Below are 72,089 nucleotides of genomic sequence, written 5' to 3' on the forward strand. Positions count from 1 at the left end.
TTTAAGACAAATTAAAAGAAGATAATAATAACAAAGAATTTGTGTTTGCAATCATTTTCAGGAAGAAACTGAGCATTATCTGACAGAATTGCAGGGGTGTCAATACCTTTGGCCACAACTGTACCAATGTCCTTTTTTTGGGACGCCTAATCTTTAGCTTCTAGCAACTAAGATTTTATAATTTTTATAATTAGTAACATAGTTAGTAAGGCCGAAAAAAGAAATTTGTCCATCCAGTTCAGCCTATATTCCATCATAATAAATCCCCAGATCTACGTCCTTCTACAGAACCTAATAATTGTATGATACAATATTGTTCTGCTCCAGGAAGACATCCAGGCCTCTCTTGAACCCCTCGACTGAGTTCGCCATCACCACCTCCTCAGGCAAGCAATTCCAGATTCTCACTGCCCTAACAGTAAAGAATCCTCTTCTATGTTGGTGGAAAAACCTTCTCTCCTCCAGACGCAAAGAATGCTCCCTTGTGCCCGTCACCTTCCTTGGTATAAACAGATCCTCAGTGAGATATTTGTATTGTCCCCTTATATACTTATACATGGTTATTAGATCGCCCCTCAGTCGTCTTTTTTCTAGACTAAATAATCCTAATTTCGCTAATCTATCTGGGTATTGTAGTTCTCCCATCCCCTTTATTAATTTTGTTGCCCTCCTTTGTACTCTCTCTAGTTCCATTATATCCTTCCTGAGCACCGGTGCCCAAAACTGGACACAGTACTCCATGTGCGTTCTAACTAGGGATTTGTACAGAGGCAGTATAATGCTCTCATCATGTGTATCCAGACCTCTTTTAATGCACCCCATGATCCTGTTTGCCTTGGCAGCTGCTGCCTGGCACTGGCTGCTCCAGGTAAGTTTATCGTTAACTAGGATCCCCAAGTCCTTCTCCCTGTCAGATTTACCCAGTGGTTTCCCGTTCAGTGTGTAATGGTGATATTGATTCCTTCTTCCCATGTGTATAACCTTACATTTATCATTGATAAACCTCATCTGCCACCTTTCAGCCCAAGTTTCCAACTTATCCAGATGCATCTGTAGCAGAATACTATCTACTCTTGTATTAACTGCTTTACATAGTTTTGTATCATCTGCAAATATCAATATTTTACTGTGTAAACCTTCTACCAGATCATTAATGAATATGTTGAAGAGAACAGGTCCCAATACTGACCCCTGCGGTACCCCACTGGTCACAGCGACCCAGTTAGAGACTATACCATTTATAACCACCCTCTGCTTTCTATCACTAAGCCAGTTACTAACCCATTTACACACATTTTCCCCCAGACCAAGCATTCTCATTTTGTGTACCAACCTCTTGTGCGGCACGGTATCAAACGCTTTGGAAAAATCGAGATATACCACATCCAATGACTCACTGTGGTCCAGCCTATAGCTTACCTCTTCATAAAAACTGATTAGATTGGTTTGACAGGAGCGATTTCTCATAAACCCATGCTGATATGGAGTTAAACAGTTATTCTCATTGAGATAATCCAGAATAACATCCCTCAGAAACCCTTCAAATATTTTACCAACAATAGAGTTTAGACTTACTGGCCTATAATTTCCAGGTTCACTTTTAGAGCCCTTTTTGAATATTGGCACCACATTTGCTATGCGCCAGTCCTGCGGAACAGACCCCGTCGCTATAGAGTCCCTAAAAATAAGAAATAATGGTTTATCTATTACATTACTTAGTTCTCTTAGTACTCGTGGGTGTATGCCATCCGGACCCGGAGATTTATCTATTTTAATCTTATTTAGCCGGTTTCGCACCTCTTCTTGGGTTAGATTGGTGACCCTTAATATAGGGTTTTCATTGTTTCTTGGGATTTCACCTAGCATTTCATTTTCCACCGTGAATACCGTGGAGAAGAAGGTGTTTAATATTTTAGCTTTTTCCTCGTCATCTACAACCATTCTTTCCTCACTATTTTTTAAGGGGCCTACATTTTCAGTTTTTATTCTTTTACTATTGATATAGTTGAAGAACAGTTTGGGATTAGTTTTACTCTCCTTAGCAATGTGCTTCTCTGTTTCCTTTTTGGCAGCTTTAATTAGTTTTTTAGATAAAGTATTTTTCTCCTTATAGTTTTTTAGAGCTTCAATGGTGCCATCCTGCTTTAGTAGTGCAAATGCTTTCTTTTTACTGTTAATTGCCTGTCTTACTTCTTTGTTTAGCCACATTGGGTTTTTCCTATTTCTAGTCCTTTTATTCCCACAAGGTATAAACCGCTTACAGTGCCTATTTAGGATGTTCTTAAACATTTTCCATTTATTATCTGTATTCTTATTTCTGAGGATATTGTCCCAGTCTACCAGATTAAGGGCATCTCTAAGCTGGTCAAACTTTGCCTTCCTAAAGTTCAGTGTTTTTGTGACTCCCTGACAAGTTCCCCTAGTGAAAGACAGGTGAAACTGTACAATATTGTGGTCGCTATTTCCTAGATGCCTGACCACCTGCAGATTTGTTATTCTGTCAGGTCTATTAGATAGTATTAGGTCTAAAAGTGCTGCTCCTCTGGTTGGATTCTGCACCAATTGTGAAAGATAATTTTTCTTGGTTATTAGCAGAAACCTGTTGCCTTTATGGGTTTCACAGGTTTCTGTTTTCCAGTTAATATCCGGGTAGTTAAAGTCCCCCATAACCAGGACCTCATTATGGGTTGCAGCTCCATCTATCTGCTTTAGAAGTAGACTTTCCATGGTTTCTGTTATATTTGGGGGTTTGTAACAGACCCCAATGAGAATTTTGTTACCATTTTTCCCTCCATGAATTTCGACCCATATGGACTCGACATCCTCATTCCCTTCGATAATATCCTCCCTTAAAGTGGACTTTAGACAAGACTTTACATAGAGACAAACCCCTCCTCCTCTCCGATTTTTACGATCCTTTCTAAACAGACTGTAACCCTGTAAGTTAACTGCCCAGTCATAGCTTTCATCTAACCATGTCTCGGTTATTCTCACTATGTCAAAGTTACCTGTAGATATTTCTGCTTCTAGTTCTTCCATCTTGTTTGTCAGGCTTCTGGCGTTTGCGAGCATGCAGTTTAGAGGATTTTGTTTTGTTCCAATCTCCTCGCTGTGGATTGTTTTAGAAATGTTCTTACCTCCCTTCTGAGTATGTTTTCCTGGGTCTTCTTTGTTCGAGTCTAATGTTTTTCTTCCCGTCCCCTCTTCTTCTAGTTTAACGCCCTCCTGATGAGTGTAGCGAGTCTTCTGGCGAATGTGTGTTTAGGTTCAATTAGGTTCAATTAGGTTAAATTTTTTGTGTTGTGTTTGTAAAATGAATGTTTTCAAAATAGGAAATCATGTCATTGTCATTTTTAATTGAATATTGGGACGCCCTTTTTTGAAAAATCCGTACTTGTAAAAATTTTAATTTGGCAAGTAATGGGTTAAGTATAGTACCTGGTGACGTGATGTATGTCTCGCTCTATTGTAGGCTATTTTTATAGAGCGTTGACTATAACCCCTATCTAAAATTCTCATCTTTAACTCTTGAGCTTGGCCTTCAAAGTCAGTTTACTCTGAGCAAATTGTATGCAACCGTAGAACCTAACATACAGGGCAAAAAAAGAATTTACTGCTGTAGTTTTGCTAAATAAATCCATTTGAAGACAATCATGAGAGTATCTTGTACTCCTAACTAGAGATGAGTGAATTTGATTTGGTTCTTTCTTATTTGGCAAGCTATAGCTGTTACTGAATAAGCTGCAGAGGGAACCCGACTTCCTGGATCGCTTCCGATAATCAGCTGTCCGGGGCCGTAGCTGCATGTGTCGCAGCTGTTTCACTTTCACAACGCATGCATGGAGAACCTGTTTGTTGGGCTCTCCATGCATGTGCAGGCACTGTCACAGAGCCGCAGACACATGCAGCTGCGGCGCCAGAAAGCTGATCAGCAAGAGTGTTCCAGGAAGTCGGGTTCCCACTGCAGTTTATTCAGTAAGAGCTATAGCTTGCCGAATAAGAAGGGACCCGAGCAAATTCACTCATCTCTAATCCTAACATCTAGGAACTCAGCAGAGTCCCTGTCAAATTGATATGTAAGATGATTATTATATATATCATGGTTAAGTGTAGCCATAAAGGTATGAAGATTTTCAATGGACTCCTGCCAGCTCAAAAAAATGTTGTCAATGTACCGCATCCAAAAAGAATGCTGTCCATTGATGCATATCGATCTACAGGAAAAGGTAATTCTTCTTGCCGTGGCTATTTGCAGACCTTTTTCCATTATCTGGCTTATAACTCTTCTTGCGATGACTTAGCGTTCTCTTCAACAAGGAGAACTTTTTCCCTTTACATTAATGGATTAAATAAAAATAAATGTAAGCCTCAAAATTCCAATCACCCCTCTTTTCTTAAAACAAAAACAAGAGCGTCAAATAAATTACGAAGCTTGGGAACGGCTACATTTGTAAAAATTTGATCTGTGAAAAAGTAACATAATTTAAGTCATGCAAAAAAAATCATAAATAAAAAATTGCCAAGTTTTTGTTACCACATCTCTCCAACAGTGTAATAAAAATTATTATAAATACCCCCAATTTATACCAATAAAAATAATCTGCCAAACAAGAAAATTACCCAATTAGCGCTCCATTAATCAAACAATAAAAAGGTTAATGTCTCATAAAAAGTAAAATGTAAAGTAATTTTTTTTACAAAGTTTATAATTATTTAAAACTACTAAAACATAAAAAATCTATACATTTTGTATTAGTCCTGATCTGGAGACTTGTCAGGACACTTTTATTGCACAATAATTGCCATAAAAGCAAATCCCAAAAAAACAATGTTGGAATTACTTTTTTCCTCCCCTTCCCTTGCATTTGGTATATGTTTTTCTTATCTTTTAGTTCATAATATGGTAAAGTGAATGGTGTTATACAAAACTACAGCTCATTCTACAAATAAACAACTCATACCGCTATGACGACGGAAAAATAAAAAAAGTTGGTGAGGAAAAAACAAAAAATGTCCCTATTAGGAAGGGATTATATTTCTTTTAAGAGACAAGAGGAGCATCAAAAATACATTTAAACTGCACAAAGAAAGAAAACACAAATCTAACATAGTCACAAAATCTGTTATGATTTTCAGAAATTTTCCTTTTCTTCCAGAAATACAAGAATTATCCAGTAATAATGGACTCCAGAATCTCATTCACCTGGCCCTATCAGTACATATACTCATTACGCTCTCCATGCTGATCTATCATGTCAAAACCATTGTAAATACATCATTGTAAATACACACCTGTGCTTTGTATCTCCCCCACCTCATTGTAGATTGTAAGCTCTCACGAGCAGGGTCGTCTTATTTCGCTTTAATTATTGTATTGTTAACGTTGTTACTTATGACTGTTGTGTTTGAAACTATTAAACTGTAAGACGCTGCGGAATATGTTGGCGCTATATAAATAAAGATTATTATTATTATTATAATGTTCCTGAACACCCCAAGTGATGTCAGACTTTAATAGAAGTGTCCTCTATAGCCCTAGTATTGGATAATGGTTTGTCAAGTAGAGTTAGCGTGAATGTATTCCCATTCCATAGTGGTCTGGATCGCCACGTACCTGCGGGCATCCGCAGCCAATCGAATTGGAAGTGCAAATCAATTCTAAACAACTCTAGTGCAAAGAAAGGCTGTAATCACGCAATCGTGGTAGGAATCACTTACAAAAATGATGTCCCAACTCAACCAAAGAATGGAACATAAAAGAAGAAGGAAAATAACTCAACAGTCCTCATCATAACTTTGACATTTTTTGGCTGGGTTACAAATCAAAGAATTTGGTTGAATCTTTGGCCCAGTTGTCAAAGCAATGTTGAGTTTGGAAATCTTTTTCTGAATTTTTTACAATATTGTGCTATCTATTAGGACTGGTGGCTGTCTAACAAGTTTGAAGAAACTGCAAATATGTAGTAAAATAACACAATAATAATAATCTATTGAACCACAAAAGGAAAATTTATTTCACACCAAGTCCATAATTCAATATGACAAGGAAAATTTACAAATATTTTGACTATGCAATACTATACATAAAAAAATTAAAAAAATATGGGCAGATTTACCAGTGGAATAGGGAAATTATATTTAATATAGCTTTTTTTGAGAAAAATAGGACCAATTTCATAGAAATTGTCACCACTTGTAGACACCATTCTTTATCAAATATCACATCATGGCTGCCATACATGTACTCTTCTAGTGTGCCTCCAAAAATTGTGCAAGACCAAAATAAATTGGGGTTTCTGTTCCAATTGGTTTGTCAAGCCTTATCGATTATTTTGCAAATTTATTATACATGTCACAATACAAATTTACAAATGGCGCCCATCACCCAAATCTGTCATTACTAAAATTCTGGTAGAGGGCGGTACAGTTAGGTGTCCTTTGGGTTGTTCCAGTATCAGTCATCGTTTTGATGGCAGAATATGTCACTGAAAATTCTTCCTAATGAAGTGAAAAAACAGATTCAAATGTTAACCTACTTGTTTTCGACGACCCATAAATACCATTTATGGAGAATTTATTATCATGGCACCAGATGCAGGAAAATTATATGATAATCACGTAGTAGGACCCACAAAAGTTCACTAATTATTAAAGTTTGGAAGAGGTTTGACAAAACCAAAATTAAATATAGCCAACTTTGTCTGGACAAATACAAAAAGATGTCATCCTGAATAAATAAAGTGAGGTGTTTCTTTAAGGGTTATTCTCAGAATTTAAACACCCATAGGATAGGAAGTAACTTACGCATTACTGGGATTTTGACTAGCAATCCTCAGTACGGGCCTCAGAGCCCGCGAGAATGGGTCTCTGTAGAATATTTCTCAGCTATTACTAACAGTACCATAGACAACGAATGGAGCATAGGTCGAGCACGCACAACTTTATCTGTTCAAGATGGAGGACCCATTCTTGTGGTTACAGAGACCAATAATTAGGATCATTAACCCCTTCACGACATGCGCCGTACATCTACTGCGCATGCCGTGAATCCCCCTTTGATGTGGGCTCCGGCGGTGAGCCCACATCAAAGTCGCGACATGCCAGCTGTTTTGTACAGCTGACATGTGCGCGCAATAGCGGCGGGTGAAATCGCTATTCACCCGCCGCTATTAACCTGTTAAATGCCGCTGTCAAACACAGACAGCGGCATTTAACTACCGCATCCGGCCGGGCGGCCGGATATGACGTCATCGCCGACCCCCGTCACATGATCGGGGGTCGGCGATGCATCAGGAAGGTAACCATAGAGGTCCTTGAGACCTCTATGGTTACTGATGCAGGTCTGCTGTGAGCGCCCCCCTGTGGTCGGCGCTCACAGCACACCTGCATTTCTGCTACATAGCAGCGAACTGATGATCGCTGCTATGTAGCAGAGCCGATCAGGCTATGCCAGCTTCTAGCCTCCCATGGAGGCTATTGAAGCATGGCACAAGTAAAAAAAAAATGTTTTTAAAAATATGAAAAAAATATAAAAAATATAAAAGTTTAAATCACCCCCCTTTCGCCCCATCCTAAATAAAACAATTAAAAAAAAAACAAACCTACACGTATTTGGTATCGCCGTGTTCAGAATCGCCCGATCTATCAATTAAAAAAAAGCATTAACCTGATCGCTAAACGGCGTAGCGAGAAAAAAATCCGAAACGCCAGAATTACGTTTTTTTGGTCGCCGCAACATTGCATTAAAATGCAATAACGGGCGATCAAAAGAACGTATCTGCGCAAAAATGGTATCATTAAAAACATCAGCTCGGCACGCAAAAAATAAGCCCTCACCCGACCCCAGATCACGAAAAATGGAGACGCTACGGGTATCGGAAAATGGCACTTTTTTTTTTTTTTTTTTTTAGCAAAGTTTGGAATTTTTTTTTACCACTTAGATAAAAAATAACCTAGTCATGTTAGGTGTCTATGAACTCGTAATGACCTAGAGAATCATAATGGCAGGCTAGTTTTAGCATTTAGTGAACCTAGCAAAAAAGCCAAACAAAAAACAAGTGTGGGATTGCACTTTTTTTGCAATTTCACCGCACTTGGAATTTTTTTCCCGTTTTCTAGTAAAAGACATGGTAAAACCAATGGTGTCGTTCAAAAGTACAACTTGTCCCGCAAAAAATAAGCCCTCACATGACCATATTGACGGAAAAATAAAAAAGTTATGGCTCTGGGAAGGAGGGAAGCGAAAAACGAACACGCAAAAATGAAAAAGGGCCGCGACTTGAAGGGGTTAAAGGTTCCAGTTTTCAGATATCTATCAGTCAGTAAATTATTCCTTATCCTATGAATAGAGGTGAACTTTCAATTCTGGGAATAATCCTTGAAATACATTGGACAGGTTCATTAGAGGTGAATCTTATTAAGGCATTGATTGGTGGGAAGGTCAGTGCACATGAATTAGTGAAATAATCAAATCTAGAAGGTAGTGATTTTTGATAGAACTAAATTGGCGGGTGATAAAAGCAGCCATTATTGGTCATTAATTTACCCAAAAATAGACCAACAATTACATATGGTGTACCACCAAAAATCACATATATCCAAAGGAAGGGGGGAGTAACAACCAAGTATAAAATATAACATATTTTATTGATAACAATTAAAACACAATAATAAAGAATATACACTATGCAAGGAAAAAATGGGAACAAGGCAGAGTAGCCCCAAAGCAAACCATATGAAGGTTAAATAACCAAGTACATATACATAAAAAGAATCATGTCCAATGAATGATAAAAATACATACACCAGCAGGCTCAGAATTCATAATAGTCAACACAACACTATCGATTATGACCCCCTGGAAGAAGCTACGTTGCGAAACGCGCGTCGAGGTTCTCCTCCCTACAGCAATCCCTCCACCTGCAGGTATCTATATGGTGCTTTATACTTAGCCTATAGCTCCCCTTTGTCCTATATTTATGCACATAGGCTCCATATTTGCACATGCATTGGCACTTTACTAATAATATACTGCCATTATAGCTGAAATGCACTGACACTTTAGCAGCATTCATCCTGTGGTGTAGCCTTTTTCAAGAACACTTCATTAACCCCTTATCTATTATGGGACTATTGACTCACATGTCTTTAGGAGCTATACCAACACATATACGTATATATATAGACCGATTGGTAGTGTTGTGTTGACTATTATGAATTCTGAGCCTGCTGGTGTATGTATTTTTATCATTCATTGGACATGATTCTTTCTATGTATATGTACTTGGTTATTTAACCTTCATATGGATTGCTTTGGGGCTACTCTGCCTTGTTCCCATTTTTTCCTTGTATAGTGCATATTCTTTATTATTATGTTTTAATTGTTATCAATAAAATATTTTATATTTTATACTTGGTTGTTACTCCCCCCTTCCTTTGGATATATATTATTGGTCATTAAGCTGGACTGGACCACCCTTACTAGGTGAGTACATAGAAGTTATAACTTGGTTGATTCGTTGATACTACTAGCTTTCCAAATAGTCCCTTAGTGGTGTTACCAATCCAATGCAAACAGATCTGGTGAATCTAATGAGAGAAATAGACACTTCCTCTTTCTCTATATTTTTAATTTCTGGGATCTTAACATTTTCTGAAAATCATAAGTCTTGTAAATACTCACTTTGCATTGGTTTGGGTTCGGAGACACTGAATGAAAAAAACAAAGATAGGACAATTTGAATGTAAAAATTCTCAACAGTAGTATAAAGATTTGTCACAGTTACAGCACTTAGACTATGAAATCAACAAAGTTCTGGTACATAAAAAGCACTATACATTTCGTAAACAATTAAAACCTTTACAAAGTATCAGAACAATGTATAGAGTCAGGGGATTGTCCGAGACTGGCGTGAGGTCAGGAAGGATTTTTAACTCTTCGTGTTATGCAAATTGGATATTTAAAAAAAAGTAAAACGTGTGACTCACCTTTTGGTAACTTATTAATACCAATATGGGCGTAACATATGTCTTCACAGACAACATGTTCCATGGAAGGAACTAAAAAAAAGGGAAAACGTAGTAATCTATTGCACATATTGACTGGAATATACAAGAAAACTAAGAGGAAAAAGACAAGTTAGCATCTCAGTGTCCAGTGGAACCTGCAAAGGGGACACAAAACAGTAGAACAGATCACATCGGAAAAAGTACACCAATAGCGCTACATTTATTTGTGAGCTAAAAATGATTCTGCAGTCAGCCCTTTTGGGTAATACTTAGCTGTTATCGATTTAGTGTCTTCTTAGATACTTGTTGACCTAAGCTGCATAGTGCATAGGCAGTCTGCGGTGAGCAAAAATGCAACAAATTCTGGAATGGAGATAAATGAGTCTCCCTTGTTACTATAAGACTGTTACTTAGTTTACCACAATTCAGCACTGGTCATCTTCTTCTGACCTGAGACTCATTACTTCATCTGACTTTTGTACTCCTCTTATCCTATTCAGAAGCTATGATTCCTTTTTACAACTCTGTTACTTCCTGCACTTGGCCACATTGCACTGCCATGCCAATTTGTGATCCCAATGTACAGTAGTATATCCAAAGCTTCCCTAGCCTCATTGACTGTTCCTAAGCTTTGGTTTACATCACTGTATCTACTGTAGTTTTGACTGACAGTTCATGATCTGACTTTTCATCTACCTCAACACTTGGCTTGACTTGAACCTTCTGACTATGTTCCAGGTCTTGGACATGGTTCACCTCTGGATTTCCAATGCTATTTTTGCTTGGCTCCATTTGTCTCACGTCTGAACCTAATAACATGTTTTCTATGATGGCAGTGCAACTGCCATTAGTCTGTAACTATGCTTGGTGCCACCACGTGGAGATCTGATCAGAAACTTTCATAACCCCACGAGAGGGATGAGGGTGATTTACAGAAAGGGTTCCCCAGACTCTGTGCCCAGCTTTAGGTTAAGACACACAAGATTCTACTTCTCCATTGAGTCTATAAATGACAGAGAAAACAGGACCAAATATGTACGGGATTCTTACTGTTACTGTAGACTTCCCGGCCACTTTCGGATGAACTTGCTCTGATGTCATTTGTTGGGTCATGTATAGTTCTTAATAACACAACAATAAAAAGTAGTTAAACAATTAAATCATGAATTCCATGTCAAAAGTCATATTAAGGGTATATTCATGTGGAGTTTTTAAGTAGATTTTGAAGTGGATCTGCTTTAAATCTGAAATTAAATAGTATTTGAAGAGCAGCAGTCATGACTGTAAGAGGCCACATTCTCAAAATGGCTGCAGTGGACAGAATTGACACAAGCCTCTCCATCTAGCAGATATCAGAGGTACGTCAACCTTCATAATTTACAGTGATCTAGTCTTATAATGGGGTTGAGTGGATTGCTTCAATGGAAGGGCTGCTGTCTAAATGAGTGAACCAAAGGCAGGAAGGGTCACCAAACAGGGGTCAGAGCCAAGAGGTCTTGTCAGGAACAGAATTGTATGACAAGAGGAAGGTGAGAAAACATGAGGAATCAGGAAACTAGCAGAATCAAGAAATAGAGCACACGTCAGATAGCAAATCTAATTGAATGGCAGTGGAAATCAAAGATCCAGCCCTGATCTAAAGGCACCAAAAGTTCCAGGAATTAAACAGGACCCATGTTGTCATGCCACCACTGAGCAGCTGAAGTAGAAACAAAAGAAACAATAACTGGCAGAGATGTTATAGTATCCAAAGCAGGTTTGATGTGAGTTTTTAAGACAACTGATCTGCATCATAATCCACATCACAAACTACTTTAATTCATCTATTGCTTCCTATTAGTACCACACAATGCCCACTTACCTAGCTTGGCCATTAGTTTTCTCTGTAGGAAACATAAAACATGAAATGTGAAATAATAACTAAACAATTTAAAGATAAATGTGCTATACATCAGAATTAATCAGAATTACCTGTCTTGAGTTGTTGCAAGGTACAGCTTCTGAAAAATGAAGTCATTTGCTGTCTATATATAAAGCCAAGGGCGGCAGTGAGTATAGCCAACAGCACAATGCCCAGTGCAATAAATGGGCCATGGTTTTCCGCTAGAAAAAGATATATTTTAAAAATATCAATAATAAGGTTCATTAAAGGCTTTAATTATAAATTAGGATTATAATTTAACTTCTTCAAAGGAAAATAAGATTGCTAACCTCAACAGGTAATTGAAGCCATACATTAAAATATAGAAGGAAGTTAATAAATATTAAAATACTTCTTTAAATGTGACTTCATCTTTCATTGCCTAATTACGGTACTTTATTCTTGGTGATAACCTTATAAAATTGGTCGAGACTTGTATGAGAAAGTATATAAATAAGGCTGCTCTCTCTAACCCCTCTTGCAACAGAGAGTCCCAGTACAATGTCAAACATAAACCAGATATACCCAGTCAGCTTTAAAAGTTTTGATTAAAGAAATCTCACCAGCTGGGCTTGGCTCCAAAACATTTATGTATCTGGGGGCACTCAGGACAGAGAAGGTTCTGTTAGGTGGTAGTTTATTGCTGGCATTACATCGATAAGCCCCACTATGGTGAATCTGAAGAGAATCTATATATAACCGTTCCTGGTTGTCTATAAGTTGGTAGAACATTGACCGTTGTTCTATTAATTTTTCATTGTGGAACCAATGAAATGAAGGAGAATTTCCACGCAGAATGGAGCAGGTTAAAGTCACAGTCTCGCCCAACGTGAAATCCTCATAAACTTTGTCCATTGTTATTGAAACATTTGCCACTGGGTCTGTGTAAACCAAAAATACAAAAGATTATGGTAACTAATTTATTGTGGCTGTCTACTGTAAAAATATGTTTTGGTGTGTTACTACTATTACTATATGAAATGTCCACACAAAGCCAAGCCATGGGAAAAGCCAGAATAGGTAATAACTTTGTAGGTATCCGACCACTGGGACCTTAACTGATTCGCAATACAGGGAATTTTATTTTTTCCTAAGGAGGAACTTTTAGCTCCATTTCTAAATGAAGGGGTAGGGTTGACACTTGACCTCTGCTCCATTCATTCCCTATGGGGTTACAGGAAAAAGCCAAGCACAGCACTCGGCAGCCACAGAGAGAATAATGGGGATAACAGTCACCAGTTCCATTTTTGCAGGTCCCAGCAGACCTATGGATAGGTGATAACTTGTTCCCACCAGACAGCCCCTTTAGTTTGATGACAGCATTTTCACTCTTTAATTTGAATTTTCCAGACATTTTTCTCTAGCCACCTAAAATTTTAGAAATACTCACCCATAATGAACATATGTACTGTTCCACTTCTTTGAATTCTCGATGAAATCGCATTTCGCGAGTCACAGTAATAGGGTCCAATCATGGTCACTGACTTGATGATATGTCTCATTTCTGCGAATCCCTTTTGGTAAGTTGTAACATTTCCTAATATTGTACCATTGTGATAGAACCTATAGTGCATAGGGAAGAAACTCCTGGAAGACTCACATCGAAGAGTGACCTCATCATCAACCACCACTTTTTCCGGTAAGATCTTCAACTGAGGCTGGTGCACTCCAACTAGGAGGATGAAATAAGCATAAATAATAATGGATAGCACCACGGAATATAAATAGTTGTCTAGGTCTTCATTATTGATGACCTACTGTGAGGATGGGTCATCAACATCTGATCAGTAAGGATCCATCTCCCAGTACTCCCACAAATCAGCTAGATGAAGGTGCTGAGAACTGGCACAGCTCAATACATCATGATATGTCACTGATTAATACTACAGCATTCTCCTCACTTAAAGTGGCAGTACCAGCTCTCCCACCAATCTCTGAGGGCTCTCCATTTATAGGAGAGATTACATGAAGACAAAGGCAGAAAAATTCATCGGAATTCACAAAAGTAAAAATATATTAAAAGCATAAAGTTTTTCGTCTATACTCAAACTTCAACAGGTGCCTGAATATGAACACCGGTGAAGCCCGGTGATCGTCTCTTCTGGCTATATATATGGCGAGAGCTTGTCCTAAGGCTGCAGGCATTCGTATTTTGGACACCTGAGGAAGGCTAGGTACAGTTGAAAAATGTGTTTTTAATAAATTTATATCATTGTAAATGCCAGTGAATGATCCATTTCTTGCCTCTGGGAGTGCCAGTTACCTGGATTTTTCGTCTTATTACATTTTGTAGGACCTATTATTGGAAGACTTTTCCACAGCAGCCAGGTCGGCTGCACCCTTCCACAATTGTTCACAAGGTTTATAGAGTTGTTCCACTACCACTACTAACTCAGAAGGTGAGGGTTTTTCTTTCAACCCCTCAAGGACCTAGCCACCTTGTACATTAATGACAAAACCTCATTTTCCAAATCTGAGCAGTGTCAGCAGTGTCACTTTATGGGGTAATAACTCTGGAAGGCTTCAACAGATGCCAGTGATTCTGAGATTATTTTTTTGTGACATATTGTACTTCATGTTAGTAGTTTTTTTTAGGTCAATATGATTTGCATTTATTTATGAAAATATTGAAAATTTGACAAAAATGTGAACATTTTTCAATTTTCAAACTTTGAATTTGTATGCCATTAAACTAGATAGTTAAATCACACAAAATAGTTAATAAATAACATTTATCATATGTCTACTTTACATCTGCATCTTTTTTTTTGTTTCTTTGTTTGTTAGAATGTTATAAGGGTTAAAAGTTTAGCAGCAATTTCTCAATTTTTCAAGAAATTCACAAAACCTGTTTCTTTGGGGACCTATTCAAATTTAAATGGACTTTGAAGGGCTTATATAATAGTATCTTCCCAAAAGTGATACCATTTTAAAATCTGTACCCCTCAAATACTTCAAAACTACTGTCAGGAAATTTTTTTAACCCTTCAGATGTTACCCATAAAATAATGGCAAGTGGAATGAAAAAAAATGTTGTTTAACCCCAATCTTTTTTTTAATTTTACAAGGGATATCACGAGAAAATGGACGTCTCAATTCGCTACCCAGTTTTTTTATGAGTGCGTTGATACCCCACATGTAGTCAGAAACCTCTGTTTGGACAAATGACATGACTCAGAAGGGAAGGAGCACTATTTGAATTTTGGAACATAAATTTGTCTGAAAGAGATTGTGGACACCATGTCGCATTTGCAGGGTCACTTAAGTGCTTAAGCAGCAGAAACCCCGTATAACTGACCACATTTGGGAAACTACACTCCTTAAAAATTTTCTTCAGGGCCATAGTGACAATTTTGAATTCACAGGTAACACAGAATTTGATAACATTAGGCCGTCATATAGAAATATTAAACTTTTTTCACGAAAATGTTGTTTTAGCCCCAATTTTGTCACTTTTAAAAGAGGTAACAATGAAAAATGGACCGCTCAGATTGTTACTCACTTTCTTCTGAGCATGGAAATTCCCTATGAGTCGCCCTGCGGGCTAGGGGTCACTCGGTACCAAGTCCGGTGTTCACAGGGGGATGTCACGATGGCTGTGACCCAGTCCGTGGCCCTGGGCGCCCATGTAAAAGGGAAAGGTCTTTAAAGGGATAAAGTTTATGCTCGTGACGCCACCTGTGGTATTCGGTCAGTGGGGACCGACGCTGCTTTAAGGGGTTCGCTGGGGTGATGTTATGGCAGCTAGATGGTATACCTTCCCACAGGTGAAGTATATCCCCAGGGCTCCCGGTGTGTAGATGGTGGTATAGTGAGAGGTGCAGAGAAGAACGAGGACACAAGGTTGCAGTCTCTTTACCTTTACTGAAGACCTCAGCATCCACAGTCCAGGGCACCAGACAACAGGGCAGGCAGGGAAGTCCGGGCAGTCCAGAGACAAGCAAGTTCCCCTGGGTAAGTCAGGTGGGAGCCTACCACTCTGCGCTTTCTGTCTCTAAGTCCCTGCTGCCACTAAGTGTCTCAACAAGGTCTTTAATTGTTCTGCTGTCCTAGGACAGGTACCTGCATGGTAGGCAGCTCGGGCCGTGTGAACTGGGGTCTGTTCTCGGTGACTCCAGGCTCCTAGGTGCTGCTGTGCCACAGGTAATTATGGGCAAAGTCCTTGTAGAACAATACCCTCCAGTTCTGCTCTGTGTTTTATATTCCACAAAAGCCTCGGGCTCCCGGTACCTGGATTCTTGCGCTGATACTCTTCAGAGACCTGCTTGTGGCCTCTTGGAGCTTTCACTCTCTGTGCTCCACTCCTGTCTGTCCTCACACACAGACTTCTGCTACAAACTGAGCTCTCTCCACCTCCAAACCAGGATCTTTATTGAGGGAAGCTGCCCTAAAACAGGCTTGGAGCTCCCCCTCCTGGCCTGGAAGTGGAAGGTGTTGTGTGTGTGTAAACCTACCAAAGGAAACCTCACTTGTCTCCAGACATAGCACTATCCTCCCCGTGAGGAAGACAGCACTACTGTGGTACCCAAACTCCTGGGGTGCCACACCCACATATAGTCAAAACATTCTGTTTGGACAAACGGCCGAGCTCGGAAGGGAAGGAGCAATATTTGAATTTTGAAATACATATTTGACTGAAATAGATTGAGCTCTATGTCACATTTGCAGATTTCTTGACATTCCAAAACAGCAGAAACCCCCATAGCTGACCATATTTTGTAAACTGCACCCCCACCCCCCACCCCAAATAATTCATTTATGGGTGTAATGAGTCTTTCAGCCCACATTTTATTAATGGATGTAGTTCAAAAAGTGTGTGGAACAACAAAATTTCACTTTTTTTCACACAAGTGTCATTTTTAGGACAAGCTTTCATACATTGCAGTGAGAGGTTAGAAAATGGACCACAAAATGTAAGAACTATTCCTCTTGTGCTCAGAAGTAATTTTATTAGTATAGTTTAAATGAACGATCGAGCCCAAAAGGGATGGAGCACCGTGTGGCTTTTTAGTTCATAAATTCCTATACAGTATACTCTACTATATGTGGTACATTGTCCCCAGCATCACATTTGCCAGTAAATATGACTATACCGTGCTGACAAAGCATGCCACTGTTAGTTTATAAGAGCTGGAAAAAATGCATTGAAATGAAAGGCAACACGTTTTAAAATGAAGGAATACAACAAAAATGTTTCAAAGCTGAGCACGCTCACAGGATAAAAGAACATCCATGGCTGCTGCCACTCTTTCTTTTACTTTTAAAGGGACTAGTTGCACAATGCCTCTATAGCACAATCCCTATATGAGGGATGGATGTGCCATGTTACACTGGCACTATAACAGGTCCCTTCCTTTCTTTTTCTGAATATATAAGAAGGCAGTATGCCACAGTACACATGGACAATTTTAGCTATAAAGGGTTTTATAATATCTGAATAAAGCAATAAGAAAGCCTATTCTATATAGATCAGGCACGGCTCATGTACTACATATTCTCCATGAAAACCACCTTGTCTATAACACCAAAGAGGAGAAAGAATCAGAATGACTGCTTCAGATGGCATGACATAGTCATTAACTGCCAGAAAGAAAAATAAAATGTATGCCATTTCAGAAAATAACCCTCACAGTATTCATCTAGGGGTATAGTAAGAATTAACTTTTTCACTTTGCTTTGTTTTATATTATAAAATATATATTTAATTTATAAATGGGAGGTGACGAAATGAAAAGTGAATAAAGATAAATAGCATAAGGAGGCAAAGGTAAAAACAAAAGATAGATCCAGTTATTCTAGGGATGTGTGGTAATGACGGAAACTTTCGCTAACGCAAAGGCCAGGTTTATCAGGACATAGGTCACACTAGTAACTGGTTTCCCTCCTAACTCCATCTTTGTAACATACCCTGCCTCTCTTTTGGGGTCGGCCTTTTTTGATTGTAGGTGTCACTTGTGAAGGAAAATGCTGACAGCAGACAATTCTGCTGCCTCACTAGATAATTCTCCCCCACACTCCCTTGGTCTCCAAATATCAGATGTTTTATAATATTTTCTTGGATCTCAAGGTAAGATCCTTGGTGTCCAGTTTTTTGGTAGAGTACAAAAGAATTATATAGGGCTACTTGGATTAGGTGTGCTGCCAGTCTTTTTATACCATACATGAGACTCTATAGGTCTACAGCATCTGGTCCACAAGGTCCACGCCACCCATAAAGTCATTTTAATCCTGTAAACAGACAGGCTTTTGGACGCTAATATGTTAAAATGAGGAAATCCTCATTACATAATTTTGCCTGCCTTTAATTTCTGGGTGACAAGTGTCTTGGGCACCGCTCTTTGATTCTGGCATATGGTTCCACAGGCCACTGTTACTTGGCAGACAAGCACCTGAACAGGGGAACACTTGTGGTGCCCCTGAAGGTCCAGTCACCACAGAGGTACTGCACCTCAGCCAGAGGTGTGGTACTCCGCTCTCGGGTAAGAAGGGGACAGTGCCTAGTACCCCCACACACTAGCACCCAACACTAGACCTCTATAGGCCTGAAGGGAACTAGGTAGAGGGTGTGGGTGGAGGAAGTAGAGTGGGGAGGAGTAAGTGACAAGAGTTGTGAACAGTGAGTGTCAGAGAGAGTTGGAGCTGGGGACTTGAGCAATGAGGAGCTTGTCCCAGCACCAGAGGACAGAGAGAGAGAACAAGGAGGATAGAGAGAAGCTCCTGACAGAAAGAAGAGAGAGAAGGGGTCCTAGGGGCACGGGTAGTGAGGAATCCACCTGTGGGGCCCATATCCCTGCCGATTGTAGTTGGGTGGAGAGACCAGGTCGCAGTGGGGGAACCGGCCCCCAGACTAGTGTAGAACTACAAAGCTAAGCTAGCCAACCAGCCGGAGGCTGTGGTATTTGTATGTGCCACAACCACACACACTCGCTCAAAAGGCAGCCACATAGAAGGGGAAAAAGAGGACGTCACCCGACAGAATCCGAGGCTTCTGGCTTGGGACACTGTGTTTGAAGGCGCAGGGCAGGAGAGGCGGGAGCCAGCGCAGTGAGACGGCCAGGGAAGGACATTAGAAGGGGGTTCTGGAAAAGTGGACCCAAAATTAACTGAGAGCTGGCTGGATCACAAACCCGGAGGACACAGCACCTGGCTGGGACTGCATTTAAGAACTGTGAGTAAAAGTGTGGAAACTGCAACCTGCTATGGCCTCTGCATTATTACTGCATCACCTGCCCTGCATCACAACTTTCACCATCATTGACTTTAACACTTTTACTGCCCTGGGACCTAGCTCTACCCGTGGAGAGTTGAAACATCTCTGCTGCATCATCATCTGCCCCAGAGGACCTGAACCACAGCGTCGGCCATTTCCTTATTGCTGAGCACCACGGGTGGCGTCACGAACAAATCCCCTAAACACTTTATTTCCCCTTCATTCATTTCATTGACTTTTATTGGATGCCCAGGGCTACAGACCTTTAAGAACCGTCTGACCCGGCCCGAGTACCCCATGGCTCTAACGGGCGAGCCCAACTCGTATAATAATTATCTATATACAAGTTGTATCCCTGTCTAAAAGGAGATGCACCAGGTCCCAGACAATTTTCCCAGCTATTTTCAATGAGGGGAGGCATTAGGGATATTGATGAGCGAATATACTTGTTACTCGAGATTTACCGAGCACGCTCGGGTGTCCTCCGAGTATTTTTTAGTTCTCGGTGATTTAGTTTTCCTCACCTCAGCTGAATGATTTACATCTGTTAGCCAGCATAAGTACATGTGGGGGTTGCCTGGGAATCCCCACATGTAATCAAGCTGGCTAAGAGATGTAAATCATTCAGCTGAGGTGAGAAAAGCTAAATCTCCTAGCACTAAAAAATACTTGGAGGACACCCAAGCATGCTCGGGAAATCTCGAGTAACGAGTATATTCACCAATCACTAATTAGGGAAAAACAATTTTTTTTCTTGGGGGGTATATACAGTGGGGAAACAAAGTATTTTGTCAGCCACCAATTGTGCAAGTTCTTCCACTTAAAAAGATGAGAGAGACCTGTAATTGACATCATATGTAGACCACAACTATGAGAGTCAAAATTGAGGAAACAAATCCAGAAAATCACTTTGTATGATTTGGAAAGATGTATGTTGCAAATTATGGTGGAAAATAAGTATTTGGTCAGAAACAAAAGTTCATCTCAATGTTTTGTTATATATCTTTGTTCTGGTGTCCTTCGACAGCTCTTTGGTCTTCACCATAGTGGAGTTTGAAGTGTGACTGTTTGAGGTTGTGGACAGGTGTCTTTTATACTGATAACAAGTTCAAACAGGTGCCGTTACTACAGGTAATGAGTGGAGGACAGAGGAGCCTCTTAAAGAAGTTACAGGTCTGTGAGAGCCAGAAATCTTGCATGTTTTTAGGTGACCAAATACTTATTTTCTACCATAATTTGCAAAATAAATCTTGCAAAAGCAGACAAGGTGATTTTCTGGATTTGTTTTGTCATTTTGACTCTCATAGTTGTGGTCTACCTATGATGTCAGTTACAGGCCTCTCTCATCTTTTTAAGTGGAAGAACTTGCACAATTGGTGGCTGACTAAATACTTTTTCCCCACGGTATGTGTTTTGGAAAATGTATCACTAAAATAATTTATTATTGGCCTGACTTTGTAAAGTTGGTCATGGCTGGAGTCATTTGAGTTTTCTGTGTACTATAGGAATTCCAGAATACTCTCAAATTGTTGCCTGTACATAGCGGTGTCATACAGGACGTCAGATGACCAATAAAATCTGATAGTGTTTTTTTTATCAGACCCATGTTGAGAAGCATGCCGAAAAATGTTAAAATATCTCCAGGTCTCCAGTTACTACTTTTGGAGCAGTAGGATGTGGGATTGTCGGCAATGAATTGAGCAGCATACAAATTGGTCGCTCAGCCACTACCGTATTTTTCCGACCATAAGACGCACATTTTTCTCCCTCCAAATTTGGGAGGAAAGTGTGGGTGCATCTTATGGTCGGGATGTAGCATGTGGGGAGGGGGGGCAGTGGCTAGTGGGATCGCACTGGGATCCCACTTTCAAGAGGCAGAAAAATGTCCAGCTATGAGTGCTGGGGAAACCACATGGTCCAGATGATTAAGTGCAGTGAATATTCATTAGCCACTTCCCCGCCCACCTGTCAGCCTGAGCAGTGAGCTGGGAGCAGCAAATGAATACTCCACTTAAGCAGTGGACACACATGGTTTCCCCAGTGCTGGATTCCTGCAGCAGCTGGGAAGCTGGTTGCTGAAGCATAAGGACCTGTGTGATGTCATGAAGAGGGCGGGGTGGAGCATCACATGGCAGCAGAGCCCTCCCTCTTCGATGTCATCACAGGTCCTTCAGACTCCCCACTAGAATCTGCTAGCTTCCTCTTATAACCTGTGCTGTGGAGAGGCAACAAGAGGGAGGGCTCTGTGTGTGCAGTCATGGGATGCTTTTACCTCACCACAGTGTGGCTGGCTGCCACAATTAAGAGGTTACTCTTTACAACACACAATAAAGCACTCTGCCACTCCTTTGGTGAACTATAACTCCCAGCATGCCATAGGATCTGCAGGACATGCTGGGAGTTATAGTTCTCCCAGGGTTATTTTTCAGTGCTGGAGTGGTGCTTTAAATATAAGCCCTGTGCCCCCATTCTTATACTCACCCTCCAGCGTCTTCATATAGTACTTTACAGATACCACACTGGTCCCGCAGCACCATCTTCTACCCGTAGCTTCCAACATAATAACATACTATTATATATAGTAACACCACATATACTGTAATAGTATGGTATTTATGTTATTAAACATTTTACCACATTTTTTTGCTTCAAAGATTTTTTTCCCTATTTTCCACCTCTAAAACCTTGGTGCGTCTTATAGTCAGGTGCGTCCGAAAAATGTGGTAATTTAGTAATTATTCACAGAGGAAAATTTAAAAAAAACATAACCACCCTAAACTTTGTAGTCTTAACATGGATGCCCGTGACAAAAGCAAATTCTGGCATGCAAGGAGTGTATGAATCCATGGGCACCCAATCATTTTTAGTGGTACTAGCGCTAGACTAAGCATGTTCTTGCCCACAGCGCTGTTAATGAGATGAATCGCTAATACTATGGATGAGGACGACATCAGTAAAAACTGCTCATCTGTCTCACTTGCGCCGTCTGTATCTTAACAGATCATGGCGCCATCTGCTGTATACACACATGCAGCCATTGCAGTAGAGCAAGATAGATAGATAGATAGATAGATCTATAGATAGACATGGGATAGATAGATAGATAGATAGATAGATAGATAGATAGATAGATAGATAGATAGATAGATAGACAGACAGTCAGACCGACAGACAGACAGACAGACAGACAGACAGATAGATAGATAGATAGATAGATCTGCCCCATCCACCTCCCCTATGCCATGGACTATAGCCCCCAACCTGGATCTGCCCCATCCACCTCCCCCCACAGCTCCTACCCAACATCCCCTCAGTCCCTATCCCTATTGCCTCTATACACTTGCTTTGGCAAAACTGATGTGTATTTGGTCCTGCCAATAAAGCTTCTTTGAATCTTGAATCTTGAATCTTGATAGATAGATAGATAGATATTACAACGTTTTTTAATTTCCTCTATTTTTTATAATTTTTTAATTTTTAAATATTTTTTTCTAAAACACAAAATACTTAAACCTGTACCTAACACTAAGTCCTGTACCCCAATGCTAGCCCTAGCTATTTCTAAAACATTTCCCCCCTAACTTTCACCCTACACCTAACTTATGCTATTAAATGAAGGATGGACAGGACAAAATTACATTGAAAACTAAAAATTAAGATATTGGAAAAATTATATATAAAAGGAAAATGACACAGGGAATGGGAGGAGGGACAAGAAGGCTGGGGTGACACTAGGAGAAATGGGTGATTTAGACTTTAGTATAGCACTTTTCTGACAGCAGCACTGCTCCGATCTACAGCACAGTCACTGACAGAGTGAGGAGAGGAGAATCGGACCTGAGCTGCTGTTTTCATGCATTGGATATATTGCTGTGATTGGATAGTTACATTTACCATCCAATTACAGCGATCAGAGATTTCTTTGGTCCCAATGAAATCTCATCTCTTCACAACTTTCTAAATCTCACAATCACTCTCGATCGTGGCATGTGGAGTGTTAATCAGCCAGGTACAGTGCTGGCACCGTCCCTGGCTGTTACTGCAGGAGCTCGACTGTCAGCTGAGCTGAGCTCCGGCGGTGATCATACAGGGAAATGCTCAAATTTCTGCACCTCCCACATGATCATGCTATGATTGGTCACTCAGATTTACTGACCGATTTCACTGATCATAAAGTGGGTGCCATTGACATGGGTCCCAGCGTCTCTGGTCATTCTGGTCAGCTGTCAGTGACTGCCTTGAGCATAGAGCGGTCACTGTGTATTTTCACACAGAGTCAGTTTTGATCTATCATGTACATAGCATAGTAAAATAGTGCATATTTACTCACCACTCCTGTCTGAGTCCTCTTTTCCAATGGCTCCATTATCAAAGGTACCTAGGGTATTATGGTGGAGATATAATGTCACTATTTACAGTATATGTACTGGGTCCAACCGGAATGCTGTGTTATTAGCCATACTATAGTTAGTCTACTATAGTTAGAGGTTATTTTTTACGACATGACTACTCACTTGTTACCACAATGCTGAGGTCCTCGCTGTATTTAAGAACCTTATTATTTACAGGCTTGCTGGAACACTTATAATTTCCGCTGTTTTCTTCCCCAGCTTGATGAATTATGTAAGTGTTTTCCAAGGTATAATCCTGTATAGCCTGTGATCCTCTGAAGAAGCTGTAGAGCAGAGGGCTTCCAGTCGGAGGTGTGACCACACACTGCAGTGCCACCTTCTCTCCTTTCATTACAGTGGCTGATGGGACAACCTCCATCACTGGGGTCTTGAACAACTCTAGGTTATTTTAATCATGAGAATAAAAATTGTAAAATGAATGGAGCTCTGATGTATCTGTCTATTTTATGTATTTTAAGAAGAAAAATACAATGATCTTTATTAAACAAAAAAATTAGTAATGATACAATTATCTCACTGACCACTAGGGATATTTTAGACACATGCTTCCTGTCTGGAATTGTTTTCAGCATTCTGTTTATCGGATTACAATGACAGATAACATAGTATCCACCAATAGGCTATAACAGAGCTGACCCTGCTACCTCTGATTTCACATTGACCTTTGCACACGCTCATTAGACACTTCAATACAAAAGATAGGGTTATTGTGGCTAATGTACATGTGAATTTTCTGAAACAGCAGCGAGTTAGAGTTGAAATGCCCAAGTGTCCACAGTGAGAATTGCAGGATTTCTAATTTTTAATTTAAACAAAAATTGTGATATGAAAGGAAAAATTGCAAAAAATATATATACCGGTATGTTTAACACAAAAATGTAAAATATGGGTTATTTTCTGATGGCACATTCCCAATAAATGAGCAAGACTATAAATCATAAAGTAAGGACACACACTGTGGCCTCTAGAGGGCAACAAGGTGACATGTCGATATTTTCAAAAGCAATATTCATGGCCCCTCCTTACGCTGACCTATATTTACCTTGAACTTGGATGGTTGAGCTTTCACTCATTTTTCTCACAGTACCAAGTAATGTTGTCACTTCACATGAATATTTCCCAGAATGCTCCAGCCCTGCAGACGAGAACCTACAGTTGTCATTTACACTGAATTCCTGTATTTTTTGTTCATTTCTATAAAAAGCAAACTGCAGTTGTTTGGTCCTCCTTCGAAGAGCGAGAGTTGTGACACAAGTCAATGTCATCTCATCACCTTCTCTTATCAATGAACTGGTCAGTTGTAAAATTGGGACTGTGAACAGTTCTGAAAAAATAAATGATGTGCATTAGATAGAATAGACAGATGTTTTTAAAAAAATATCTATATTTATATATATTTCCATTGCTAGAATGGGGTGATAGAGTACAAAAAATCAATCATCACCATCATATCTCCAACTCTGATGTGTACCACATCCAGTTTGGTTGGATTTTATTGGCATCTTTCTATTTACCATGGATAAGAACAGAAATTGGTTTTGATGTATAAGGGATCAGAATTCGCTTCCTTTTACATGTGTACTCTCTGGTTCCTGTCTTGTCCATATAATAACCCATGTTCTCTATGATATGACCATCCATGTAAGTTTTCACTTCATTTGAAAATAATGTATCCCAACCACGACAATTTGTAGTCAACCTGTCTCCTTCGTAAATGTATGAAGGCACTTGAAGAATCACCCAGTCTGAAAGACAAAAATATCAATATTCATTCTTTTTTATCTGGACATTGTGTCTCATTACCTCGATTCTATATGGCAAAAATTAAAATGGTCATCAACATTATGTGTAAGCTATGTGACAGTATTTATCTGAACACAGACAATCTCTGGATGATGTGTGACACTATTTATCTGAACACAGACAATCTCTGGATGATGTGTGACACTATTTATCTGAACACAGACAATCTCTGGATGTGTGACACTATTTATCTGAACACAGACAATCTCTGGATGTGTGACACTATTTATCTGAACACAGACAATCTCTGGATGATGTGTGACACTATTTATCTGAACACAGACAATCTCTGGATGTGTGACACTATTTATCTGAACACAGACAATCTCTGGATGTGTGACACTATTTATCTGAACACAGACAATCTCTGGATGATGTGTGACACTATTTATCTGAACACAGACAATCTCTGAATGATGTGTGACACTATATATCTGAACACAGACAATCTCTGGATGTGTGACACTATTTATCCTGAACACAGACAATCTTTTGATGATATTTGACACTGTTTATCTGGGCACTGTGTGTAGCTCAAGTTAAAAAATGCCCCAGTGGCCAGTGTGAAAATTGCAAGATTTCTCATTTTAATTTTTAACATTTTGCTCTATTATCTGGATACTATTTACCACAATTTATATGGGTATTTTGTAAAAACATTACCTGGATGGTGTGTGTGATGCAGTGACCCATGTTACAGCCAGGGGGCGCTGTATGTGCTCCTCAGGATACACATGGAGGCGTATCTGTAATGGTGATAATGAAACAGTGTCTGGCATGATTGTAAATGGCTGGTATGTGTCGCAGAGGGAGTCTGCGCTGTAAGCCAGCAATGTTGTTCTGGAACTTGTAGTCCCACAAGTATTTGCATAGTTTAATAGGGAGGCTTGGAGGGTTAGTTGGAGAGCTGGGCGGGACTGGCTAACCACACACACATCCCCCCTAGGGGGTGGTTACAGTTACATAATGTGACCTGGGTTTGGTCACATGGTTCAGAGTGTATGGACCAGAATGGTCAGTGTGCAAAGTCCTGAATGGTCTGTGTTTGAATGTCCTGTAGTGGACTGGACTCCTGGAAGCACATGGTGAGGCCATGGACTGAAGGCCTATGTGTTGGAAGTGCCTGGGACTAGACTTTCTGAATAGCGCACGGAGAGGCCGTATCGGCAGAGCCTGTGATGGCTAATGTGTTGGGAAAGCTACAGTTCCGTCTGCGGGTCTGGACTATCTGAAGTGCCCTGGTCACAAGTACGGTGATCCCAGTTCGGCAGCTTCCCTGGGAACCAGGACTGACAGGAGTCAGTGTGTGGAGGAGGAGCTCCTGTAAGGTAACTCTAGATAAAGGGGGTTATGATCAGAAAAGTATCTGCCATTGGAACAGACTGTCAGTGCTTATGATGTTCCGTTGATGTAAATAATGAACTGTTCGTGGTGTGGTTTATGATGCTTAATAAACCGGATAGACTGTTTTTGTGAGAAAACGTGCCTGAGTGCTTTAATCCCGCTGCCAAGTGAGTGTCCCCCAACCCACTCAGGTAATGCTATCACACATGTGTTATCTAGGCATTTTGTGAAAATCTGGATAAAATCTGAAACAGGAAGCTAGAGTCGAAAAATGCCCCAGTAGCCAGTATGAAAATTGCAAAATTTCACATTTTGATTTTTACATTTTGTGCCATTATCTGGATGCTATGTATAACTATACATAACATATATAACTATATATATGGGAATTTTGTGAGACATTACCTGGATGAGGTGTGATACTATTTATATGAGCTCATATCCATTTGCGAGAAAAACAAATGGTCCAATGTCCAGACTGAAAAAACGGACGAGTGTCATGCGAGTGTAATGCAATTTCCATGCGATTTTTCCATGGAACATCCGTATGACATGCGTATGCAATCCGTATGCAATGCGATTTTAACATGAGGTTTGACATACAGCAGTTCTCTGTATGTAAAAGCTCATGTTAAAATCGAATTGTAAAATACAACTACACATCGTTTTAAAACCAAATAATCTTCAAAACATATACTTATCCAAAAAAGTTGAGGCAGCACACCAAATCCAAAATTATAAAGTGCTTTTTAATAGCCCATGTGGCGACGTTTCAGCCCTGGGTACAGACCTTTCTCAAGCCAGGACCGAAACGTCACCACATAGGCTATTAAAAAGCACTTTATAATTTTGAATTTGGTATTCTGCCTCAACTTTTCGGATAAGTATTTACTAGGACTGGTATGTACCTGTGAGGCGTCTGCACCCTACCTCTTAACTGTGCTGTTTTTTTCAATTTTTTTTTTCAAAACATATATAGATACATATATATATGATAGATAGATAGATAGATAGATAGATAGATAGATAGATAGATAGATAGATTAAAAGCCGGCAGATGCCGGTTACAGTATAGAATAGAATAGGTTAGAATAGAATATATAGAATAGAAATATACACATAGTATAGGTGTGTATAAATATGTCAGTGACATATATATATATATATATATATATATATCTTTATATTCATAGAGATAGATAGCAGAATAGCCAATAAAAAAATGTTTTTATCGGATTGCACTCGTCCGTTTTTCTCGCAAGTATGAGCCCTATGGATGCTATCTCACACTATTTATGCTGACACAGTAGGACCAGTAAATGAATATGACTACTGGTTATGGCTGACATTTTCCAGTTTAAAAAATGAAACTTTTAACTGAAGAAAGGGCTCATAAACTAAAGTTGCCTGAGAACTATATGAAGGTGATAAATTGACCTTGAGGAACATACTGCATTAAGCATACCGCATATAACTCATGAATCTATGATCTTACCTTCGCTTACCGCCAAACTGACTGGCTCGCTTCTGTTACTGGCCATAGTTTTGCACTGATAATTTCCACTATTTTTTATTTTGGCACTTTCAATCTGAAATTTCTGCTGGTTACCTTTAATTTGTTGGTTATCTTTGTACCAGTAAAACTTTTGATCTGTCTTTCTAGTAGAATGAACAACATTACACGTAAAAGACATTTTTTCTCCTCTGAATATTATTCTCCAGTCTGGATCCAATGTCACATAGGTCAGTACTTCTGCCTCTGAAACAAAATAGAATAGCTGAGAGGAAGAGAATACAGAAATATCTGTGAAATTTCTCAATCAAATTATATTTAAATGCGTAGCTGTCTGTTACTATTTATCTGGATGCTGTGCACCACACTACGGTATATCTGGATGCTGTGTGGCACTATTTATCTGGATGCTGGGCACCACATTACTGTATATCTTGATGCTGAGTGACACTATTTATCTGGATGCTGTGCACCACAATACGGTATATCTGGATGCTGTGTGACACTATTTATCTGGATGCTGTGCACCACAATACGGTATAACTGGATGCTGTGTGACACTATCTGGATGCTGTGCACCACAATACGGTATATCTGGATGCTGTGTGACACTATTTATCTGGATGCTGTGCACCACAATACGGTATAACTGGATGCTTTCTGTTACTATTTATCTGGATGCTGTGCACCACACTACGGTATATCTATATAAATTCATAGCCATGAGTCTGACCAGACGTGTCTGACCATCTTAGAAATTGCATTTTTAAATTGCAGTTTTTTAATTGCTATGAATTAGACTAGAATTCCATGGGGCATTTGAGCATTCATCACTGCTGTACTTTCATCATCCTCATCACCACCTGTATCCTCTAATCAAGCTGTTTTGTCTACCCACAGGTATGCTGCTGTCCATCTACTCTGCCTTTCCTGCAATGTGTGTTTATGTGAACTGCATATAATTCCCACCTGGTATGCTGCTGTCCATCTACTCTGCCTTTCCTGCAATGTGTGTTTATGTGAACTGCATATAATTCCCACCTGGTATGCTGCTGTCCATCTACTCTGCCTTTCCTGCAATGTGTGTTTATGTGAACTGCATATAATTCCCACCTGGTATGCTGCTGTCCATCTACTCTGCCTTTCCTGCAATGTGTGTTTATGTGAACTGCATATAATTCCCACCTGGTATGCTGCTGTCCATCTACTCTGCCTTTCCTGCAATGTGTGTTTATGTGAACTGCATATAATTCCCACCTGGTATGCTGCTGTCCATCTACTCTGCCTTTCCTGCAATGTGTGTTTATGTGAACTGCATATAATTCCCACCTGGTATGCTGCTGTCCATCTACTCTGCCTTTCCTGCAATGTGTGTTTATGTGAACTGCATATAATTCCCACCTGGTATGCTGCTGTCCATCTACTCTGCCTTTCCTGCAATGTGTGTTTATGTGAACTGCATATAATTCCCACCTGGTATGCTTTGCTTACCCATTGTTTTCTATCCATTCGTATTTCACTTCCCTTGCTTCTTGCTTGCATACCTGAGTGGCCATCTACCCCACCCCCTCTTTATGACCTGGCTTAACTGTGAACATGTGCTCTAGACACACACGCCCACATCCTCCCTCTCAGCTGTGAGCCCTTAGGTGCCCATAAATTCATAGCCATGAGTCTGACCAGACGTGTCTGACCATCTTAGAAATTGCATTTTTAAATTGCAGTTTTTTAATTGCTATGAATTAGACTAGAATTCCATGGGGCATTTGAGCATTCATCACTGCTGTACTTTCATCATCCTCATCACCACCTGTATCCTCTAATCAAGCTGTTTTGTCTACCCACAGGTATGCTGCTGTCCATCTACTCTGCCTTTCCTGCAATGTGTGTTTATGTGAACTGCATATAATTCCCACCTGGTATGCTGCTGTCCATCTACTCTGCCTTTCCTGCAATGTGTGTTTATGTGAACTGCATATAATTCCCACCTGGTATGCTGCTGTCCATCTACTCTGCCTTTCCTGCAATGTGTGTTTATGTGAACTGCATATAATTCCCACCTGGTATGCTTTGCTTACCCATTGTTTTCTATCCATTCGTATTTCACTTCCCTTGCTTCTTGCTTGCATACCTGAGTGGCCATCTACCCCACCCCCTCTTTATGACCTGGCTTAACTGTGAACATGTGCTCTAGACACACACGCCCACATCCTCCCTCTCAGCTGTGAGCCCTTAGGTGCCCATAAATTCATAGCCATGAGTCTGACCAGACGTGTCTGACCATCTTAGAAATTGCATTTTTAAATTGCAGTTTTTTAATTGCTATGAATTAGACTAGAATTCCATGGGGCATTTGAGCATTCATCACTGCTGTACTTTCATCATCCTCATCACCACCTGTATCCTCTAATCAAGCTGTTTTGTCTACCCACAGGTATGCTGCTGTCCATCTACTCTGCCTTTCCTGCAATGTGTGTTTATGTGAACTGCATATAATTCCCACCTGGTATGCTGCTGTCCATCTACTCTGCCTTTCCTGCAATGTGTGTTTATGTGAACTGCATATAATTCCCACCTGGTATGCTGCTGTCCACCTACTCTGCCTTTCCTGCAATGTGTGTTTATGTGAACTGCATATAATTCCCACCTGGTATGCTGCTGTCCATCTACTCTGCCTTTCCTGCAATGTGTGTTTATGTGAACTGCATATAATTCCCACCTGGTATGCTTTGCTTACCCATTGTTTTCTATCCATTCGTATTTCACTTCCCTTGCTTCTTGCTTGCATACCTGAGTGGCCATCTACCCCACCCCCTCTTTATGACCTGGCTTAACTGTGAACATGTGCTCTAGACACACACGCCCACATCCTCCCTCTCAGCTGTGAGCCCTTAGGTGCCCATAAATTCATAGCCATGAGTCTGACCAGACGTGTCTGACCATCTTAGAAATTGTATTTTTAAATTGCAGTTTTTTAATTGCTATGAATTAGACTAGAATTCCATGGGGCATTTGAGCATTCATCACTGCTGTACTTTCATCATCCTCATCACCACCTGTATCCTCTAATCAAGCTGTTTTGTCTACCCACAGGTATGCTGCTGTCCATCTACTCTGCCTTTCCTGCAATGTGTGTTTATGTGAACTGCATATAATTCCCACCTGGTATGCTGCTGTCCATCTACTCTGCCTTTCCTGCAATGTGTGTTTATGTGAACTGCATATAATTCCCACCTGGTATGCTGCTGTCCATCTACTCTGCCTTTCCTGCAGTGTGTGTTTATGTGAACTGCATATAATTCCCACCTGGTATGCTGCTGTCCATCTACTCTGCCTTTCCTGCAATGTGTGTTTATGTGAACTGCATATAATTCCCACCTGGTATGCTGCTGTCCATCTACTCTGCCTTTCCTGCAATGTGTGTTTATGTGAACTGCATATAATTCCCACCTGGTATGCTGCTGTCCATCTACTCTGCCTTTCCTGCAATGTGTGTTTATGTGAACTGCATATAATTCCCACCAGGTATGCTGCTGTCCATCTACTCTGCCTTTCCTGCAATGTGTGTTTATGTGAACTGCATATAATTCCCACCTGGTATGCTTTGCTTACCCATTGTTTTCTATCCATTCGTATTTCACTTCCCTTGCTTCTTGCTTGCATACCTGAGTGGCCATCTACCCCACCCCCTCTTTATGACCTGGCTTAACTGTGAACATGTGCTCTAGACACACACGCCCACATCCTCCCTCTCAGCTGTGAGCCCTTAGGTGCCCATAAATTCATAGCCATGAGTCTGACCAGACGTGTCTGACCATCTTAGAAATTGCATTTTTAAATTGCAGTTTTTTAATTGCTATGAATTAGACTAGAATTCCATGGGGCATTTGAGCATTCATCACTGCTGTACTTTCATCATCCTCATCACCACCTGTATCCTCTAATCAAGCTGTTTTGTCTACCCACAGGTATGCTGCTGTCCATCTACTCTGCCTTTCCTGCAATGTGTGTTTATGTGAACTGCATATAATTCCCACCTGGTATGCTGCTGTCCATCTACTCTGCCTTTCCTGCAATGTGTGTTTATGTGAACTGCATATAATTCCCACCTGGTATGCTGCTGTCCATCTACTCTGCCTTTCCTGCAATGTGTGTTTATGTGAACTGCATATAATTCCCACCTGGTATGCTGCTGTCCATCTACTCTGCCTTTCCTGCAATGTGTGTTTATGTGAACTGCATATAATTCCCACCTGGTATGCTGCTGTCCATCTACTCTGCCTTTCCTGCAATGTGTGTTTATGTGAACTGCATATAATTCCCACCTGGTATGCTGCTGTCCATCTACTCTGCCTTTCCTGCAATGTGTGTTTATGTGAACTGCATATAATTCCCACCTGGTATGCTGCTGTCCATCTACTCTGCCTTTCCTGCAATGTGTGTTTATGTGAACTGCATATAATTCCCACCTGGTATGCTTTGCTTACCCATTGTTTTCTATCCATTCGTATTTTACTTCCCTTGCTTCTTGCTTGCATACCTGAGTGGCCATCTACCCCACCCCCTCTTTATGACCTGGCTTAACTGTGAACATGTGCTCTAGACACACACGCCCACATCCTCCCTCTCAGCTGTGAGCCCTTAGGTGCCCATAAATTCATAGCCATGAGTCTGACCAGACGTGTCTGACCATCTTAGAAATTGCATTTTTAAATTGCAGTTTTTTAATTGCTATGAATTAGACTAGAATTCCATGGGGCATTTGAGCATTCATCACTGCTGTACTTTCATCATCCTCATCACCACCTGTATCCTCTAATCAAGCTGTTTTGTCTACCCACAGGTATGCTGCTGTCCATCTACTCTGCCTTTCCTGCAATGTGTGTTTATGTGAACTGCATATAATTCCCACCTGGTATGCTGCTGTCCATCTACTCTGCCTTTCCTGCAATGTGTGTTTATGTGAACTGCATATAATTCCCACCTGGTATGCTGCTGTCCATCTACTCTGCCTTTCCTGCAATGTGTGTTTATGTGAACTGCATATAATTCCCACCTGGTATGCTGCTGTCCATCTACTCTGCCTTTCCTGCAATGTGTGTTTATGTGAACTGCATATAATTCCCACCTGGTATGCTGCTGTCCATCTACTCTGCCTTTCCTGCAATGTGTGTTTATGTGAACTGCATATAATTCCCACCTGGTATGCTGCTGTCCATCTACTCTGCCTTTCCTGCAATGTGTGTTTATGTGAACTGCATATAATTCCCACCTGGTATGCTGCTGTCCATCTACTCTGCCTTTCCTGCAATGTGTGTTTATGTGAACTGCATATAATTCCCACCTGGTATGCTGCTGTCCATCTACTCTGCCTTTCCTGCAATGTGTGTTTATGTGAACTGCATATAATTCCCACCTGGTATGCTTTGCTTACCCATTGTTTTCTATCCATTCGTATTTTACTTCCCTTGCTTCTTGCTTGCATACCTGAGTGGCCATCTACCCCACCCCCTCTTTATGACCTGGCTTAACTGTGAACATGTGCTCTAGACACACACGCCCACATCCTCCCTCTCAGCTGTGAGCCCTTAGGTGCCCATAAATTCATAGCCATGAGTCTGACCAGACGTGTCTGACCATCTTAGAAATTGCATTTTTAAATTGCAGTTTTTTAATTGCTATGAATTAGACTAGAATTCCATGGGGCATTTGAGCATTCATCACTGCTGTACTTTCATCATCCTCATCACCACCTGTATCCTCTAATCAAGCTGTTTTGTCTACCCACAGGTATGCTGCTGTCCATCTACTCTGCCTTTCCTGCAATGTGTGTTTATGTGAACTGCATATAATTCCCACCTGGTATGCTGCTGTCCATCTACTCTGCCTTTCCTGCAATGTGTGTTTATGTGAACTGCATATAATTCCCACCTGGTATGCTGCTGTCCATCTACTCTGCCTTTCCTGCAATGTGTGTTTATGTGAACTGCATATAATTCCCACCTGGTATGCTGCTGTCCATCTACTCTGCCTTTCCTGCAATGTGTGTTTATGTGAACTGCATATAATTCCCACCTGGTATGCTGCTGTCCATCTACTCTGCCTTTCCTGCAATGTGTGTTTATGTGAACTGCATATAATTCCCACCTGGTATGCTTTGCTTACCCATTGTTTTCTATCCATTCGTATTTCACTTCCCTTGCTTCTTGCTTGCATACCTGAGTGGCCATCTACCCCACCCCCTCTTTATGACCTGGCTTAACTGTGAACATGTGCTCTAGACACACACGCCCACATCCTCCCTCTCAGCTGTGAGCCCTTAGGTGCCCATAAATTCATAGCCATGAGTCTGACCAGACGTGTCTGACCATCTTAGAAATTGCATTTTTAAATTGCAGTTTTTTAATTGCTATGAATTAGACTAGAATTGGACTGGAATTGACTGGAAGGTAAAGAAATAGAAAACCACTATAATGTTTCGGTTTCTATTCACATTCACCCCCATACTACTCTATTTCTTCCTATCTCCTGTAGTCCCTCCACCCAGTAAAGAACTAGTCATTTCTCCCTCCATCCTCCCCAGTCATCTCACCTCCTCCACAGAACTATTCCTCCACATACAATCCTTTCTCGCCAGGCACACACGGCCACATCATGACCTATCCAGCTCACACCTTCTAACGCTCTGTCTGCTGCTCCTCATTGCTGGCGACATATCCCCAAATCCTGGCCCTCCTCATCACATCCCCACACTCATTTCTAATCCCCTGCCACGATCCTCTACACGTCCTCGCAACCACAGTAACCTCATACCCATTCATCCTGCCCCCACTCCCCCAATTTCCCTATCTGGAGCACTATGGAACGCACGCTCTGTCTGCAATAAACTTCCATTTATCCATGACCTCTTTATCAATAACAAACTCTCCTTCCTCGGCATCACTGAAACCTGGCTCACCCCTTCTGACACAGCCTCCCCTGCGGCACTCTCTTACGGTGGCTTCCACCTTTCTCACACACCCCGCCCCAGCAGCAAGCATGGCGGAGGAGTTGGTTTTCTCCTGTCAGATAACTGCTCCTTCACCCCAATCCCACTGCCACCCTCTGTTATCCTCCCTTCCTTTGAGGTGCACTCTGTGCGCATCTACTCCCCCTCCAACCTCCAACTGGCTGTCATCTACCGTCCCCCAGGGCCAGCCACCACCTTCTTCGACCACTTCACCACCTGGCTACTCCACTTCCTCGCCGCTGACATCCCCACTATCATCATGGGCGACTTCAACATCCCCATTGACACTTCCCTCTCAGCTGCCACTAAACTTCTATCTCTCACTTCCTCCTTTGGCCTCACTCAATGGTCTTCTACAGCCACCCACAAAGATGGTCACACACTGGACCTCATTCTCACCCGCCTCTGCTCCCTATCTAACCTCTCAAACTCACCTCTTCCTCTTTCTGACCACAACCTACTTACATTCTCTTCCCTTTCCACTCCTTGTCTACAACCCCCACCCCACAAACTCTCACACCCTCGCAGAAATCTTAAACACCTTGATCTTCACTCACTCTCTGAATCCCTCCTCCCTCTCACAGACATAAGCTCCCTACACAATGCGGATGATGCTGCCGCTCTATATAACACCACAATAGCTGCAGCTTTGGAATCTCTTGCCCCTCTCACACATACCAAAGCTCGCAAAATCAACAGACAACCCTGGCACACCAGCATGACAAAAGAACTGAGGCGAGCTTCCAGAGCTGCTGAGCGCAGATGGAAAAGATCCCACTCCATCGAGCACTTCATCGCATTCAAACAGTCCCTCACTGCTTTCAAAACCATGCTCGCCACAGCAAAACAAACCTACTTCTCATCTCTCATATCCTCCCTGTCTCACAACCCCAAACAGTTATTCAACACCTTCAACTCTCTCCTCCGTCCCCCAGCACCTCCTCCCTCCCCACTCATCTCAGCTGAAGACTTCGCCTCATTTTTCAAGCAGAAAATTGAGAACATCAGAGACAATTTTAGTAAACAACCCCCAGAACCCTTCCTCCCAACTACCCAGCCCTCCACCTCCAAAACCAACTTCTCCACCATTACAGAAGACGGACTCTCCACTCTACTCTCAAGATCGCATCTCACCACCTGTGCACTTGACCCACTCCCATCCCACTTCATCCCAAACCTCACCACAGTCTTCATCCCAACCCTAACCCATCTCTTTAACCTATCACTAACAACTGGCATTTTCCCCTCAAGCTTTAAACATGCCACAATCACACCTATCCTCAAAAAGCCCTCTCTTGACCCATCCTCTGTATCTAGCTATCGCCCTATATCACTTCTCCCCTTTGCCTCAAAACTACTGGAACAACATGTCCATATTGAACTGTCCTCCCATCTATCTTCCTGCTCCTTCTTCGACCGCTTTCAATCAGGCTTCCGGTCACACCACTCCACTGAAACTGCCCTAACTAAGGTCACCAATGACCTATTAACCGCCAAGAGCAAGCGACACTACTCTGTCCTCCTCCTCCTGGACCTGTCCTCTGCCTTTGACACAGTGGACCATTCCCTGCTGCTGCAGACCCTCTCATCCCTTGGCATCACAGAGTTGGCCCTATCCTGGATCTCATCATACCTAACTGACCGTACATTCAGCGTCTCCCACTCACACACCACCTCCTCACCTCGCCCCCTATCTGTCGGAGTCCCGCAAGGTTCAGTTCTAGGACCCCTGCTCTTCTCCATCTACACCTTTGGCCTGGGACAGCTCATAGAATCTCACGGCTTTCAGTATCATCTCTATGCTGACGACACACAGATCTACATCTCTGGACCAGATATCACCTCCCTACTGACCAGAATCCCTCAATGTCTGTCTGCTATTTCATCCTTCTTCTCCACTAGATTTCTAAAACTTAACATGGACAAAACAGAAGTCATCATCTTTCCCCCATCTCACGCGATCTCCCCAACGAACCTATCCATTACAGTAAACGGCTGCCCACTCTCCCCAGTCCCACAAGCCCGCTGTCTTGGGGTAATCCTTGACACTGATCTCTCCTTTAAACCGCATATCCAAACCCTTTCCACTTCCTGCCGCCTCCAACTCAAAAATATTTCACGGATCCGCACATTCCTAAACCAAGAATCTGCAAAAACCCTAGTCCATGCCCTCATCATCTCCCGCCTTGACTACTGTAACCTCCTGCTCTGTGGCCTCCCCTCTAACACTCTTGCACCCCTCCAATCTATTCTAAACTCTGCTGCCCGACTAATCCACCTGTCCCCCCGCTATTCCCCGGCCTCTCCCCTCTGTCAATCCCTGCACTGGCTCCCCATCACCCAGAGACTCCAGTACAAAAGCCTAACCATGACATATAAAGCCATCCACAACCTGTCTCCTCCATACATCTGTGACCTCGTCTCCCGGTACTTTCCTGCACGCAACCTCCGATCCTCACAAGATCTCCTTCTCTACTCCCCTATTATCTCCTCTTCCCACAATCGCATACAAGATTTCTCTCGTGCATCCCCCCTACTCTGGAATGCTCTACCACAACATATCAGACTCTCGCCTACCATCGAAACCTTCAAAAAGAACCTGAAGACCCACCTCTTCCGACAAGCCTACAACCTGCAGTAACCACCGATTGACCAAACCGCTGCACGGCCAGCTCTACCCTCACCTACTGTATCCTCACCCATCCCTTGTAGATTGTGAGCCCTCGCGGGCAGGGTCCTCTCTCCTCCTGTACCAGTTGTGACTTGTATTTTTCAAGATTATTGTACTTGTTTTATTATGTATACCCCTCCTCACATGTAAAGCGCCATGGAATAAATGGCACTATAATAATAAATAATAATAATAATAATATCTGGATGCTGTGTGGCACTATTTATCTGGATGCTGGGCACCACAATACTGTATATCTTGATGCTGAGTGACACTATTTATCTGGATGCTGTGCACCACAATACGGTATATCTGGATGCTGTGTGACACTATTTATCTGGATGCTGTGCACCACAATACGGTATAACTGGATGCTGTGTGACACTATTTATCTGGATGCTGTGCACCACAATACGGTATATCTGGATGCTGTGTGACACTATTTATCTGGATGCTGTGCACCACACTATGGTATATTTGGATGCTGTGTGACACTATTTATCTGGATACTGTGCAGCACAATACTGTATATCTTGATGCTGACTAACACTATTTATCTGGATGCTGTGCACCACATTACTGTATATCTTGATGCTGAGTGACACTATTTAGCAGGGTGCTGTGCACCACAATACAGTATATCTGGATGGTGTGTGACACTATTTATCTGGATGCTGTTCACCACAATACGGTATATCTGGATGCTGTGTGACACTATTTATCTGGATGCTGGGCACCACAATACGGTATATCTGGATGCTGTGTGACACTATTTATCTGGATGCTGGGCACCACAATATGGTATATCTGGATGCTGTGTGACACTATTTATCTGGATGCTGTGCACCACACTATGGTATATTTGGATGCTGTGTGACACTATTTATCTGGATGCTGTGCACCACATTACTGTATATCTTGATGCTGAGTGACACTATTTAGCAGGGTGCTGTGCACCACAATACAGTATATCTGGATGGTGTGTGACACTATTTATCTGGATGCTGTTCACCACAATACGGTATATCTGGATGCTGTGTGACACTATTTATCTGGATGCTGGGCACCACAATACGGTATATCTGGATGCTGTGTGACACTATTTATCTGGATGCTGGGCACCACAATATGGTATATCTGGATGCTGTGTGACACTATTTATCTGGATGCTGTGCACCACACTATGGTATATTTGGATGCTGTGTGACACTATTTATCTGGATGCTGTGCAGCACAATACTGTATATCTTGATGCTGACTAACACTATTTATCTGGATGCTGTACACCACAATACTGTATATCTTGATGCTGAGTGACACTATTTATCTGGATGCAGTGCACGATACTACTGTATATCTGAATTCCGTGTAACATTATTTATCTGGTTTCTGTGTGATACAGATATCTTAACACTGTGCAACACCTTATTGATACACTATATAGTAGCAGTTAGACAAATGCCATGCTACACTATCTGAATACCACCTTACACTATTTCTCTGAGCCCTCAGTGTGACACTATATGGACACTGTATGACACTATTCATCTGATATGCAAATTGCCTCTTCAGAGAAAAAGAGGACTTAAACTCTATAGCACCACATGCTGGAAGTAGCGATCCTACAAGTCACAATTAGTGTTGAGCATTCCGATACCGCAAGTATCGGGTATCGGCCGATACTTGCGGTATCGGAATTCCGATACCGAGATCCGATATTTTTGTGATATCGGGTATCGGTATCGGAAGTGTAAAATAAAGAATTAAAATAAAAAATATTGTTATATTCACCTCTCCGGCGGCCCCTGGACATCAGCGGGAGGATCCGGCGTCCGGCACGGCTTCTTTCTTCAAAATGCGCGCCTTTAGGACCTGTGGTATGACGTCCCGGCTTCTGATTGGTCGCGTGCCGCCCATGTGACCGCCACGCGACCAATCAGAAGCCGCGACGTCATTCCTCAGCTAAAGTCCTAGAATGAGCGCCTTCTAGGACCTGAGGAATGACGTCGCGGCTTCTGATTGGTCGCGTGGCGGTCACATGGGCGGCACGCGACCAATCAGAAGCCGGGACGTCATTCCACAGGTCCTAAAGGCGCGCATTTTGAAGAAAGAAGCCGTGCCGGACGCCGGATCCTCCCGCTGATGTCCAGGGGCCGCCGGAGAGGTGAATATAACAATATTTTTTATTTTAATTCTTTATTTTACACTTTAATATGGATCCCAGGGCCTGAAGGAGAGTTTCCTCTCCTTCAGACCCTGGGATCCATGAGGATACATTCCGATACTTGATGTCCCATTGACTTGTATTGGTATCGGATATCGGTATCGGCGATATCCGATATTTTTCGGGTATCGGCCGATACTATCCGATACCGATACTTTCAAGTATCAGACGGTATCGCTCAACACTAGTCACAATCAATCCTTTAACGAGTCATGCAATATGAATTAGGGTAAAAGCCAAATCAGTATCTCAATTTGCAGACATGGTGTTTTGAGCTGTTGGCCCTCGTCAGTGTGAAGCATGAGAACTAATTTGGCTAGGTGAGAGGCTCTGGACTGGAGTCTAAGGGGTAACGTTTCTCCTTATGGAGAGTGACATACCAGTTCTGGCTTGTCAGGGTATGTGCACACGTTGCAGATTTGCCTGTGGATTTTTCTGCACTGAATCTGCATCTCTTGGCAGAAAACGTAGGTACGTTTTTGATGCGTTTTTTGCGTGTTTTTGATGCTTTTTTTGCACATTTTTGGTGTGTTTTTTTATACTTTTTTTATACGTTTTTGTATGCGTTTTTGAAAGCTAAATAAAGATGTATTATTGAGCAAAAAAAATAAATTATGATGTAATTTCTTGTCCAACCTCCTCTTTTACATAGATAGATAGATAGATAGATGGATAGATAGATAGATAGATAGATAGGTATTTTGATCACATGATACTTTTTATACATGTTGTCCTACTCCAAGCTGTTCAGGCTTGAGAGCCAACTACTAATTAAGTAAATCAGGTGATGTGCATCTCTGTAATGAGGAGGGGTGTTGTCTAATGACATCAAAACCCTATATAAGGTTTGCTTAATTATTAGGCAACTTCCTTTCCTTTGGCAAAATGGGTCAGAAGAGAGATTTGACAGGCTCTGAAAAGTCCAAAATTGTGAGATGTCTTGCAGAGGGATGCAGCAGTCTTGAAATTGCCAAACTTTTGAAGCGTGATCACCGAACAATCAAGCGCTTCATGGCAAATAGCCAACAGGGTCGCAAGAAGCGTGTTGGACAAAAAAAGGTGCAAAATAACTGGCCATAAATTGAGGAAAATCAAGCGTGAAGCTGCCAAGATGCAATTTGCCACCAGTTTTGTCATATTTCAGAGCTGCAACGTTACTGGAGTAACAAAAAGCACAAGGTGTGCGATACTAAGGGACATGGCCAAAGTAAGGAAGGCTGAAAACCGACCACCTTTGAACAAGACACATAAGATAAAACGTCAAGACTGGGCCAAGAAGTATCTTAAGACTGACTTTTCAAAGGTTTTATGGACTGATGAAATGAGAATGACTCTTGATGGACTAGAGGCTGGATCAGTAAAGGGCAGAGAGCTCCACTCCGACTCAGACGCCAGCAGGGTGGAGGTGGGGTACTGGTATGGGCTGGTATCATCAAAGATGAACTTGTGGGACCTTTTCGGGTTGAGGATGGAGTGAAGCTCAACCCCCAGACCTACTGCCAATTTCTGGAAGACAACTTCTTCAAGCAGTGGTACAGGAAGACGTCGGTATCATTCAAGGAAAACACGATTTTCATGCAGGACAACGCTCCATCACATGCCTCCAACTAGTCCACAGAGTGGCTGGTCATTAAAGGCCTCAAAGAAGAAAAAATAATAATGGCCCCCTTGTTCACCTGATCTGAACCCCATAGAGAACCTGTGGTCCCTCATAAAATGTGAGATCTACAGGGAGGGAAAACAGTACACCTCTCGGAACAGTGTCTGGGAGGCTGTGGTGGCTGCTGCACGCAATGCTGGTCATAAACAGATCAAGCAACTGACAGAATCTATGGATTGAAGGCTGGTGAGTGTGAACATAAAAAAAGGTGGCTATATTGGTCACTAATTTTGGGGGGTTTGTTTTTGCTTGTCAGAAATGTTTATTTCTAAATTTTGTGCAGTTATATTGGTTTACCTAGTGAAAATAAACAAGTGAGATAGGAATATATTTGTTTTTTATTAAGTTGCCTAATAATTCTGCACAGTAATAATTACCTGCAGAAACAGATATCCTCCTAAGATAGCGAAATCTAAAAAATACCCACTCCAACTTCCAAAAATATTAAGCTTTGATATTTATGAGTCTTTTGGGTTGATTGAGAACATAGCTGTTGATCAATAATAAAAATAATCCTCTAAAATACAACTTGCCTAATAATTCTGCACACAGTGTAGATATAAATATAGATAGATAGATAGATCTATAGATAGAAGGAATGAGATAGATAGACCACCTCCCCACCTCATTGAAGACGATATACTCACCCTCCTCCAGCGATGCCTGGTCTCAGCTCCGGCAGCAAGTCCTGTGCTCACAGCGGTCACGTGGTACCGCTTATTAAGGTGATGAATATGGATGCATATTCATGACCTTAATGAGCGGTACCATGTGACCGCTCACACAGGAAGAAGTTTCGGCGCCGGGAGTCAGGACAGAGGTGCAGGAGGAAGAGTCCATTCAGCGCGCTGTGAGGAGGGCGAGTATCACGGGCGGGGGAGGAGAAGGACGACGGGGGAGGAGAAGGAGAACGGGGGAGCCACGTATACAAGATGGGGGGAACTGAGCCACACATACAAGGATGGGAGGAGGGGAGGACGGATACAAGGATGTTAGGGGGGAATGGAGTAACGCATACAAGGATGGGAAGAGGGGGAGCAGAGCCACGCATACAAGGATGGGAGGAGGGGGAGCAGAGCCATGCATGCAAAGATGGGAGGAGGGGGAGCAGAGCCAGGCATGCAAAAATGGGAGGAAGGGGAGCAGAGTCACGCATACAAAGAAGGGAGGGGGGAGCCATGCATACAAGGATGGGAGGAGGGGGAGCAGAGCCGCGCATACAAGGATGGGAGGAGGGAGAGCAGAGCCACGCATACAAAGATGGGAGGAGGGGGGAGCAGAGCCACGCATAAAAGGATGGGAGGAGGGGGTAGCAGAGCCACGCATACAAAGATGGGAGGAGGGGGAGCAGAGCCATGCATACAAAGATGGGAGGAGGGGGAGCAGAGCCACGCATAAAAGGATGGGAGGAGGGGGTAGCAGAGCCACGCATACAAAGATGGGAGGAAGGGGAGCAGAGCCACCCATACAAAGATGGGAGGAGGGGGAGCAGAGCCACGCATACAAAGATGGGAGGAGGGGGGAGCAGAGCCACGCATAAAAGGATGGGAGGAGGGGGTAGCAGAGCCACGCATACAAAGATGGGAGGAGGGGGAGCAGAGCCATGCATACAAAGATGGGAGGAGGGGGAGCAGAGCCACGCATAAAAGGATGGGAGGAGGGGGTAGCAGAGCCACCCATACAAAGATGGGAGGAGGGGGAGCAGAGCCACGCATACAAAGATGGGAGGAGGGGGAGCAGAGCCACGCATGCTAAGATGGGAGGAGGGGGAGCAGAGCCACGCATGCAAAGATGGGAGGAGGGGAAGCAGAGCCACGCATTCAAAGATGGGAGGAGGGGAGAGCATAGCCACACATACAAAGATGGGAGGGGGAGCTGAGCCACGCATACAAAGATGGGAGGAGGGGAGAGTAGAGCCATGCATACAAAGATGGGAGGAGAGCCACTCATACAAGGATGGGAGGAGGGGGAGCATAGCCATGCATACAAAGATGGGAGGCAAGCCATGCATACAAGGATGGGAGGGGGGAGCAGAGCCACGCATACAAGGATGGGGGGAGGGGGAGCAGAGCCACGCATACAAAGATGGGAGGAGGGGGGAGAAGAGCCACGCAAACAAGGATGGGAGGAGGGGGAGCAGAGCCACGCATACAAAGATGGGAGGAGGGGGGAGGAGACGCACGCAAACAAGGATGGGAGGAGGGAGAGCAGAGCCACGCATACAAAGATGGGAGGAGGGGGGAGGAGAGCCACACATACAAGGATGGGAGGAGGGAGAGCAGAGCCATACATGCAAAGATGGGAGGAGGGGGAGCAGAGCCATGCATACAAAGATGGGAGGGGGGAGCAGAGCCACCCATGCAAAGATGGGAGGAGGGGGAGCAGGGCCACGCATACAAAGATGGGAAGAGGGGGAGCAGAGCCACGCATACAAAGACGGGAGGAGGGGGAGCAGAGCCAGGCATGCAAAGATGGGAAGAGGGGGAGCAGAGCCACGCATACAAAGATGGGAGGGGAGCAATGCATACAAGGATGGGAGGAGGGGGAGCAGAGCCACGCATACAAGGATGGGAGGAGGGGAGCAGAACCACGCATACAAAGATGGGAGGAGGCGGAGCAGAGCCACGCATACAAGGATGGGAGCAGGGGGTAGCAGTGCCACGCATACAAAGATGGGAGGAGGGGGAGCAGAGCCACGCATACAAAAATGGGTGGAGGGGGAGCAGAGCCACGCATACAAAGATGGGAGGGGAAGCAGAGCCACGCATACAAAGATGGGAGCCACTCTAAATACGGCCCTGCTGCGAACACAGGAAGTTTATTGTTTGTTTATTATTTTAATATTTTTTACAGGTGAGCAATGGCTTCGGGGATCAAGGTGATGGTGAGTATGTACTCTATGTTGTATGTACTGTATGTACTGTATGTCTATATGTATGTGTTGTATGTACTGTATGTAATGTATGTTGTATGTACTGTTGTATGTTGTATGTTCTGTATGTCATATGTTGTATGTAGTATGTTCTGTATGTCATATGTTGTATGTACTGTATGTTGTATGTACTGTTGTTTGTAGTATGTTTTGTATGTCATATGTTGTATGTACTGTATGTTGTATGTACTGTTGTTTGTGGTATGTTCTGTATGTCATATGTTGTATGTACTGTATGTTGTATGCACTGTATGTTATATGTTGTATGTACAGTCATGGACAAAAATTTTGAGAATGAGACAAATATTAATTTTTCCAAAGTCTACTGCTTCATTTTTCTAATGGCAATTTGTATATACTCCTGAATGTCAGAGTGATCAGCTTTACAGCAATTACTGTACTTGCAAAGTCAATATTTGCCCAGAAAATGAACTTTAACCCCCAAAACACATTTCAACATCATTGCAGTCCTGCCTTAAAAGGAGCAGCTAACATCGTTTTAATGCTTGATCCATTAACACAGGTGTGGGTGTTGATGAGGACAGGGCTGGCGATCAATCAGTCATGATTAAGTAAGAATGACATCACTGGACACTTTAAAAGGAGGCTGGTGCTTGGTATCATTGTTTCTCTTCAGTTAACCATGGTTATCTCTAAAGAAACACGTGCAGCCATCATTGCACTGCACAAAAATGGCCTAACAGGGAAGAGTATCGCAGCTACAAAGATTGCACCTCAGTCAACAATCTATCGCATCATCAAGAACTTCAAGGAAAGAGCTTCCATTGTTGTCAAAAAGGCTCCAGGGCGCCCAAGAAAGACCAGCAAGCGCCAGGACCGTATCTTAAAACTGGGATCGGACTACCAGCAGTGCCAAGCTTGCTCAGGAATGGCAGCAGGCTGGTGTGAGTGCTTCTGCATGCACTGTGAGGCGGAGACTCTTTGAGCAAGGCCTGGTTTCAAGGAGGGCAGTAAAGAAGCCACTTCTCTCCAGAAAAAACATCAGGGACCGACTGATATTCTGCAAAAGGTACAGGGAGTGGACTGCTGAGGACTGGGGCAAAGTCATTTTCTCTGATGAATCCCATTTTTGATTGTTTGGGACATCTGGAAAACAGCTTATTCGGAGAAGAAGAGGTGAGCGATACCACCAGTCTTGTCTCATGCCAACTGTAAAGCATCCTGAAACCATTCATGTGTGGGGTTGCTTCTCAGCCAAGGTAATCGGCTCACTCACAGTCTTGCCTAAAAACACAGCCATGAATAAAGAATGGTACCAGAATGTCCTCCAAGAGTAACTTCTCCCAACCGTCCAAGAGCAGTTTGGCGCCCAACAATGCCTTTTCCAGCATGATGGAGCACCTTGCCATAAAGCAAAGGTGATAACTAAATGGCTCATGGAACAAAACATAGAGATTTTGGTTCCATCGCCTGGAACCTCCCCAGATCTTAATCCCATTGAGAACTTGTGGTCAATCATCAAGATACGGGGGGACAAACAAAAACCAACAAATTCTGGCAAAATGCAAGCATTGATTATGCAAGAATGGACTGCTATCAGTCAGGATTTGGTCCAGAAGTTGATTGAGAGCATGCCAGTGAGAATTGCAGAGGTCTCTAAGAAGAAGGGTCAACAACACTGCAAATATTGACTTGCTGCATTAACTCATTCTGTCAACATAACCTATTGGTACTCATAATATGATTGCAATTATATTTCTGCATGTGATATAAACATCAGACAAACACTAATAAAAACCAGAGGGCAGCAGATCATGTGAAAATATAATTTTGGTGTCATTCTCAAAACTTTTGGCCATGACTGTACTTGTTATATGTTGTATTGTAGGTACTGTATGTTGTATGTACTGTATGTTATATGTTGCATGTCCTGTTGTATATTGTATGTACTGTATGTCATATGTTGTACGTACTGTTGTATGTTGTATGTGCTACATGTTGTATCATCTGTTGTATGCACTGTATGTCATATGCAGAGCAAAGTACTGCAGTGCACAGGCGCCGGGAAAGGTTAGAGAGGCTCAGCACCTGAGCACAGCCGTACTTTGCTCTGCCTTCAACAGGGTTGGTAAAGTCCGCTTGCGCTGCAGCCGCGGCAGGAAGAAAAGAAGAGGACGTCATCGCATGAAGATGAGAGGCGCCACGACACTTATCGGACCCGAAACAAACCGGGACCGCCCCTGGGTGTGTATAATCTAACTCATTTTTCTTATCTTTCAGGGTACATCGGGGGCTTATCTACAGCATTACAGAATGCTGTAGATAAGCCCCTGATGTTGGTGGCCACAGCTCATTCTCAAATTTTGGGGTGACAGACTCCCTTTAACGAGTCGTGCAATATGACTTAGGATAAAAGCCAAATCAGTATCTGAATTCGCAGACACAATGTTTCGGGCTGTTGGCCCTCGTGAGTGCGAAGCATGAGAACTAATTTGGCTAGGTGAGAGGCTCTGGACTGAGGTCTAAGGGGTAACTTTTCTCCTTATGGAGCGTGACATACCAGCTCTGGCTTGTCAAGGTAAGGAGGCTTATTCTCCGTGCAATGCTCCTCTGGGAAATTTAATATGCAAATTGCCTCTTCAGAGAAAAATAGGACTTAAACTCTATAGTGCCACCTGTTGGAAGTAGGGATCCTACAAGTCACAATGACCCTTTAAAGAGTCTTTCAATATGACTTAGAATAAAAGACAAATCAGTACCTCAAATCGCAGACACGGTTTTTCGGGCTGTTGGCCCTCATGAGTGCGAAGCATGAGAACTAATTTGGCTAGGTGAGAGGCTCTGGACTCGGGTCTAAGGAGTAACGTTTCTCCTTATGGAGAGTGACATACCATTTCTGGCTTGCAAGGTAAGAAGGCTTATTTGCCTTGCAATGCTCCTCTGGGAAATTTTATATGCAAATTGCCTCTTCAGAGAAAAAGAGAACTTGAACTCTATAGCGCCACTTGTTCATCTGAACACTTTCCAACAATATTTATTTGGATATTGTCCAAGGCTAGTTTATTAGATGCTGTGAGACAATATCTTAATACCATAACACTCTTTTTATTTGGAATGATGTCACATTTAATTTTGATTCTGCATAACACTTTTTCTAGATGCTGAGAACACTAATAATATGGGCTTTGTGACACTGTCTGTATGCGATGTGACACGAAAATCGCCTCAATGAATTTCCCCTCCATCATATAGTTCCTCAGGAGGCTCATGGAGTAGACAGTGCCCAGATGACATCTGTAATAGGTTGTGGCCTGGTTGCTGGTCATCTAGGCACTGTCCACTCCATGAGCCTCCTGAGGAACTATATGAACAAAGGGAAACCCATTGAGGTGGTTTTCTTGGCAAAGGCTGCAGATAAGTTCTGAACGTTCTGATACCCTACTGCATTTGTTTGTTGTTATTTGAATTAATGCCTTTGGGATTCTGCTTATTTGGCTGTTTTACCAGCAGTTGACCTCTGGGATTTTCAATCAATGGTCCTATTGTTCCATGAATGATTACTCACAGGGTTTGTTTTAGTTGTAGATGCATTATTTTCCGCTAGGGTTGTAATATTCTGTGCATTCAGGTAAATGCTACCTGTTTTTTGCTGCGATTTTACGGCATATGCATTCTGATGCCCCCTTTGATAATATCAATTACTTATGGCTCGCTCAATGGTCCTGTTGTTCTATGAATGATCACTCACAGTGTGTTTTCCCTGAACATTTACTTTACCCTGAGGGTTGTACTGTAACACCCCAGGTAACCGGTTGTTACAGTGGCATTGCTTTCCTCACGGGGAGAGTGATGTCATGCTTGGAAGCGAGGAAGGATCCCTTTAACAGGTATTCAGCACATACAACACAGTTCTGACTCCAGGCCAGAAGGGGGAGCTCTACACCCGACTTCAGGTGAGCTGCTCTCTCTGGTCGGGAGGAGGAGTTAGTTGCTAGGCAGTTGCTAGGCAGTTGGGGAGAGTTAGGCAGTTGGTGAGAGGAGAGTGAGGGGTGAGGTAAGAAAGCTGGGGCCGCGCAGATGAGTGATTCTGCAGCTCCTGGGGAGGAAAAAGAGAGCAGAGCAACTTGTAAAGAGATTGAAAGGAGGAAGGAGCAAAGGAGAGTGAAGAGCTGGAGAGAGAAGCTCCAACAGAGCTTCCTCCATGCTGAGCGCATATACCAGTAGCAGGAAGACCGAGGTGGTGGGGGGTAACTTCATGCCCCATGGCAGAAACCAGCAGAAAGCTACATTTCAAGTTAGTTACTTGTCCACCATTAACACCTGAGGACACAGTAACAGATAGAGCCCGGGTCATGATAGGGAGCCTGTAAAAAGGCTTGAGTTACCTGTCGTACGGGTAGTGTCCTAACTGAAGGGGGACAGAGAGAGAACGTGAGGATCTTTTGTGAGGCCTAAGGCAACAAGGGACTACAACAACACAGCGCTAGAAGGAAGGCTTCCAACTGCATATGGTTAGGGGGATTCCTGAGATGCTTCCAAGCCAGCCGGATAACCAGCAGCACCTGTGATCTGGTAGCCTGGACTGTGGCTGCCTGAATCATACAGTAAAGAGGTAAAGAGAGTGCAACCCTGTGTCCTCTGTTTCTTTCTACACCACTGTACCTACTACACCAGGAGCCCTGGGGACCCAGCTTCACCTGTGGGAAGTCATACCATCCCTGCTGTCATAACATCACCCCAGTGGACCCCTTTAAGCAGCGTTGGTCATCCCTAACCGAGTACCACAGGTGGCGTCACAAATGTTTATTATTTCACACACCCCTTTAAAGACCGTCCTTTTTACATGGGCACCCAGAGCCACGGACCGGGTCACCGCTGTCGTGACACATTCCTTTAAGTCCTGGACCCGGTACCGAATACCCCACAGCCCTGGCGGGCGTTCCAGTACTATCTTGTGCATTTGGGTGAATATTATCTGCTTGTACTACAGTTTTAATTTTTTGCAGTATATTGGAGATAGACAATATAAACCTCTGTATATCTGAATATACCTATCATCGAGGTGCAACATTTTTCCTGCTTATTTGGTTTGAAGAATCAATGGTTGCCATTGAATATTTTCCATAATTAAACTGAGCATAAGACGAATAATAGGAAGATTGAGGGAGAGCCTTCGGTGAGTGAGGGCATCACTTTGCATCCAAGATAGGGTGACAACACCCACAGCAAGGTAGGGACACCTACTAAGGACTTGTTCACATAATCTAAGCCAAATATTCTGCTCTTCCGGGCATTTAATAACCTTATCCATTATCTGTTGTGGCAACATTTGCAGAGGTTACGTTTTTTGGACTTAGGCTTAAAATCAATTGATAATATTCTTGAGGCCTGATTTAAAGTGTTTTGTGAGATACAATGGTTGGTTATATGGAATTTTTTTGTGACTATTTCACCCATGTTAATTTATTTCAGTTCTTCAATACAAAAAGTGAAACTTATATATTATTGTGAGGAAAATGTATAATATAAGTTTTAGTTTCTCTGCCAGCACATATAGGCGTTGACCCCCCTTCACTCTGTGTTTAGCTGAGGGATTTTTGCACCTCTAACCATGGTCCGGAAAACACATGGCAGCTGTAAAAAACCCCTCCCTCCCCCCCTGAATATAACAAACCAGCCTTATGGCAGACACTGGGTAATCTGAAGCTTGTATGTGAGCAGGGTGTGGCTTTAAATTGCAGGTGACCAATCCTGCAAAGCCACCCGTGGTCCCTCCCTTCTCAGTCAGGAATTTATTTGTCTCCAGGGTCTGAGAACGTAAAGATCTCTGACCTTATTGAATATCATTAACCAGCCCTTTTGTGAGGTCACGAGGCTGGGGTTTAAAAATCTCTACACTTAACTCAGTCTTCAGTCTTAGTCTGAGCCTGAATCTTACCTGAGGAGCTGTTTCTACCCAGACCTCCTGATGCACTGGGACATTTGGGGTTTGCCTGCCAGCATGGTTTTGCCTGACATGATCTGAAAACATTTCAATTTCAAAAACCTGACCTGCACATCCAAACATAGACTCAGTGTGAACAGGTGCTGAACCTAGAATTTTAGTCTAGGAAGAGGTTTCACATGTACCCATTCAGATGGAGACGTTTATTCTCAGCGAGGTAAGGCAAGCGTAGGACCTGGTATAAGAGAGATGCCGTAAAGGGGCTACCAGGTACACATAAAATTGGCCATTTTTATGCGCTAAACGCTCTCATTTTTCATATTTCTAGTGCAGTAATGCAGTTCAGATTTCGTATTTCAAGTTTGTATGTTCTAGCGCTGCAGTGTGCTGCCTTAATGATCTGAAAACATGTGAGTTTTACCTTTCTTCTTTAATCTATGTTATTTTTATAATTTCATTGTACATATTTTCAATTGTCTCATATTGTAACATCTTTTTATAAACACTGCCTTAATTTTAACTGAGTTAAATACATAAAATACTAGTTTCGTTCTTCCTGTTCTAAAACCTACCCTAAGTCTTCTGAAAGGAATTATGCTACTGTTTTGGGTTAGCTTTGGACCCGTTTAATGGAAACTGGTGGCAGCATACCGTGTGCTGTGGTTTTGGGAGTTGTTGTAGCGACTGCGGCGTTGATAATTATTGTTCTTGCCTGCGTGGGAGCAGTTATATCGCCTCGCTGCAGCGTGCTTAATAGCCAGTACATAGCAGGCAGCCTTTCTGGTGACTAATTACCCTAGGTGCAGTACCTAATCTGACCTGAGGGTAAGGGGGGCGCCAGAGAGCTGCAAGTTCAAGCGGAACTGTAAAGCGGGATATACATAAATCCCTGCAGTTCGTGGTATATTGAAGAACAGCGGGATACCTAAAATAAGCCCCTGCTGTAACCTAAGAGGTCAATAGACTTGTGTGTGTTTTTCCATCACATTGTTGCAGTGGAGGGATAAATAAGACAAGCCCCCTGCACATGTGATAGCCATCTGTTGGCCTAAAGTCCCCCCGATCTGTGACGTGGGTGTGACGGTCACGGTGTGAATCGTGACAATTATATACAGTCATTACAAACAGAGTGATCTATTTCAAGTGTTTATTTCTGTTAATGTTGATGATTATGACTCTATATAATATATGAGTTTCACTTTTTGTAATGAAGAACTGAAATAAATTAATTTTTTGATGATATTCTAATTTAGTGAGAAACACTTATATTTCTTTGTATTTCTCTCCTTCAGTAAATAGTTTTATATTATAAACATTATTTGTTTGACATCCACAGTCTAGTGCTCCAAATTGGTCTTTTAACTATTTTAATGTTATGTTTTAGCAGGATTTTCTTTCTGAGAAACACTCTTCACTAACTCATCAGTTAAGCCTGGATGTAGTGTGACACTATTCATCTGACACTGTGCAGCACTCTTTATCTGCATGTTGTATAATGCTATTTATCTATACCTAGAGTGACACTATTGTGGTACCCCAGGAGTCCGGTTGCCACAGTGGCATTGCCTCCCTCACATTGAGTAATGTCATACCTGGAAGCAAGGAGGGGTCCCCTTACCAGGTGTCAGTAGGAGAGAAGTAGAGGAGAACCTGGGGAGTGTAGCTGTGATTAAACTCGCCCCAGAGTTGGGAGCTAAGAACCAGATACCGGAATCCATGGTTGCGTAGGTACTGAAGTCCCAGCAGCTAAATCCGGAGGGCAGGGGACTGCAGGTCTCCTGGCCCAATCTAATACCTGGCGGCACAGCAGCATACCAGAGCCTGGAGCCGACACAAAGGAGCGGCACCTGTGATAGGCTCAAGCTGCCAGCCATGCGGGCAACAGTTTGTTTTTAAAAACAGAGAGTGACAGTTAGCTGCAGGAGGACGAACGGTGAGGCAGCAAGAAAAAAGGGAGGACAGCGCAGTAGGAAGGGCTCCGTACATACCTGGCCAAGTGTATCCAAAATTGCTTCCAGGCTGCCCGGCTCTCCATCACGATCTGTTACCAGTGCCCTGTTTTGTACTATCAACCATTAAGTAAAGGAAAGGAAAACTACATTTCTTGTGTCCTTCAGTGATCTATTGCGTCCTGAGTCCTGCACTACAAGGTACACGAAGCCTGACATAAACAGAACCGGTAGCCCTGGGGACCGGCTCCACCTGTGGGAAGCAGAACCAACCCAGCTGCGTCACCATCAGCCCCAGCGGGTTCCTTTAGCAGCATCGGCCATCTGTTGCCGAACACCACAGGTGGCATCACGTTCAATCCCATATACTGTACATATTCCCCATTTTACAGCACAACCATGGCCACGGAGTCAGGTCACATCCCCGTGACTTCCCCAAAGAACTCTTCAACCCGGTTCCGAGTAACGCACCGCCCTGGTGGGCATGTCATTTTGTATCTGGGTTCTTTGTAATACTATCTCAGCTCTGTGTGATACTGTATATGAGCACTATGTTATACTATCTGGATGTTGTGTAACACTATTTATCTGGGCACATTGTGACACGATGGTATGCAGTGTGCAATACTATTTATTTGAATAGTGTATAATACTATTTATCTGGATGTAGTTTGACCATATTTATCTAGTTATTATGTAACATTTTCTGGATACTTTATGACACTGATTATCTAGGGGTTCTGGTACACTATCTCAACTCTTTGACACTATATCTGGGCATTATGTGACACTATCTTTACTATATGTAACATTATCTGCATGTTGTCGAAACCTAGTTATTTGGATGCTGATTGACACTATTTCCACCCTGTGCGAGTAATATCTGGATGTGTTGTGACACTATATGGCAGAGTGTGACATTATCTTGACTATATGTGATACTATATATCTGCACATTATGTGACACTATCCATTCTAGACTGTGTGTGACACTACTGATCTGGTCACTATGTGACACTATTTATTTAGACATTGCGACAGTGTGGGCCCAATTCATTATTGCTTTTCTGCCTATTTTTGGTGTTTTGTTCCTCTGTGTATGCATACTTTATGTGAGCACTGTGTGACACTATATATCTGAGAACTGAATGACACTATTTGTATGCTGTGTAACACTAGTTATCAGAATGCTGAGTAAAGCCGGCCTTACACATTAGATGGCCCTATCGATACCTCCCAGATGATCAGTCATCTGGTGCCCTCATAAACATTAAACTGTAGGCAGGATATAAGCATGCTGGGTGGTGGGGGCAATGTTGTAGCCCACCGATCTACTATTAATGTGCTATCCTCTGGGTAGGTCATTTGTAGCACGTGCAACCCATTAAAATGCTTTGCTGACTCCTACATATACTGTATTTTACATATGTTAATGACCAAAAATCGACAAACACACAGTGGCTGCCCTCAACCGTTGTAAACTTATCCAACACACTCCATTTTTAATAATACTCACTGGAGGTATCCAAAAGGAAAGCTGAAATAAATCAGAAAACATATCAGATATGCAACAAACAGCTTTTTCTTAGAGTTTTACCACCTTGGATTGGTGAATCCAACTCATACTATCAAACATTGCTGAAAGTTACGTAAACCAAGCCAATCCTTAGTTGCTCCAGGAGGACAAGAGAAACATGAAAAAGCATTTAGCTAGACTAGTGTAACTTTATAAGCCTGAACATTTCCTACTTTTTTTGCTCGTTTTTGAAAATCAAATCTTAAAAATTAGAAATAAAATAAAGAAAAAGTCAAAGATTTAGGTTCTTGATGATTCTTAAAGGACTCAGGAAACAGAAAAAATAGAAATAATTTGTAAAATTTAAAAATTTCACATTGATTACAAAATCAATTCATCTATAATGATAAGTAAAATAAGCAAAAAAATTTTTTTTAATTAATAACTTTTCAATCAAAATAGAGCACAGGACAAATACATTTGTTTACAAATTCAAGCATAAATATTTAAAAATAATAAAATGTAGAAAAACTTACATTGATTACAAAATCAATTAAAGTTGCATTAATAATTAGGATTTTCTGAGATTCATCTAATTATTTTTAATTTTAAATAGAGGAAGAGACGTGTACTGTATGTTTTCTTAAAATTCAACATCACTCATTTAAAATAAAATAAAAAACATATATTAAAAAATATAAAAACCTTGAAGGGAATACAAAATTGACTTATTTAAAAGAAATTTCAATGAAAATCAAGAATTTTTTAGATTAATCTAAATTTTTTATTTAAAATATTTTTCTAAAAATTCAACAACACCAATTTAAAATTAAAAGTATAAAAACTAATTTAAAACTTTATTCATTTAAAATACATTTTCTACCAAAATTAGGATTTTTTTACACTAATCTATGTTTTTTTATTTGAAATAGATCTTTTTATTTTTAAATTCAACCACATCAATTTCAAATTAAAAATATAAAAACATATTTAAACAAAAAACCTGCATTGAATATGAAATGTATAAATTTAAAAGAAAGTTCAAATCAAAATTAGGAATTATTTTAGATTATTTTTTTTATGATTATTTCAAACAGAGCACGGGACAAATATTTGTAGGCAAATTCAAAGAAGGCCATGTAAGGTAAAAAAAAATATGTAAACATATAAAAATCTTGCATTGATTCCAAAACTGATTAATTTCAAAGAAAATTAAATCCAAATTAAGATTTTTTTAATATTAATGTATTTATTTTTTGTTTCAAAGAGTACTGGACAATAATATTTTTATGCAAACTAAAACACAGCAGCAAAATATATAAAATATATGAAACTTTGCAAAGATTATAAAATTGATTCAGTTAAAAGTACTTTCAATTACAATTAGGATTTTTTAGATTAATTAATTTGTTTGGTTTTTTTTAAATCGAGGACAGGACAATTTTTTTTGTTGTTTTTTTTTAAATCAACCACACCCACCGAAAAAAATTCAGAATGTGTTTGTTATGTAGAAATTTAGCTAAAACAAATTCATGTAATTAAGATGGGAGCCTGATGTGGCCTGATGGGCATGAACTAAACTCTATGAATTGGTTAGGGTAGAGGGCTATGGAACAAGTCATATCATAGCTCTTTGTGAAAGAAAGCCTAGCCATTATGAATGCAACCAACGATAGACATCTGTAAAATAAAAGGCTTCTTTAGCATCAAAGATCTCACCACAAAAATGTGTCCTTTAGAATCATAGTATGTTGGTGAAATAAAATTATTTTTGGTACTTACAGATGGAGACCATCCACAGCAGAGCTGACATGATGTTGTCGTACGGTGTAGACATAATGAGAATTGTTGCATGAAATTATGTGCACAGTAAAAGTCCCACTTCCTCATTTCGATAATAAACAATGAACATAGAAGTCTGTAAAACCGGTGAGAAATAGCCAACAGCAGATGTAAGGACAGATGTAGAGGGAGCCCAGCACAGGTTTTCCAAGTGGCTGGAAAGAAGTTGAAAAAAACATATTTCTTAGTAAAGAGGAGCAGACGATGTCCACCAACCAAATTTCCCACAATGAAATAGTAGACTGGTGACTGTCTAAGTATTGAGCACCCTTGACCCCAACTTATGAGCCAACACATGAAAGAGACCCTATTATATATTTTTGAATAAGGTACTACATTTTTTATGGAGCTTAGATTCACCAAGAAAACAGTTGAAATGTCATGGGCCAATTATCTTCAGCAAAGTCCAGAACAAGAGCTGCTGCCGAGATAGGGTCAGAATCGTGGTTTTTAGAGGTAGTGTAGGTCTGCAACTCTTACATCCACAACTCCTCAGAAACCAACAGTCCTTTTTAGGGCTAATTCGTGGGTCCCGATATTGCAGCAGGCAGGGCATAGCATATCCACATCAGTGCAAGGCCTGCAGGCATTGTATGTGCGCACATAGCTTCCCCTGCATCTTTCTCAAAGCTCTATAACTGCTCGCTGCTGCTGCGGCAGCTTATTTACTGTCTATATACCAATTTATTTTTTTTTCAAAAAAATTCCCTCCCCCCCAAAAAAAAAATATACAGTCTGTTTTGTCAGACTGAGGCCTGTTGAAAAGTGACAGTTTGTCAGGCATACGTAGCATAGTTGTGTGTGCTACCCTTGTGCCCCTTTTTTTTTTTTAGCGTTTTAAATTCACTGAAAAAGACCTTATATATCTCTGTGCTCCAATATAGGTAATTGGAGGCCGGTGTACTTATTTTGTGGCTGTGTGATACTCAAATTCTATACAGCGCTATTTAGCATCCCAAAAAATTGAAAGGCCACAGATTTGCCAGTGTGGTATTTCCGTAACAACAGTCAACTGTCATATATCTCTGTGCTCCAAGTTAGGTCATTGGAGGCCGGTGTACTTATTTTGTGGCTGTGTGATACTCAAATTCTATACAGCGCTATTTAGCTTCTCAAAAAATTGAAAGGCCACAGATTTGCCAGTGTGGTATTTCCGTTACAACAGTCATATATCTCTGTGCTCCAAGTTAGGTCATTGGAGGCCGGTGTACTTACTTTGTGGCTGTGTGATACTCAAATTCTATACAACGCTATTTAGCATCCCAAAAAATTCAAAGGCCACAGATTTGCCAGTGTGGTCTTTCCTTTACAGCCGTAAATCGTCATATATCTCTGTGCTCTAAGTTTGGGCATTGGAGGTCGGTGTACGTACTTTGTGGCTATGTGATACTCAAATTCTATACAGCACTATTTAGCCTCCCCAAAAAATTGAAAGGCCACAGATTTGCCAGTGTGGTATTTCCATTACAGCCGTCATATATCTCTGTGCTCCAAGTTAGGTCATTGGAGGTCGGTGTACTAACTTTGTTGCTGTGTGATACTCAAATTCTATACAGCGCAATATAGCCTCCCAAAAAATTGAAAGGCCATAGATTTGCCAGTGTGGTATTTCCGTAACAACAGTCAACCGTCATATATCTCTGTGCTCCAAGTTAAGTCATTAGAGGCCGGTGTACTTATTTTGTGGCTGTGTGATACTCAAATTCTATACAGCCCTATTTAGCCTCCCAAAAAATTGAAAGGCCACAGATTTGCCAGTGTGGTATTTCCGTTACAGCAGTCAACCGTCATATATCTCTGTGCTCCAAGTTAGGTCATTGGAGGCCGGTGTACTTGTTTTGTGGATGTATGATACTCAAATTCTATACAGCGCTATTTGGCATCCAAAAAAATTCAAAGGCCACAGATTTGCCAGTGTGGTATTTCCGTTAGAGCCATCATATATCTCTGTGCTCTAAGTTTGGGCATTGGAGCCGGTGTACTTATTTTGTGGCTGTGTGATACTCAAATTCTATACAGTGCTATTTAGCATAAATTAACTTTAAAAAAAATGAATACAGTCTGTTAGGTCTGGCTAAGGCCTGCCTGGTGTTTGGGTTTGAAAAATCGTAGATTTGCAGGCATACTGATCACATGTTATTTAGTTAGTAATAAAGACATTTGTGTTGAGCATTTGAAATAGTGCAGTAGTCAATTTAAAATGGTTAAGGCAATGGGCAAGGGACGGAGAAGAGGACGTGATACTGATGGTGCATCCAGAGGACGAGGCCGTGGGCTAGGTGAAAGTGGGCAACAACAAAGACCCATATCGTCTCGCTCGACCATCCTGTCCCAGTTTCTGGGGGACCGCAGCACACCACTATTGAAGCGAGAGCAGTGTGAAACGGTTGTTGGTTGGATAGCGGATAATGCTTCCAGTCACTTAGCCACCACCACCACCTTGTCTTCCACACGGTCAAGTCTGAGTAGCCGTGAATGTGGCCAGGATATTCCTCACCCTGATTCTCCTTCCTCCCAACATGCCAAGTGCCCTGAGACAACTGATCCCACACTTGGACACTCTGAAGAGCTTTTCAGTTTTCCATTTAAAGATTCAGAAATCTCTGCCGGTCAACTTGAAGTGGGGAAAGATGAGATCGCATGTAGAGCTGCCCAAAGCTTTGACTAGCCCCGGTCACATGAAGGTGATGGTGGGAATGTGTCACAAGAGGTGGACGATGATGAGACACAATTTCCAGAAAGTCAGGAGGAGGAGCAGGGTGCGGATGTGGAAGGCGAGGTGGTGGATGACATAGTGACTAACCCAACCTGGTAGGAGGACATGCATAGCGAGGACAGCAGCACAAATGGGGAAGGAGGCATATTCCCCCACCAGGCAGGAAGAAGCAGTGTGGTGGTCACAGACAGAAGGCGTGCATCCATTCCCCGTAACACCAACATGAGTGAAGTTGCCATTCCACCTGTGAGATTTTCCCGAGTCTGGCTACTTTTTAAAGACAATGCCGATAACCCCAAACAGGCCATTTGCAGCACTTGCCATGCCCGCATCAGCAGGGGTAGCAAAACAACCAGCATGACCACCTCCAGCATGATCAGGCACATGCAAGCAAAGCACCCGACTTTTTGGGCCGAACCCGAGGCTCCAGGACCACTGCCTGCTGGTCACACCACTGCCTCTTCAACTGTTTTGCGTAGAAGCCAATCCCCAGTACACTGTGCATGTGAAGATGCCTCTAGCCCTGCACCTGTTGTGCCCCACAGTCAAGCAGCACCATCAGCAAGCCCGTCCACATCCTTGTCCCAGCACAGCGTGCAATTGTCTATAACCCAGTCTTTGGAACGCAAGTGGAAATACCCAGCCAACACCCCACAGGCCACAGTACTCAATTTTAATATTTCTCTTCTGCTTGCGCTAGAAATGCTGCCTTTTAGGCTTGTTGAGACGGAAGCTTTCCGCAACCTGATGGAGTCCCAAGGTACTCAGTCCCCAGTCGCCACTATTTCTCCCGGTGTGCCATACCGGCATTACACCAGCATGTGTCCCACAACATTATCCGTGCCCTCAACAATTCTGTTACTGGGAAAGTCCACCTAACCACGGACATGTGGACAAGAGCTTGTGGGCAGGGATGATACATTTCACTGACGACACACTGGGTTAACATAGTGGAAGCCGGGACCCAGTTGAACCTTGGGATGGAACACATCCTCCCCACGCTGAGGATTGCTGGCCCTAAGGTCAATTAGGGTTGCCCCCACAGTCTACAGCTCCAGCACCTCCTCCTCCTCCTCTTCATCCTCCATGTCTGAAATCAACACATCAGTCAGAAGCTGGAAGCACTGCAGCACTGCCTCAGCCAAGCGGCAACAGGCTGTTCTGAAGCTAATCTGCATAGGTAACAAACCGCACAATGCAGAAGAATTGTGGACAGCACGGAAAGAGCAGTCAGATGTTTGGATGACACCGCTGAACCTACAGCCAGGCATGGTCGTGTGTGACAATGGCCGTAACCTGGTGGCGGCTCTGAGGCAAGGTGAGCTCACACACGTACCTTGCTTGGCCCATGTGCTTAACCTCGTGGTTCAACATTTTCTGAAAAGCTACCCGGAGCTGCTTGATCTGCTAGTAAAAGTACGCCGTCTGTCTGCCCATTTCAGAATGTCAGCTACAGCTTCAGCTGCCCTTGCCGTGCTTCAGCAGCGGTTTCAGCTTCCAGCTCACCGACTGTTGTGTGATGTCCCCACGCGCTGGAACTCTACGCTGCATATGTTGGAAAGGATTTGTGAGCAGAAGAGGGCCGTTGTTGACTACCAACATCAACAAGGCCGTCGAATTTCAGGTCAGACTCCACAAATAAGACCTCAGGAGTGGACATGGATGTCAGACATATGTAACATCCTCCAAAACTTTGAGAACTGCACCAAGATGGTGAGCGGCGATAACGCCATAATTAGCATCACCATCCGCTTCTCAGCATCCTGAAAAACTCTGCTCACAATCAAAGAAGATGCATTGCAGGCGGCGTACAAGGACATGGAGCAAGGAAACATACAGGGGGATTACACTCAGCCCAGCCTCATGTCTTCTCAACATGGATTAGTAGGCAATGAGGAGGAGGAGGAGGAAGAAGAGGAGCTACTTTCATGCGTTATAGACGGTACTACAAATACATCTGTATTAGCTTCTGTTCAGCGGGGATGTCCTGAGGACAGGGAGGAGGGGGATGAGGAGGAGGAGGACAGCTTGGTCAGTCGTCCTGTTGGTGAGCACACGGAAGTCTTGCCTGTTAGCAGTCTGGCATGCATGGCTGACTTTATGTTGCGCTGCATTTCACGTGACCTTCGGATTATCAAAATTTTTGGTGACACTCATTACTGGTTGGTGACACTTCTAGACCCACGCTACAAGGAGAACTTTCAGTCTCTTCTGCCTGAGGCAGAGAGGAGTACTAAAATGTTGCAGTACCACAGGGCCCTTGTAGAGGTATTACTTAGAAAATTCCCATGTGAGAACGCTGGCAGCAGATGTCAGAGTTTGTTGTACAACCAAGGACTCCAAGCGAGAGATAGAAGTACAATCCAGCTCAGGCAGGGGAACAATGGCAAAGTTCTGAGACAGTTTTCTCAGACCCTCCCATCATGGTGGCACAGAGGCAAGGGGTGCTGTCACAAGAAGTGCAATGTTTGGGAAGATGGTGAGGGAGTACCTTGCAGATCATACAAATGTCCTCCGAGATTCCTCTGTGCCTTTTTAATTATTGGGTATCCAAGCTGGACACGTGGCATGAACTGGCTCTCTATGCCTTGGAGGTCCTGGCCTGCCTTGCTGCTAGCGTTCTATCAGAGCGGGTTTTTAGTGCCGCTGGTGGAATTATCACAGATAAGCACATCTGCCTGTCAACTTAAAATGCTGACAGGCTGACTCTTATAAAAATAAACAAGGCTTGGATTGGGAAAGACTTCTGTACACCACCAAGTGAAACCAGCGAAACATAACCATAAATACATTCTCTCTTTTGGGGAGGTGTATTCTCATGCACCACTTCACAACCACACATGGGTATACGCTTCCACATTTGGTCTGTTTGTTGTTCTCCTCCTCCTTATCATCATCCTAATCATCCAAAACCACTAGATGACCAGGGTGAACGTGCTCAATACTGTTATAGGCCGGTGATTTTTGGGCACGGGGGCTGTGAAGGCACTATTTAATTTTGTAAAAACAGGACCCCACATTGGGGAATTGGGCATTACATTAATTGGGCCTACTTTTTAACTCGGTCTCCTGCAATCTGTCCTGTACCTGCCAGTAGATCACCAGGGTGAACGTGCTATGTACGGTGCATGTTGGCCAAGGGGGCTGTGATGGCACTCTTTTATTTTTTTAAAAAAAGGACAACACATTGTGGAATTGGGCATGACATTACATTGGGCCTACTTCTTAACTCTGTCTCCTGCAATGTGTCCTTTAACTGCCACTAGATGACCAGGGTGCACGTGCTCAGTACTGTTATAGGCCGGTGATTTTTGGGCAAGTGTGCTGTGATGGCACTATATTTTTAAGTCCAAAAAGGACAATACATTGGGGAATTGGGCATGACATTGCTTTGGGCCTACTTCTTAACTCAGTCTCCTGCAATCTGTCCTGTACCTGCCACTAGATCACCAGGGTCAACGTGCTCTGTACGGTGCATTTTGGCCAAGGGGGCTGTAATGCCATTCTTTTACTTAAAAAAAAAGGATTTTACATTGGGGAATTGGGCATGACATTACATTGGGTCGACTTCTTAACTCGGTCTCCTGCAATCTGTCCTGTACCTGGCAGTAGATCTCCAGGGTGAAAGTGCTCTGTATGGGGCATTTAGGTCTAGGGGGCTGTGATAGCACTATTTTAATCAGTCCAAAAATGACCCCACATTGGGGAATTGGGCATGGCATTCCATTGTGCCTACTTCTTAACTCTCTCTCCTGCTGTGTCTCTTGAATAACTGCCTCTAGATCACCAGGGTGAACATGCTTTGTACTGTTATAGGCTGGTGATTTTGGGGCACGGGGCTGTGAAGGCACTAGTCTATTTTTACAAAAGGTACCCCCCATTGGTGAAACCATATCCTTGTTGGCAAACACTTCATAACATTTGTGTATCTGAAAGAACTCACTTGAAAAGCTCCTTTTTGTGTTGCCTGGTTGCTAACATTGGACACAATACACTTCATATAAATTTGATAAAGCAATGCTGTTACTTTGCCTCAGTAGTTCATTAAAAATATAGCATTGTACACTATATTTGTTTCTCTCCTTGCGAGCCATTTACTTTGTCTGCCTCAAATGTACAAATGGAGAATATACAAATGGTGATTTGTAAACAAGATTGAAATACCGTATACCGAATTCATTCAGACAATCACATAGCTGCATTTCATGTAAAACATTCAGAGATGTGACAGACAATGCTCATTATGACACAATCTTGATAAATGTTTGTTTATTCGCTTCACAAACAGTTCTAAGCCTCCATATGTTTGCTGTTTGTCATTGTAAAACATTAAGGTTTACTGAAACTATGCCGGTGGTGGTTTGATCTAAATCCTTGTGGCTTTTATTTTCTAGGGGTTTATGGCCCCTCGTCTGATGACTCCATGATATCTTAGTGTGGGTGAAACTAGAGTTACTACATAGTGTTATTCACTTCATAAGACCAGAGAAACATGACTGAGACAGAAGCCAAAACTAGGGTACCTGTACATGTACAATGTGCTGATACCTGCATAACTGGGGACGCCCATGCAGTGTAGGTAATCTCCCAGGGGTTCTCTGTCTTGAGTTGCTTCGGATGATGTTTAAAAGCCTCTTGGTGATGATCTAACTATACTGTACGTAGTTAATCTTCATATATACGTAATCTCTATATTTATTTAATCCTTATATGTACTTATTAACCTGTGTATGTTAACACATACAAAAGTGCACGCACTCACACTATTCAATCATACTATGTTAGGGCTAGCGGAACGCACCGAGTAAAAATAGATGTTTATTATAAATGGTGCGTTCGCAGCCCGGGGTTCACCGTGCAGGAGAACCTGCTGCTAGTGAATGGTGGCACTGTTTGGCGGTATAGACAAGCTCTGTTACCTCACAGAGCAGCCGTGAGAGGAAAGCACTGCGCCCTGTTAGCCTCACAGGAGCACAAGCTTGCTGCCGTACTGATAGCAGTCAGTGGTTATGCACACACACAATCTCCTCACCGGAGAAGCCGGTATTCTAGGGGCTTATTTCAGCCGGGTCCCTGAACACGAACACACAATCTCCTCACCGGAGAAGCCAGTATTCTAGGGGCTTATTTCAGCCGGGTCCCTGAACACATCCATGCATAACCATACTGGCGCAAAGCACACATTAGAATTGATACTAGTGCATGGCCGTGCGGCCATGCGAGCCTTATATAGCTGCAGCAAGTAAAAGACCTTCCTAGAAGGACCAATGAGAGACTGCCATACCTGAGCATGTGACCCTAGATCTCCACTGAGAGATCTTGCCTTGGGCATGCTCAGTGTGTGCAAAGCAGCTACAGGACCTTCCTGAAAGGACCAATGGACTTAGCTGCAGTATCTGACCATGTGATTCTCGATCTCCACTGAGAGATCTTACTCAGGGCATGCTCAGAATGAGAAAAGCAGGACTTAGTCCCAGAAGCATCTGCTCGCCGCTGCCCAGCACTGGCTTCAATGGCAGAAGCAGGAAAAGCAGCAGTAACTCTTGGTACAGAGTGGGACTGAGCAAGACGCTGGGACTGATGTCTCCACTGAGCAGGCTCCACTGCGGCAGGAGAAGAATGGGAGACCGCAGCGGAGATGGCCTGAGATTCCCCCTGTGCAGAGGCTGGAACTCGACCCCTAACATACTATTCCTTGAATATTGTAGTTTGCAATAAAATTGCCTTGTATTGCAAGTATTTGCCTTTTTTAAAGCCGTATCTGAACCTTAGTGTTAAAAACATGTCAACTAAAATTGCCAAATTCTCCTGTAAATAATTGTGCAAAGAGGGAACCATCATACCATTAAAAAATATGAGTGAATTTTCTTGGGCCCATCCAATATGTGGGTTCCAAGGCCTAATGGGGTGCATATGACTGACTATGAAGCAGGGCTCGCCTTCCTGCCAATGTATAAAACAAAGGAGTATGGAGTACTATATGCATATTGTGAAGTAGATTTTCATGGGCCCATCCAGTATGTGGGTTCCAAGGCCTAATGGGGTGCATATGACTGACTATGCAGCAGGGCTGGCCTTGCCACCAATGTGTAAAACCAAGGAGTACGGGAGAACAAAATGCATATTGTGAAGTGGATTTTCATGGGCCCATTCAGTATGTGGGTTCCAAGGCCTAGTGGGGTGCATATGACTGACTATGCAGTAGGGCTCGCCTTCCTGCCAATGTATAAAACAAAGGAGTATGGAGAACAAAATGCATATTGTGAAATGGATTTTCCTGGGCCCATCCAGGATGTGGGTTCCAAGGCCTAATGGGGTGCATATGACTGACTATGCAGCAGGGCTGGCCTTGTGTTATGACCTGGTGGTTAGGAGCACCAGGAATGACCTGATAGTTAAACCTCAAACAGGACAAGCTCTGGGATGTGGGAGCTCTGCTGACCGCAATCCCTAATCCTATAACACACACTAGAAATAGCCGTGGAGCGCTCCTGACGCTCCCTAGGCGCCTCGTCACAGCCTAACAACTAGCTAGCCCTAGAGATAGAAAATAAAGCCTACCTTGCCTCAGAGAAATTTCCCCAAAGGAAAAGGCAGCCCCCCACAAATATTAACTGTGAGTTAAGATGAAAGTCACAAACACAGAAATGAAACAGGTTTTAGCACAGGGAGGCCAGACTAACTAAATAGACAGAGGATAGGAAAGGTATCTTTGCGGTCAGCACAAAAACTACAAAAGACCACGCAGAGTGTGCAAAAAGACCCCCGCACCGACTCACGGTGCGGAGGCGCCACCCTGCATCCCAGAGCTTCCAGCTAGCAAGACAAAATAATAAAAGCAAGCTGGACTACAAAACCATGAACAGAAAATAACAAACGGGGACTTAGCTTGTTGCAGGAAGAGACAGGTCTCAGAAAGATCCAAGAGCGAACTGAAGCAATGCAGAAACATTGACAGCTGGCATGGAGTAACGATCTAAGTGGAGTTAAATAGAGCAGCAAACCAAAGGATAAACCCCGTCACCTGGGTAAGGAACCTCAGAAGCAGCAGCTCCACTCACAGCCACCAGAGGGAGCCCACGGACAGAACTCACCGAAGTACCATTCACGACCACAGGAGGGAGCTCGACAACAGAATTCACAACAGTACCCCCCCCTTGAGGAGGGGTCACCGAACCCTCACCAGAGCCCCCAGGCCGATCAGGATGAGCCAAATGAAAGGCACGAACTAGATCGGCAGCATGAACATCAGAGGCAAAAACCCAGGAATTATCCTCCTGACCATAACCCTTCCACTTGACCAGGTACTGGAGTTTCCGTCTTGAAACACGAGAATCCAAAATCTTCTCCACCACATACTCCAACTCCCCCTCGACCAACACCGGGGCAGGAGGATCAACGGAGGGAACCATAGGCGCCACGTATCTCCGCAACAACGACCTATGGAACACATTATGGATGGCAAAAGAAGCTGGAAGGTCCAAACGAAATGACACAGGATTAATAATTTCAGAAATCTTATATGGCCCAATGAAACGAGGCTTAAACTTAGGAGAGGAAACCTTCATAGGAACATGACGAGATGACAACCAAACCAAATCCCCAACCCGAAGTCGGGGACCAACACAGCGCCGGCGGTTAGCGAAACGTTGAGCCTTCTCCTGGGACAATGTCAAATTGTCCACCACATGAGTCCAAATCTGCTGCAACCTGTCCACCACAGTATCCACACCAGGACAGTCCGAAGGCTCAACCTGCCCTGAAGAGAAACGAGGATGGAAACCAGAATTGCAGAAAAAAGGAGAAACCAAAGTAGCCGAGCTGGCCCGATTATTAAGGGCGAACTCAGCCAAAGGCAAGAAGGACACCCAATTATCCTGATCAGCAGAAACAAAGCATCTCAGATATGTTTCCAAAGTCTGATTAGTTCGTTCGGTTTGGCCATTAGTCTGAGGATGGAAAGCCGAAGAAAAAGACAAATCAATGCCCATCTTAGCACAAAAGGACCGCCAAAACCTTGAAACAAACTGGGAACCTCTGTCCGAGACGATGTTCTCCGGAATGCCATGCAAACGAACCACATGCTGGAAAAACAATGGCACCAAATCAGAGGAGGAAGGTAATTTAGACAAGGGTACCAAATGGACCATCTTAGAGAAGCGATCACAAACCACCCAAATGACCGACATCCTTTGAGAAACAGGGAGATCAGAAATAAAATCCATGGAAATATGTGTCCAGGGCCTCTTCGGGACCGGCAAGGGCAAAAGCAACCCACTGGCACGAGAACAGCAGGGCTTAGCCCGAGCACAAGTCCCACAGGACTGCACAAAAGAACGCACATCCCGTGACAAAGAAGGCCACCAAAAGGATCTAGCCACCAAATCTCTGGTACCAAAGATTCCAGGATGACCAGCCAACACCGATCAATGAACCTCAGAGATAACTCTACTAGTCCATCTATCAGGGACAAACAGTTTCTCCGTTGGACAACGGTCAGGTCTATCAGCCTGAAACTTCTGCAGCACGCGCCGCAAATCAGGGGAGATGGCAGACAAAATTACCCCCTCTTTAAGAATACCCGCTGGCTCCGGAACACCCGGAGAGTCAGGCACAAAACTCCTTGACAGGGCATCAGCCTTCACATTCTTAGATCCCGGAAGGTATGAAACCTACAAAATCAAAACGGGAGAAAAAGAGCGACCATCGAGCCTGTCTAGGATTCAACCGTTTGGCAGACTCGAGATAAGTCAAATTCTTGTGATCCGTCAAGACCACCACGCGATGTTTAGCTCCTTCAAGCCAATGTCGCCACTCCTCGAATGCCCACTTCATGGCCAACAACTCTCGATTGCCAACATCATAATTGCGCTCAGCAGGCGAGAATTTTCTAGAAAAGAAGGCACAAGGTTTCATCACCGAGCCATCAGAACTTCTTTGCGACAAAACAGCCCCTGCTCCAATCTCAGAAGCATCAACCTCGACCTGAAACGGGAGCAAAACATCTGGCTGGCACAGCACAGGGGCAGAAGAAAAACGACGCTTCAACTCCTGAAAAGCCTCTACAGCCGCAGAGGACCAATTGACCACATCAGCACCTTTCTTGGTCAAATCAGTCAACGGTTTAGCAACACTAGAAAAATTAGCGATGAAGCGACGGTAAAAATTAGCAAAGCCCAGGAACTTCTGTAAGCTCTTCACCGATGTCGGCTGAGTCCAATCATAAATGGCCTGGACCTTAACAGGGTCCATCTCGATAGTAGAAGGGGAAAAAATGAAACCCAAAAACGAAACCTTCTGAACTCCAAAGAGACACTTAGACCCCTTCACAAACAAGGAATTTGCACGAAGGACCTGGAACACCATTCTGATCTGCTTCACATGAGACTCCCAATCATCCGAAAAGACCAAAATGTCATCCAAATATATAATCATGAATCTATCCAGGTACTCTCGGAAGATGTCATGCATAAAGGACTGAAACACAGATGGAGCATTAGAAAGCCCGAATGGCATAACCAGGTACTCAAAATGGCCCTCGGGCGTATTAAATGCTGTTTTCCATTCATCGCCCTGTTTAATTCGCACAAGATTATACGCCCCTCGAAGATCTATCTTGGTGAACCAACTAGCCCCCTTAATCCGAGCAAACAGATCAGACATCAGCGGCAAAGGATACTGAAATTTGACTGTGATCTTATTAAGAAGGCGGTAATCAATACAAGGTCTTAAAGAGCCATCCTTCTTGGCCACAAAAAAGAACCCTGCTCCCAATGGTGACGACGACGGGCGAATATGACCCTTCTCCAAGGATTCCTTTATATAACTCCGCATAGCAGCGTGCTCTGGCACAGATAAATTAAACAGTCGGCCCTTAGGAAACTTACTACCAGGAATCAAATTAATAGCACAATCGCAATCCCTATGAGGAGGTAGGGCACCGGATTTGGGCTCCTCAAATACATCCCGGTAATCAGATAAAAACTCAGGGACTTCAGAAGGAGTGGAAGGCGAAATTGACAACAATGGAACATCACCATATAACCCTTGACAACCCCAGCCGGACACAGACATAGATTTCCAATCCAATACTGGATTATGGACCTGTAGCCATGGCAACCCCAAAACGACCACATCATGCAGATTATGCAACACCAAAAAGCGAATATCCTCCTGATGTGCAGGAGCCATGCACATGGTCAATTGCGTCCAATATTGAGGTTTATTCTTGGCCAAAGGTGTAGCATCAATTCCTCTCAATGGAATAGGATACTGCAAGGACTCCAAGGAAAAACCACAGCGCCTGGCAAACTCTAAAGGTACCGTCACACTAAGCGACGCTGCAGCGATACCGACAACGATCCGGATCGCTGCAGCATCGCTGTTTGGTCGCTGGAGAGCTGTCACACAGACCGCTCTCCAGCGACCAACGATGCCGGTAACCAGGGTAAACATCGGGTTACTAAGCGCAGGGCCGCGCTCAGTAACCTGATGTTTACCCTGGTTACCATCCTAAAAGTAAAAAAACAAACGCTACATACTTACCTACCGCTGTCTGTCCTCGGCGCTCTGCTTCTCTGGTCTGGCTGTGAGCGCCGGGCAGCCGGAAAGCAGAGCGGTGACGTCACCGCTCTGCTTTCCGGCCGCTGTGCTCACAGCCAGACCAGAGAAGCAGAGCGCCGAGGACAGACAGCGGTAGGTAAGTATGTAGCGGTTGTTATTTTTACTTTAACGATGGTAACCAGGGTAAACATCGGGTTACTAAGCGCGGCCCTGCGCTTAGTAACCCGATGTTTACCCTGGTTACCAGCGAAGACATCGCTGAATCGGTGTCACACACGCCGATTCAGCGATGTCTGCGGGGAGTCCAGCGACGAAACAAATTTCTGGACTTTCTTCCCCGACCAGCGACAGCACAGCAGGGGCCTGATCGCTGCTGCCTGTCACACTGGACGATATCGCTAGCCAGGACGCTGCAACGTCACGGATCGCTAGCGATATTGTCTAGTGTGACGGTACCTTTAGTCCATCAAATTCAGGGCAGCGCCTGAATCCACAAATGCCATAACAGAATAGGACGACAGAGAGCAAATCAGAGTAACGGACAAAAGAAATTTAGACTGTACTGTACCAATGGTGGCAGACCTAGCGAACCGCTTATTGCGCTTAGGACAATCGGAGATAGCATGAGTGGATTCACCACAGTAAAAACACAGTCCATTCCGACGTCTGTGTTCTTGCCGTTCAGCTCTGGTCAAAGTCCTATCACACTGCATAGGCTCAGGCCTATTCTCAGAGAACACCGCCAAATGGTGCACAGCCTTGCGCTCACGCAAGCGCCGATCGATCTGAATGGCCAAGAACAGAGACTCATTCAGACCAGCAGGCGTGGGAAATCCCACCATGACATCCTTAAGGGCTTCAGAAAGTCCCTTTCTGAAAATTGCCGCCAGGGCACATTCATTCCACTGAGTAAGCACAGACCACTTTCTAAACTTCTGACAGTACACCTCCGCTTCATCCTGACCCTGACACAATGCCAGCAAGATTTTCTCTGCCTGATCCACGGAATTTGGTTCATCATAAAGCAATCCAAGCGCCAGAAAAACGCATCAACATCACGCAATGCAGGATCTCCTGGCGCAAGGGAAAATGCCCAGTCTTGAGGGTCACCACGCAACAAAGAAATAATGATTTTTACTTGTTGAGCGGGGTCACCAGAGGAGCGGGGTTTCAAAGCTAGAAACAGTTTACAATTATTTTTGAAATTCAGAAGCTTAGATCTATTCCCAGAAAATAAATCAGGAATAGGAATTCTAGGCTCTAACATCGGATTCTGAACCACAAAATCTTGAGGGTATGTGCACACGTCCGGATTTTTAGCGTTTTTTTTGCGGAATTTCGCTATAAAAACGCTATAAATCCGGTAAAAAAACGCTAACATTCTGCATCCTATCTTTTAGAATGCATTCCGCATTTTTTGTGCATATGTTAGCGTTTTTTTCCGCAAAAAAAACGCATTCCGCAAAAAGAACGGACATGTTCATTCTTTTTGCGGATTTTTTGCGGATTCCATAGCAAAAATGACATTCAGGAAAAAAAACCGCAAAAAATCCGCAAAAAATCCGCGCAAAAAACGCGCAAATTCCACGAGAAATCCGCGCGAAAAAAAACGCGAATTTCTTCCAGAATTCTCAGGATTTTGTCAGGAAAAAAACCTGACGTGTGCACATACCCTGAATGTTTTGTACCCTTGCAGTAAGATGATCCACACAAGAGGACAGACCTTGAATGTCCATGTCTACACCTGTGTCCTGAACCACCCAAAGGTTTAGGGGAATAGAAAGACAAAACACAGTGCAAAGAAAAAAAATGGTCTCAGAACTTCTCTTATCCCTCTATTGAGATGCATTAATACTTTGGGCCAGCTGTACTGTTATGACCTGGTGGTTAGGAGCACCAGGAATGACCTGATAGTTAAACCTCAAACAGGACAAGCTCTGGGATGTGGGAGCTCTGCTGACCGCAATCCCTAATCCTATAACACACTAGAAATAGCCGTGGAGCGCTCCTGACGCTCCCTAGGCGCCTCGTCACAGCCTAAGAACTAGCTAGCCCTAGAGATAGAAAATAAAGCCTACCTTGCCTCAGAGAAATTTCCCCAAAGGAAAAGGCAGCCCCCCACAAATATTAACTGTGAGTTAAGATGAAAGTCACAAACACAAAAATGAAACAGGTTTTAGCACAGGGAGGCCAGACTAACTAAATAGACAGAGGATAGGAAAGGTATCTTTGCGGTCAGCACAAAAACTACAAAAGACCACGCAGAGTGTGCAAAAAGACCCCCGCACCGACTCACGGTGCGGAGGCGCCACCCTGCATCCCAGAGCTTCCAGCTAGCAAGACAAAATAATGAAAGCAGGCTGGACTAGAAAACCATGAACAGAAAATAACAAACGGGGACTTAGCTTGTTGCAGGAAGAGACAGGTCTCAGAAAGATCCAAGAGCGAACTGAAGCAATGCAGAAACATTGACAGCTGGCATGGAGTAACGATCTAAGTGGAGTTAAATAGAGCAGCAAACCAAAGGATAAACCCCGTCACCTGGGTAAGGAACCTCAGAAGCAGCAGCTCCACTCACAGCCACCAGAGGGAGCCCACGGACAGAACTCACCGAAGTACCATTCACGACCACAGGAGGGAGCTCGACAACAGAATTCACAACAGCCTTGCCACCAATGTGTAAAACCAAGGAGTACGGGAGAACAAAATGCATATTGTGAAGTGGATTTTCATGGGCACATCCAGTATGTGGGTTCCAAAGCCTAATGGGGTGCATATGACTGACTATGCAGCAGGGCTGGCCTTCCTGCCAATGTATAAAACAACGGAGTATAGAGCACAAAATGCATATTGTGAAGTGGATTTTCCTGGGCCCATCCAGTATGTGGGTT

At 42.9% G+C, this 72,089-nt stretch overlaps 1 protein-coding gene across 1 annotated transcript; it reads right to left on the reverse strand.

Annotated features, from left to right (window-relative positions):
* Positions 1 to 6,234: 6,234 nt before the first annotated feature.
* LOC138641249 (Fc receptor-like protein 3) lies at positions 6,235 to 55,914 on the reverse strand. The gene is made up of 15 exons (XM_069728900.1): positions 55,860 to 55,914; positions 54,078 to 54,098; positions 28,194 to 28,457; positions 25,066 to 25,296; positions 24,594 to 24,875; positions 23,654 to 23,929; positions 23,470 to 23,517; positions 13,320 to 13,601; positions 12,493 to 12,810; positions 11,980 to 12,111; positions 11,870 to 11,891; positions 11,059 to 11,129; positions 9,988 to 10,059; positions 9,683 to 9,708; positions 6,235 to 6,498 (listed from the first exon to the last, which is right to left on the reverse strand). Exons 1-15 carry the CDS (start codon positions 55,912 to 55,914, stop codon positions 6,382 to 6,384), a joined length of 2,217 nt encoding a protein of 738 aa, XP_069585001.1. The 3' UTR covers positions 6,235 to 6,381.
* Positions 55,915 to 72,089: the final 16,175 nt, after the last annotated feature.

The sequence above is a fragment of the Ranitomeya imitator genome, chromosome 1, assembly GCF_032444005.1.
Source record: "Ranitomeya imitator isolate aRanImi1 chromosome 1, aRanImi1.pri, whole genome shotgun sequence".
NCBI lineage: Eukaryota > Metazoa > Chordata > Amphibia > Anura > Dendrobatidae > Ranitomeya > Ranitomeya imitator.

Bases quoted from the DNA above. Each gene is read 5' to 3' on its own strand.
- LOC138641249 (XM_069728900.1), bottom strand. From the start codon at position 55,914: ATGTCTACACCGTACGACAACATCATGTCAGCTCTGCTGTGGATGGTC. The intron at 24,876-25,065 runs GTAAATAGAAAG...TTATTTTTTCAG, and splicing joins AATTTCTGTTCTTATCCATG to AACTGTTCACAGTCCCAATT. The intron at 6,499-9,682 runs GTGAGTATTTAC...TCACTTCATTAG, and splicing joins CGAACCCAAACCAATGCAAA to GAAGAATTTTCAGTGACATA.